Source organism: Triticum urartu, chromosome 7A (assembly GCF_056163025.1).
Source record: "Triticum urartu cultivar PI428250 chromosome 7A, HENAU_Tu73, whole genome shotgun sequence".
NCBI classification, from domain to species: domain Eukaryota; kingdom Viridiplantae; phylum Streptophyta; class Magnoliopsida; order Poales; family Poaceae; genus Triticum; species Triticum urartu.
Window position 1 is genome coordinate 708,502,867 of NC_141879.1, and position 53,213 is coordinate 708,556,079.

Below are 53,213 nucleotides of genomic sequence, written 5' to 3' on the forward strand. Positions count from 1 at the left end.
AACTTCAGAAACTACTAATTAGACAGAAACTTCAGAACTTCAGAACTAGTATTGCATCTACTTCAGAACTTCAGAACTATTGCATCTACTTCAGAAACTTCAGAAACTACAGAAACTACTAATTAGATAGAAACTTCAGAACTTCAGAACTAGTATTGCATCTACTTCAGAACTACAGAACTATTGCGTCTACTTCAGAAACTTCAGAAACTACTAATTAGACAGAAACGTCAGAACTTCAGAAACTTCAGAACTAGATGTTTTTACCATTTGGTTGCCGCAGTGATGTGGTATACCAGGACGAGATCCTCCACGCATAACTGTAGAAGTGCAGCCTTTTGCGGAGGTTCGTCTTCCCTCGTATACTCGACATCAACGCCGATCGACCAAGAAAGCATGCCGCCGAGCCTCCTCCTGATCTCGCGGATCCTCTTGTCGGCTTCGTCTGGATTGCTGGTGCATACGATATCCAGCTTCTCCTTCTTCAGGTGGATATCAACCATGAGCGGCATGGTGTAGTCCTGCTTCTGCCCGGGGACCGGAACATCGTCGTCGACCACCAGCGGCTCCTTGTTGGACGCCTCACCTTGGTGATGCTTGGCAGACGGAGGGGAGTTGCTCCACGATGCCTCCACCATTCTCTTGGCAGACAGAGGGGAGTTGCTCCATGGTTCCTCCGCCATTGCCCTCCTGGCCAGCGATGGTGGAGGCAAAGGGGAGTTGCTTGATGGTGGAGGCAGAGGGAGGAAGATGGAGCGGCAATGGAATGAGGAGGGAGGCAGAGGGAGGCAGATTGAGCGGCAATGGAATAGGAGGGGAGTTCCCTGCGTCGTGGGGAGTTGCCAGTGGAGGGGAGTCGTGGGGAGTTGCCTTGAAAACTCAAACGTCCTGCCCTTTGGCCATCGAAAAATCTGGAGGGGAGACGTGGGCCCTTTGGTTTGTCCTATTTCTGAAACGAAACAAAAAAAATAACAGCCATATTTTGCTCTCACTGCAACCATATTAAAAGATAAAAAATGGCACCAAAAAGTCACTGCAGCCATCCTAAATGGCACGAAAACAGCACCAAAACAACATCAGCCAAAACAGCAAAAAATGCATCCATCGATCGTTCTTTATTTTTTCTAACATTCCGTGTTCTGTGCAGTGAGATAGACACAATGCTACAAATGCAGGCTGACAACGCCCGCGATTTCATGACCATCAGGACAGACGGCGGCTTCATCCACGCTCCGGTCCCATGAGTCGAGTTGGAAGTAGTGATGCTATGTGTAGTTCTGATACATTGATTGGCTCATGTTGTAATTAAACTTTAATGAATTGTATGTCTCTTTGGTTTGGACAGTCGTTCAACTTAGATGTAATCGATGCTATTTATTACTAGGACCATGAATTGTGCTATTAGTGTCTTGCTTTTCTCTTCCGATCCTTTTGTTGCATACTTATTTATTGCTTATGTATTGTCTGTTGTTTGGCTTGTGCATAGAGATGTCGTCGTATGTCGTGTACAAGGGTAAGGTTCCCGGAGTCTACGACGACTGGGAGGAGTGTCGGAGACAGGTTCACCGTTTCAGCGGTAACAGTTACAAAGGGTACACAACTAGGGCGGAGGCGGAATCTAGATACGCCCGCTATCTAGCAGGAGAGAGGAGGGAGCGTTGGAGGAACCGGATGAAGACCAGTTTCATCGCGATAATGCTCATCGTGATGACCGCAACTCTCTTCTATGTGATGGTAGTTTAGATGATCGATATCGACTTGTAATGTGAAGACAAACTCGCTACTCGCGGTCTCGAGACTTGTAATGTTCTATCTTTGTTCGGTCTTTTGAATTCGGAGACTAATATGATGAATTCTATTCGAAGAGCTATCTTCTATTGTATTCGAGGAATGTGCTGTTGCTGTGTGGTGCTGTCTATATTCTGTCCAATAATATATTTTATAACCTATGAAAATATCAGAAATGTGCATTTTTTCGACCACCTCCAAATCACCTCAGTTTTGGCACACATGATCTCTTCCACAAACAAAACTAGGTTTCCAAGTTTTTGTATTTTTTTGAATTTATAATGCCCTCTAGACTGACTGCTGAAAACATCCGTCTATGCCTCAAGGGGGCATTGTAAAATAATTTTTTTCACAATTTTCTTGCATACACATGTTTTGCACATGTGGGTGACCTTCTATAAGAAAATTTGGGTGATTTGGAGGTGGTGGAAAAATTCACGTTTTTTCAAAAACTGGCTTAAGTGACCAAATGGTCCCTCCGGGAATGCGGGCATTTTTTCGACCACCTCCAAATCACCTCAGTTTTGGCACACATGATCTCTTCCACAAACAAAACTAGGTTTCCAAGTTTCTGTATTTTTTTAGAATTTTTTTTGAATTTATAATGCCCTCTAGACTGACTGCTGAAAACATCGGTCTATGCCTCAAGGGGGCATTGTAAAATAATTTTTTTCAAAATTTTCTTGCATACACATGTTTTGCACATGTGGGTGACCATGTACAAGAAAATTTGGGTGATTTGGAGGTGGTGGAAAAAATCACGTTTTTTCAAAAACTGGCTTAAGTTGACCAAATGGTCCCTCCGGGAATGCGGGCATTTTTTCGACCACCTCCAAATCACCTCAGTTTTGGCACACATGATCTCTTCCACAAAAAAAGCTAGGTTTCCAAGTTTTTGTATTTTTTTTGAATTTTTTTTGAATTTATAATGCCCTCTAGACTGACTGCTGAAAACATCGGTCTATGTCTCAAGGGGGCATTGTAAAATAATTTTTTTCAAAATTTTCTTGCATACACATGTTTTGCACATGTGGCTGACCATGTACAAGAAAATTTGGGTGATTTGGAGGTGGTGGAAAAATTCACATTTTTTCAAAAACTGGCTTAAGTTGACCAAATGGTCCCTCCGGGAATGCGGGCATTTTTTCGACCACCTCCAAATCACCTCAGTTTTGGCACACATGATCTCTTCCACAAACAAAACTAGGTTTCCAAGTTTTTGTATTTTTTTGAATTTTTTTTGAATTTATAATGCCCTCTAGACTGACTGCTGAAAACATCGGTCTATGCCTCAAGGGGGCATTGTAAAATAATTTTTTTCAAAATTTTCTTGCATACACATGTTTTGCACATGTGGGTGACCATGTACAAGAAAATTTGGGTGATTTGGAGGTGGTGGAAAAATTCACGTTTTTTCAAAAACTGGCTTAAGTTAAAAGACCAAATGGTCCCTCCGGGAATGCGGGCATTTTTTCGACCACCTCCAAATCACCTCAGTTTTGGCACACATGATCTCTTCCACAAACAAAACTAGGTTTCCAAGTTTTTGTATTTTTTTTGAATTTATAATGCCCTCTAGACTGACTGCTGAAAACATCGGTCTATGCCTCAAGGGGGCATTGTAAAATAATTTTTTTCAAAATTTTCTTGCATACACATGTTTTGCACATGTGGGTGACCATGTACAAGAAAATTTGGGTGATTTGGAGGTGGTGGAAAAATTCACATTTTTTCAAAAACTGGCTTAAGTTGACCAAATGGTCCCTCTGGGAATGCAGGCATTTTTTCGACCACCTCCAAATCACCTCAGTTTTGGCACACATGATCTCTTCCACAAACAAAACTAGGTTTCCATGTTTTTGTATTTTTTTGAATTTATAATGCCCTCTAGCTAGACTGACTGCTCAAAACATCGGTCTATGCCTCAAGGGGGCATTGTAAAATAATTTTTTTCAAAATTTTCTTGCATACACATGTTTTGCACATGTGAGTGACCATGTACAAGAAAATTTGGGTGATTTGGAGGTGGTGGAAAAATTCACGTTTTTTTCAAAAACTGGCTTAAGTTAGACCAAATGGTCCCTCCGGGAATGCGGGCATTTTTTCGACCACCTCCAAATCACCTCATCTTTGGCACACATGATCTCTTCCACAAACAAAACTAGGTTTCCAAGTTTTTGTATTTTTTTGAATTTTTTTGAATTTATAATGCCCTCTAGACTGACTGCTGAAAACATCGGTCTATGCCTCAAGGGGACCTGCATGCAAGAGTCGGGGACCTGCATGCAAGAGTCGGGGACCTGCATGTGAATAGTGATTCATCAAGGCCTTGACAGCTACTGGCACAGCGGCTGCCGCCCGATTTGCATGCAGCGAAGATGAACGTGCATGGAGGTTTTTCAAAGATTTCCAAGCACACCCTAGTGGGCCCTGCTTATTTAAAAAATACGTCAGTCATTATTGCTCTGTAAATGAAGAATATGCATGATGATTATGAATATGCATGACAACCATAGTAAGGGTGAAGAATCATAGTGCCCAATTTGTCGAAATACATCATCATTCTTAAAGTTGGACATCAAATGATATGCACAGAAAATGGAAACGAAAGATGTCGAACTAATACAGTAACATGGCAGTACAACCGCACTTCACTAAATTACTGTCACGATGAAATAGAATGTAAAGACCACGTCACACAAAGCTGAATGGCACATGACTTTCTCTAGCTCATCGTCGGTTCATGTTGTATGTAGATATCACAGTTCAGCCTCGAGATCCTACACAGAAGAATACAATAAATCACATGGACATCAATTATGAGTAAAACACATGCAAAAAAAATATGAACATATTTCGTACCTCTAGCAATTTAGCGCATTTACGTCGATTGTGACCTGGTTTCTTGCAATAGCAACAGATATTCTGTGATCTTGACTTCTTTGTCTTTGCCTGCAGCCTTTTCTTCGGTGCACCTCGTCCTGGCACATGCACGGGATCCAGAACCTTATCAACTTTCTGCGAGTGCGGCATCAACGGGCCAAACCTAATGCTGTTATGCTGAGCATTAGTTGACTCCTTGCTGTCAGCTTGTTCAAAACTTGATTGCTTGCCATGATGTTGTGCTTGCAAAAGCATCTTTAGACGGTGATAGTCCTCATCAGAGTGGCATGCCTGGAAACTTGCGGCGTGACTACAATTCCACAACTCGCGGTACCTCCGCAGGCTTACCGAATAGTCATACATCTGGTTTTTTTTGGTAGGTGCGTATGCACATTTTGCATTCATAGTCCACCTAGTGGGAACGCAACAACCGGGCAGAATTGTTTGTTTTAAAATCCCCAATATGTAAAAAATGTGGGAACATGGTGTGCCTGCGCATTCCAGCTTACGGCAAGAACAACTCACCCTGTGCAAAAGACCTCCTTGCTCTTCAATGCGCACTCCAAACTTTTTATCCATTCTTTCCTGCTTGGACACAACATAAGTGGAATCTTCTGATCCATCTAGTATCTCTCTAATCTGACATTTGCTGACAGCATCTATGCTCCATAAGACCATCTTAAAGACACTAGGTGTAAAAACTGTTGCGGCGTGTTTCTCAAGCGGCGAAGCATTTTCCTCTGTAAATGGAACGGACTGCAAGGCTTCAACGTCATGGAGAGCTTCATTAATCCGTCGCGACGCAAGGCAACACTCATAGTGCTCTAGCATTTCAAACAATGACATCTTACCCTCAAGATGCGTATGTAGCACAGAGTTCAAGCTCTCACTCCTCTGATTGCTGCTCAATCCTAGGAAACAACGCCCCTCAAGATATGGAGCACACCACAGCTTTCTCATCTGATACATCTGATGCAGCCAAGACTCCTCACTGGTTACTTTATTCCGTTGTAAGAATTGTATCCATTTTATCTCATGCTCTTCAATGGAAGAAGTATCATAAATGAAAGATCTGAATTCCTCCTTTACGTTGTCATCATGCAGATGGCGTACAATGTTCTGCTGAATGTGCCATATACATAGTCTATGGTTTGAGTCTGGCCAGACCACCCTTATTGCTCTCTGCATTGCAAGGTCCCCATCTGTGATCACAGATATCGGATGCTTCTGTGCCATGCAATCAGAAAAGGTCCGCAACATCCACTCGTATGCCTGGCTTGTTTCATGAGAAATTATACCACAGCCAAATATAACAGTGCTGCGGTGGTGATTCAACCCGACAAAAGGCACGAATGGCAGATTGTATTTGTTGGTTCTGTATGTGCTATAGAAAACAATGACGTCTCCGAAAGCCTCGTAGTCAAGTCGCGATTGACTATCAGCCCAGAACAATCCCTTTAGATGGCCATGCTCGTCTACCAAGTACTTGAAGAAAAAATCCACATCTCGCTCTCGCCTCGCCATCATGTGCATGATCACCATTTTAGCATCACCGGCACTGATTGTCTCCTGCTTATTAGCATGGCAGAAATTATAAACGTCCCTCTTTATGCATCCAACCTTATCAAATCCACCGTATTGAAAGCACAAAATATCCATAATACGGTATTTGCGGATCCCACATTTTTCCATGTCCGCAATGTCCGCTTTCTGCTCATCGCTAATTCGTCCGTGCGAACACAGCAGACAAGAAAGATCCCGTGGGGCTAGAGGATGGCTGTGCTCATCGACGAAATCCTTGACAAACCACCGACCGGTTTCCTCCTGTCTCGTAATGACCAATTTAGCATTACACCCAACACGAGTTAAACTTCGTGGCCTCCTTTTTCTATCTTCCATCTTTCTTTTCATGTGCTTATCTTCGCGAAACCCTTGACGACTACACACAATTTTCCTTAAAATTATGTATTTGTTGGATCCATCCCACTCAACGTAGCTTTTCCTCACACTAAAACCTTTTTCAAGAGCATATTTGTTGTAGAATTCATAACCTTCAGCCTCACTATCAAACATCTTGCTGACAACATTTACATACTCGAACATACTCTCATCACTTGCATACGCCATGTCTTCCTGCATATGACATGTGAGGGAAACCAATCATCAACATCTTTCTGTTTATCAATGTTGCAGGTGTAAAATAGCTCATAGGTAAAGACAAGTGCATGGAAAAGACTTTGCTGGTTTGACATGTGAGGGAAACCAATCATCAACGTCCAACAAGTAGTATCTCATCTTCCTTTAAACTATATTTCATGCGCTATGCAAACCTAAAGTGATGATGACTTTAATAAACTAAATTAAGTGAACTATGGAACCAATATCTCATCTTCCTTTAGTATATCTCATCTCAAACGTCAACATCTTACTTAAACAAACATGATGCGATTAGCTCAAGAGAAACTATGCCACGATGAAGCTTTCCATTCGTTGTTCTATTCCGTACCCGGATCTTGTGGGGTTGAGGTTGTACTGCATGCACGGTGGAGGGGCGCAACGGCCAAGAGAACGAGAAGAGCGCCAAGCCGAATTCATACCTTAAGGATGGTACGCGCGAAGAGATGGGATCGGCCGCCGCGGTCGCCGCCGATTCAGCCGGCGCAGATCCGGCCTTCTTCTTCTTCGGTGACGGCGTGGGGGGCTGGGGTTGGTTGGGTAGAGGACGAGGACGATGAATTTATTCCTCTCGCCGGGCAGGTCGAGGACGGAGAAGGTCAGGAGCGGCGAGCAGCGACGAATAGATCGGAGGAGGATTCTGAACTTGATCGAGTAGACATGGATCTGGTCCTCAAGTGATCGGTTCAAGAAAAGATATTTCCACCTGGACCATTATGCCCTTATCGCAATTAACATATTAAATTTAATCAATTAAAATTCCCCGCAAGATCTGACGGCTAATAAAAATCAGACGTGATCAGACATGTAAGTACTCCGAGTACTAACCCAATCACCGTAAAACAGCTCATATGATTTATATGCTACAAAAAGTATTATGGGACGATTTTGCCCACTCTGGACAAGCGGGTTATAGCGCTGTGGTTCGTGATCACCAAGGATCTGTGCAGACAGAAAATCGGGGTGTTTTGGATCATGTGCAAGTCCCAGAAGTGGCTGAAGCCCTTGCCTTGTGCCAGGCCCTTGTCTTCGCCAAGAACTCAAGTTTCCAGAAGACTGAAGTAGCTTCAGACTGCTTATCTTTGATACATAAGGTGCAAAGTTCAGGCTTTGACAGACTCCCAATAGGCGCCATCATCATAGATATCAAGATTAGAGCATCAATCTTTTTATCTTGTAAGTTCAAGCATGTAAATCACTGTAGTAATTAATGAGATAGCCCACGTTTCGGCAAAATCTGCTGAACATGATGCTGGGTCCTGTAGTATAATAGTGTACCTGATGTTATCAGGACCATTGTTTATAAAAAGAAGATTGTGAATGAGTGGAAGGCAGAAAGTGTGCCGCCAATGTCTAAAAAAAGAATACTATAAGATTTGTATTCCAAAGAGGATTCCAACGGTATATTAATTGTGACATATTGTTTATGTTTTATCAGTAAAATTTATTGTCAAAGTTTGACCCCAAATACGAGGGGTCCTAATAAACCCAGATGGAGGGAGTACTACCTAGGCACCTAGCAGTATAACAATCTTCTTACTACAAAACAAGGAAAAAAACTGGGTGTATTAGTAGAGAAAACAAACACACTAGGTGCTAGTCAGCCATCCAAATACAAAAATGAGTCACAATATGGAAAGAAAATTAGAACTGGGTGTCCCCTCTGATTCAACTTACAGAATGGCTAATACACAATCACCTAAAAACTCCTTAAGTTTCAGTCGATCATCTCAACAAATATAATTTGCTTTGAGAGTAGGAGAGCCATGATATGAGGATCTAAGAATGGTGGAGATTTAACACAATAAAGAAAGCCTCCAGTTGCCTACTCCCTTTATTCAAATGAATAAGGTGCGCACGCATTTCGAAATTGAACTTTGACCATAAATTAGACCAATCAAATGTGAATTGTATGTGACAAAAATTACACTGTTGTATTCGTATTCGGTAGAAGCTTTCAATGGTATAATTTTTAAGTCACAAAAATATATATTAATTTTCTAATTTCTGGTCAAAGATGAATTTTGGAATGCATGCACGCCTTATTCATTAGAATGGAGGGAGTATGTGATAAGCACTCCCTTGATCTTACGAGGCTCATTTCAGATAAAGACAACATCGCGGAATCTAGTTTCAGTGGCCTGTGAGCACAAGGTATTCTTATTTAGAGCAGTGTCTCGGGATCTTAGTTGTGACCATGGTTTTCACTTTCAGTGAGATTTCGGTGAAATTCACTGAATTTCAATAATTTCAGCAGGCACTGAAATATTACGTCTCGGCCAAAATATTTCAGCAATTTCAGTATAGCACAACAATTCCAATAATTTTCAAAATATTTTTTAAAATCTTCAAATTTTTAATTGAATCCAAGTGAATATTTCGGTCATTTGGCTGAAATGGAAACTGAAATCACTGAAATTCACTGAATTTCAGTGATTTCGGTTGGTGCTGAAATTTTTCTGAAACTGAAATTGAAAACCATGGTTGTGACCATACCAGTTATGGAGGTTTATCTGAAAACAGCACACAAGATAAAATTATACATGTGAAAATGACTAAATGAAAACTTTTCTGCCTCCTTATACCTATCAAAGAGAAGCGTAAAAATGAGTTCTGCTTGACTAAAATGAATTTTCTTGAGGTGAAAAGAATCCACGTTAAACTGGATCTACTCTTGCATTCCTTCGTTTCCCTGGCCATCAAAACTACTACTCGAAGATGATTATCAATGATCTAGTGTTTTTTGTGATTCCATCAGGACTCATGCATAAGCTACTCATAGCGTGCAAGATTCTTTCTCTTACTAATCTCATTCTCTTAAAATAGCAATCAGAACAAACAAGAAAACAAATCAGGATTATGTTCCTTATTTTTTCCACAAGCCCAAGAAAATAAATACACTAAATCAACCAAAAAACAATTGCTAATTGCAACAAAAACACTCACAATTAGACAAGCAGTCTGATAATTATGAAGGGAAGGAGATAAACATGGCGCATAGTAAGTTTACCGCTTCATAATGTCCGTGGAGGCAACAACGATGGTGGGAAATTTGTATATATGTGTGTCTCAAACAACAAAAATGGCTTCTGTTGTTTCAGACAAACCTTCGGAAGCTGCAACTTCTTGACATCTAATGATAAATATTCATAGAGTGTATTCTCCATATATGAGTTTGCCAGTGTTTCTGTCCTCATCAATAGCAAATACCTTCCTGTTGCACCTCTGATACAATATTTATAGCTAGAATCTAGTGAGATTGTCTTCTCCATCTGCCACTGGCTGAGACTCTTGCCTTTGTTCGATGCAAAAGTATAGCTGAGTTCAGATGCAGTTTTACCATGGAAACCAAACATCCCAAGTCTGCCTTCCCCTGCCTCCACAATGGCTACACCTTCCTTGCTCCATTTTCCGGGTGGGAGGTCAACAATGGAGAACTCCATCATCCTGGTATCAAGCATGAGCAACTTTTTGCAGTTGATCGTCACCCAGTCCAAGAAGAAGCAGCCATAAGCATAATGGCTTCTGGCAAACGGAGGGGGGGAACTCTGACATCATGAAAGACTTGTCCGTGCTAATGGCCAAATCACTCCATCCCTTGGATGCAGCAATTCTCCATTGCCCGGTGCTCGAAGAGAAGACCAAGGCGGCCACCCTAGTTTCGTAACACGCCAACCAAATCACTCTGAATGAGGTATCTTCCTCCTCCTCGCTAAGGGGAACAAGTAAAGGCATGCGGCAAGGCCTGTGAACCATGGAGACCCGATGCTCTAGAGAAGCGGCTAGGTCATCAGGTACTGGGGGAAGCACGAGATACCACTGGTGCAAGGGATCGCATACCACAAGCTCCGTGAAGTTCAGGGGCTCCTCGCCCTTTTGGGGGCCAAGGCGGAGGAGGACGCGGCCATCGCGAATGTCCTGGACATCCCACGGCAGTGGGCGGGGAGGAAGGAGAAGGTGAAATCGGTGGTGACGGCGAGCGCACGTGTCACAGCCCTAGAAATCTTCTTGTAATTAGTGGCATTACATCCATGCATCATTTTCAATTCCTATTAATTTTGAAATGGGGATGACAGAAAACCCCAGCACCACTTAAACCAATTAGGGTTATTAAAAGAAGACTTTTTCAATGAATCTGAAATGCCCTTCTAAAATGTTCATCATCTTTGCCTTGGTCTAGAACCTCTGACAAAAATGATGCACACTTTTCTAGGACAACAGAGGGTCACTGAACTAAATCATATAATATTTGCATTTGGGCATTTAAATGCTATATAATATTTTAAATGCTCACATAATCATAAACTAAAATGTTTACTGTTGGATATATTGTAAGCAGTAGCCATGATTAGTTTTATGATTTTTGGAAATGCTCTGGCATTTTCAATAAAGCCCTAAAGTTACAGAAATAATAGAAAATAGAAAATAGAGGAGAGAGAGAACTTACCTGATTTACCTGTCGAGGCCCAGCTGGCCAGCCAACCTGGCCCAGCCCCTCCAGCTGGCCCAGCCCACTGGCTGAAGCGGTCGTCTTCAACCTCTACCAGTAGGCAGAGGCGTGTCGACGCGCGCGCGCCCGAGGCCTCCACCTCCTACCTGCCGGCCGCCTCCCCGACGCGTCTGGACGACGCCACACGCCACCCCGGTCCCTCTCTCCCACTCCCTCGCCCTTTCCCCGCCTCTGCTCCCCTCTGCAGCGCGCCTGAACACCCCGCTGCACGCCGACGAGCACCGCCGCAGCCACGGCCATCCCCTAGCCCAATCACCGTGACCAATAGCTCCGCAAGGACGCGAAGCATCTTCTCGACGAGCCACGCAGGCCGGGTTTCACCACAACACCGCCATCGATGCCTTCTTCAACCTCGGGACTGCCGGCCATCTCCGTCAAATTCGTCGGCTCCGGACCGTCCCCGACCTCGCCGAGCGTCCCCTCGTCATCGCCATGAGCCACTAATCTTCTCCCCTAACTCAGCATGCTTGCCCCCATGTCGTATCGCTGTTCCCCACGAGCACCGAAGCCACCATCCGCCATTGCTGCTACACGCATAGCCCCCGTGCTGCATTGGCCTCACCGTGCTGCTCTTAGTGCTCCCCGTGTCTAGCAGGTGCTGCCCAGCCTCTCCATTTGCTCACTGATGCACCGTAGCGACGTGCCCGTGCACCACCGAACACCACCGCCGCCAAAGCTCGTCGCCGGCGCCACTCCGGCCACTCCCCGGCCGCGCCACCACCACGGTTGGATGCGGACGAGCGTCCGCATCCCGTAGCTGTGCTCCGCGCGCCAAACGGCGCCTTATAGGCGAATCCCGCGCCGCTCCGCCGCGTCTGCTGCCGCCGGCGACTAAACGCTGGCAAGTTGACCGTTGACTGGGTGGGCCCAGTTTGACCCCTGTGGGTCGCTAACGAGTGGGCCCTGGCCCCAGCTAATCCTAGCTTAGTTTTTAATTAAGTTTAATTAATTCCACTGACATTTTTAGTTAGTTAGTTACTGACGTGTGGACCCCACATGTTAGGTTTGACCCGGGTAAACCTAGTTGACCTTCTGATGTCACACCTATGTCATGCTGACGTAGTAAAGCATTTTCTGGATTTAAGTTTATCCAGGAAATTCCAGGAAATAGTCCTAACTTCTAAAAATCATAGAAATTCGATCGTAGCTCAGAATGAAATAAGTTATATATGAAAATTTGTCAAAAAATCCAATCTATCCATCTGTATTTGTTTCATGCATGTTTAAACAAGTTAACTTGCTGTTTAGTGCAAAACATGATAAAGCACTATTTAAGATCACAAATGAGTTTGAACTTTGAATCTTTGGTTCAAAATAGCTCAAACCCATCTGGTTTTAGTTGCATTAGCCCAACACACTCATTTTACCATGTCATGATCATGCATCATATTGTGCATTGCATTGATTGTGTTTCTTTGTTTGTTGCCGGTATTTGTCCCCTCTCGATAGACGTGGTTCCAACGATCAGTTTGATGACACCGATGAAGAACTATACTATCTTCAGAAGTGCTAGGCAAGCAAAACCCCCTTGTTCATTTTGATACAATCCCACTCTCTCGCTCCTGGTCTCTTTTACTGCATTAGGACAACAACGATTCAACTGTTACATGCAGCGGTAGTTGAACCCCTTTCCTCTGCATGACCTGTCATTGCCACAGTAAATAGATGAAACCCACTAGCATGAGTAGGAGTTGTTTGAGCCCTGATGTGCCTACTCATTCATGGTTGTTTGTCATGCCTGCTATTGCCTAGAGTTGTGTCAGGTCTGATTCATCAAGGATGAATTGGAGAGTGGTGAACATGTCCTACTGTGTGTGAGCTAAGTGTGTGAACACGATTTGGTAAAGGTAGCGGTGAGAGGCCATGTACGAGTACATGGTGGGTTGTCTCATTGAAGCCGTCCTCAGGAACTGTGTTCTGTGTTTGTGACCCATGAAACAGTTACTACCACGCATTGGGCCCGAAACCAATGGACCCTCTCGGCTTCTTGATCACCCTTGTCCTCTGTCCAGGAGTTGCAAGTAGTTTCTGGTGTTTGTAGTATGCTGGAGGCCGTGGGCAGCGCTGACCGGAGGGGTGGGCTGTGATGCGGTAGGCACGTGGCCGGGCATGCCAGGCGCCCGTTTGGTGTCTCGGAACCCTGTACACATCATTCGGGGCCGTATGTGGAAACCTCGGCCGGACTCCCTGCGGATGGAACCTGAATAGGCGATAAACCTGGACTTGAGACTTGAGTGTTTAGGTAGGCCGTGGACGACACCCTTGCTGGGCTTCCGCTTGAAGGTTGCCAAGTACATGTCGTGTAAACGGCGATAAGTGGTGAGAGCGTGTGTGAAGAAGTACACCCCTGCAGGGTTAACATCATCTATTCGAATAGCCGTGTCCGCGGTAATGGACTTCTGGGTTGCCTATAATAGTTCATAGACAAGTGAAAGTGGATACTCTAAAACTCGCAAGATAAGCGTGAGTGCTATGGATGGCCTTCTCGTAGGGACACGGGAGCGGATCCATAGTGGTGTATTGATATGGTGAATATGTGGACTCGTGTGCGTCACCTCAAAAGAGTTACTTGCATTCATAGTTTAGGTTAGCCAGTGAGTCAAAGCTGGCTTGCTGCAGTTAAACTCCACTACCCCCTTGTTGATACCGATGCATATGTAGTTAGTTCTGATGTAAGTCTTGCTGGGTACATTTGTACTCACGTTTGCCTATTTTATGTTTTTGCAAAGAGATGTCAGTCTCGCTAGTAGTTCCGTGTGGACTCCGACGTTTAGCTTGATACCTCAGCTACGATCTTGTGCCCTCGGCAGGATCTGGTAGATAGTCAGGCTTCTCAGCCTTTTTCATTTGTAGATGTCTGTACTCAGACATGTTAATCTTCCGCATGTGCTTTGACTTGTATGCTCTGAATGTTGGATCATGAGACCCATGTTTGTAATATCTCGCTCCTCGGAGCCTAATAAATAAATACTTTGAGTCATAGAGTCTTGTTGTGATGCCATGTTGTATTTACACATGTCGAGCATATTGTGTATGATTGAAATGCTTGGTATGTGTGGGATCCGACAACCTAGTTGTTTATCCTTGGTAGCCTCTCTTATGGGGAAATGTAGTCTTGTGCTTCCATGAGCCATAGTAGTCCGCTACAGCCCGGTTCACCGGAGTCCTGCTAGCCCAGCACTACTGCTTCGGAACACTTGACTGGCCGGCATGTGATTCACATCGTTCCTGTGTCTGTCCCTTTGGGGAAATGTCACGCGGTGAATCCAGAGTCCTGCCTAGCCTGCTACAGCCCGGTTCACCGGAGTCCTGTTAGCCCAGTGCTACAGCCCGGATTCGCACGCTGCTGACCGACATGCTCGATGTTGATTCATGTATGCCCGTCCCCGTAAGTTAGTGCCACTTTGGGTTCACGACTAGTCATGTCGGCCCGGGTTCTCTGTTATATGGATGCTAGCAACACTGTCATATACGTGAGCCGAAAGGCACAAACGGTCTCGGGCCATGGTAAGGCGACACCCGTGGGAATACCGTGCGTGAGGTTGCAAAGTGATATGAGGTGTTACCGGCTGGATTGATGTGACTTGGAATCGGGGTCCTGACAGCTTTGGTATCAGAGCCTGACTGCATGTAGGATTACTAAGCCAAACTGGTCGAAGTTGAGTCTAGAAATGCTTTAGTTATATCAGGGAATTGATTGTGGAAGGGAACATAAGGCTCTTTTTACTCCTTTACCTTATGTCCTTCTGATCTGAGTCAACCTCTTCTTTTCTACGGGGATTAAGAACTAGGCCTTCTCATCTATCTATCAGGATGACGTGTTACTAATCAGTAGACTCTTAGGATTGTTGGATTCAAGCCCCAGTTCAGTTTCTACTACTTCCGTGTGTTCGTAGTTGGTCTCGGAACCTTGATATTGTGATTCTGAGTGGTCATGCCACTATTTTGCAGGATGTCTCAAATCTTTTTGAGCATTTACAGCCGTTATGCTGTCCGAGTCATCCCAGGTTTCTAAGTAGTCTGATGCATTTGCAAATTCCTTTTTCCCGTTACCGACGTCCCTTTGGGCTAGTTTAACCACACTAATCGGTGAGTTGAGGTACTCTGTTGCCTCGACATATATGTTGCACTACTGGAATCAGCTAATTTGCCATTTGCCAGCTCTTTGCCGTCTGCTAGCTGACGGCAAAGAAGCTCTTTGCCATCAGCTACCAAAAAGCAGACGGCAAAGATCTGGCGGACGACAAACAAGCTCTTTGCCGTCCGCCAGATCTTTGCCGTCTGCCAGCTGACGGCAAAGAATCTTTGCCGTCAGCTGGCGGACGGCAAAGAGAGAGGTGGCCCCCACCCCTCGCCCGTTTGGGAAACACTTAACGGCCCACCTCTTTGCCGTCTACCAGTAGACGGCAAAGAGGCAAAAGGTGGACGGCAAAGAGGCAGTACCTAATGGCCCGTATGCCCCCGCCCCTCTCTGTTCTCTCCTCGCCCCACTTCCCACCCGGCCCACCGCCGCCGCCTCTCGCCCCCCCCCGCCGCCGCCCCGTCGCCCCCGCCTCCCCGGGCCCCCGCCGCCCCGTCGCCCCCCCGCCCCGGCCCCACGCCGCCCCGGCCCCCCGCCGCCCCGCGCCCCACCGCCCCGGGCCCGGCCCCCCGCCGCCCCAGGCCGCCCCGGCGCCCCGGCCAGCTCCTCCACCGCCCCGCCCCCCTCCTCCACCGGCCCTGCCCCAGGTGAGCCCCCTCCTTTTTTCTATTTTTTTTTCTGTTTTTTTCTTTTCTAGTTTTAGTTTAGATTTAGTTTTAGGTTTAGTTTTAGTTTAGTTCACCCCGGCCAGCTCCTCCGCCGCCCCGAGCCCGGCCCCCCGCCGCCCCAGGCCGCCCCGGCCAGCTCCTCCACCGCCCCGCCCCCCTCCTCCACCGGCCCTGCCCCAGGTGAGCCCCCTCCTTTTTTCTGTTTTTTTCTTTTCTAGTTTTAGTTTAGATTTAGTTTTAGGTTTAGTTTTAGTTTAGTTTTAGGTTTAGATTTAGTTTTTTCCTTTTTTCTGTTTTATTAGTTTTAGGTTTATGTTTAATTTAGATTTAGTTTTAGTTTTAGTTTTAGGTTTAGTTTAGTTTGAGGAAAGAAGAAGAAGAAGAGAAAAAGAGGAGAGGAGGAGAAGAAGAAGAGGAAAAAGGAAAGGAAGAAGAAAGAAGAGGAGGAGGAGAAGAAAAAAGAAGAAGAGGAAGAAGAAGAAGAAAAAAGAGGAGAGGAGGAGAAGAAGAAAAGGAAAAAGGAAAGAAGAAGAAGAAGAAGAAGAAGAAGAAGAAGAAGAAGAAGAAGAAGAAGAAGAAGAAGAAGAAGAAGAAGAAGAAGAAGAAGAAGAAGAAGAAGAAGAAGAAGAAGAAGAAGAAGAAGGAAGAAAAGGAAGAAAAGGAAGAATAGGAAGAAGAAGAAGAAAAGGAAAAAAACCCGACCCGACACGGCACCCCAACCCCGACCCGGCACCCCGACACGACACCCCGACCCCTAGACCCCGACCCCGACACCCCGACCCCGACCCCGACCCCGACACCCCGACCCCGAGCCTGACCCGACACCCCGACCCCGACACCGACACGGCACCCCGACCCCGACCCGGCGCCCCGACCTGACACCCCGACCCCGAGACCCCGACCCCGACACCGACACGACACCCCGACACCGACACCCTGACACCACACCCACCCTTACCCCGACACCGACACGGCACCCCGACCCCGACCCGGCACCCCGACACCGACAGGACACCCCGACCACCGACACCTCCCGAAAAGGTGTTCTTTGGCCTTCCAGAGGCCGACGGGGTCATATATTTGTGAATTATTAGTTTGGTCATATATTTTTCGATTTTGTTATGAAAAACATCATATATAATTGTGTTGATCGTGTAGTTTTAAATGTGCAGTTGTTTCATCGCTGCGAGGTTTGGTGTTCGACGACCTCGCCGTGCGTTTGACGAGCTCTGCCCCTTCGTTCGTGGGTGAGCACAAATGACAAGTCCTCCTCCCCCATTAATTATTTGATCTATTCCGGTGAAACTTGATAGCTAGCTATATATGTGTCTTGAATCATCAGTATGCGTAACCAATATGTGTCTCCTGTTCGAAAGCATCATAGTTATAAATATGCATGCATTTGCATATTTATAACCTTGATTCTTTCGAATTGTCCAACGCTATCCATGGACAGACCGAGTATGTGTAGATTGGGTTCGTTTTTCCATATGCTTTGCTCCGGATCCGACGCATATATTTCGTCAGTGCCTCCCCTGTTGTTCTCCGGGTACACATCCTCTCTGTTTATTGCAGAGACGTGTATCAGGAGAACAGCGGGGAGGTGCTGCCGAAATTTTGCGTCAGATCCGGAACATAGCATGGGAAAATATACCCAATCTACACATACACGGGTGGGATTAGGACCTATCATTACCTATTAGAGTGTAGGTTGCATGGACGTAATAAAATTGACAAAGTAGATCAACTGATGAATACATACATGGTGAATTACATATATAATTGTTGTGTGTCCAGTAGCTCTGAAAGTCAAGATGAGTGGCCGTGCTTGGATGTATACCGGTCAGACTGGTCAGAACAAATGGAGCGCTGAATGGTTCACAAAAACTAAGGGGTTTGTGCAAGCCGCATTTGCAAATGGCCAAAAGAAAACCTGGTGCCCCTGTTTCCGGTGCGGCAATTGGGAAAAGAAGACAGAGGCTGAAATGGGCAAACACCTGCAGAAGAGTGGTTTTACGCCCGATTATACGGTGTGGACATTTCATGGTGAGTCTGCCCAACGTGACCGAGCTGAGGTGGATCGTCGTCGCACCGACAAGCATGGTACCGGGATGGAAAACATGGTGCAAGGCTATGATGATGCTCGGGATTCGGACGAGGAGATGGAGGAATCTGCAAAGGCCTTCAATGAAATGTTGGAGTCTTCGAAACGTCCGCTCCACAAGCACACTGAGCTTTGTCAGTTGGATGCCATCTCACAAGTAATGGCTCTGAAGGCTCAGTTCAACTTAGGCAGACAATGCTATGACGCAATTATGACAGTATTTGGACGCTTTCTACCCAAAGGCCATGTAATGCCTGCAAACCTGTACCAGTCGGACAAAATCCTCCATGCACTGAAGATGCCCTATGAGAAGATACATGCCTGTGAGAAAGGATGTGCCTTATTTAGGCTTGACTATGCGGACTTGAACTATTGTCCCATTTGCAAGTCTTCCAGGTATATTGTGGTAGACAACGGTATGGGTGAGAAGACACAGACCAAAATCCCCGTTAGTGTTCTTCGGTATATGCCAATCGTACCAAGACTTCAACGTCTTTTCATGGTCGAAGAGACGGCCAGACAGATGACATGGCACAAAACAGGTAAAAGAACCGAACTAGATGCAGATGGGAATCTGATGATGGTACACACATCGGATGGTGTTGCGTGGAAAAGGTTTGATGAATTACATGCTGACAAAGCGGCAGATCCGAGGCATCCTCGAGTCGGCATCAGCACGGATGGGTTCAGTGTGTTTGGTATGACGGCAGCCCAATACAGTTGTTGGCCCGTATTTGTCTTTCCACTCAATCTCCCTCCCGGACAGATTATGCAAAGAAAGAACATTTTCCGGACGTTGATAATTCCAGGACCCAACTATCCGGGCAAAAATATGAATGTGTACATGCAGCCGCTTAAGGACGAATTGCAAGAAGCCTGGGATAATGGGTTCAAGACATACGACGCCTTTAGCAAACGGAACTTCATAATGCATGTCTGGTACATGTACTCGACGCATGACTTGCCGGCGTATGCGCTATTCGTTGGCTGGTGTGTGCATGGAAGGTTCCCGTGCCCCACATGCAAGGGAGCTCTTGAGTTTCGTTGGCTTCAGGCCGGTCGCAAGTTTTCTTGCTTCGACATGCATAGACAGTTCCTGGATCCTCGCCATAAGTTCAGGAAAGACAAGAAGAACTTCATCAGGGGTAGAGTTGTCAAAAACTCTGCACCACCTGCATTGACAGGCCAACAGACCCTGGATCAGTTAAACGCTCTCGAGCCAGATCCACAACGTCCAGGGTACTTCAAGGGGTATAATACTAAGCATGCGTGGACTCACAAAACATGCTTATGGGATCTGCCTTACTTCAAAGACCTCCTTTGCCCACACAACATCGACGTGATGCACACTGAGAAGAATATCGCCGAGGCACTTTTTGGTACATTGTTCGGCATACATGGGAAGTCAAAGGATAATACTAAGGCTAGAGTCGATCTGGAGGCGCTATGTGATAGGCCGTTACAAAACATGAAAGAACCGAAAGGAAAGCAGAACTGGACGAAGCCAAAGGCATGGTTCAATCTTGGAAGGCCAGCTATGAGGGAAATTCTCTTGTGGGTGCAACAGCAGTTGATGTTCCCCGATGGGTATGCAGCGAATCTAAAGAGGGGAGCGAATCTTGATAAACTAAAGATATTTGGTCTCAAGAGTCATGATTGGCACATATGGATTGAGCGGGTAATGCCGGTGATGTTGCGTGGCTTCATCCCTGAGGATGAATGGCTAGTACTGGCAGAACTCAGCTATTTCTTCCGTGTTCTTTGTGCGAAAGAACTATCACCTGGCGTGCTAGAAGAAATGGAAGAGTTGGCGCCGGAGTTGATCTGCAAGTTAGAGAAGATCTTTCCATCGGGCTTCTTCAATCCAATGCAGCATTTGATTTTGCATCTCCCGACCGAGGCAAGATTGGGGGGGCCCGTGCAAAATCGTTGGTGCTACCCAACTGAGAGGATGCAGAAGACGCTTCGAGAAAAATGTAAAAATAAACGTAGAATTGAAGCATCGATGGCTGAGGCATTCATCACAGAGGAGGCGGCAAACTTCGTAACAGCGCACTACGAAGCCAAAAATCGTCATTTGCATAATCCGAAGCCTCGGTACGATGCTGACGAGCCTAAAAAGGGTGGATCCAACCTCAGCCTATTCAAAGGGAATCTCGCACCAGCTAGTGTTTCACATCCAGTATCTTTGGAAAATGAAGAATGGCGGACCATTTCGTTGTATATCTTCAACAACCTGATAGAAGTGCGGCCGTACATCGAGTAAGTTCTCGGTACATTGTTTCGCAACTTCTATTTCCTTTGAACTACTCTTATTCCTGGATATGTCATACAGTCGATACGTCACCATATTCTCGTATGGAGCGGAGATCCAAAAGGATTCCATCGAAGAGTATGAGCTTCTCGCAAAGCAAGGAGGTGGCTATCCCGGTTTCATCTCTTGGTTCAAACAAACGGTAATTTCTATTAGACAATTTCATATCATTCGCTAATTTGTGCATAATGCAACAATCCTTTCATATTAAACTTGTAGGCTAATTCAGAGTCTATGGACGCCGAATTGAGACAAGTCGCTAATGGTTTTGACTATAAGGTCCGTTCATTTGACAAGTACGACATCAACGGGTATCGCTTTCGTACCTATGGCAAAGAGCTATCTATGGCCGACCGAAAGTCAACAAATTGTTGTGTATCTGCTATCGGCGAAGGAGGTACCGAGTATTATGGGAGAGTTGAAGCAATTTATGAACTTCTGTTCTATGGTGAAAATCCACCGAATGTCGTAGTCTTCAAATGTTATTGGTTTCAGCCGAAGGAGACTAGAAGGACTCATGAGCATGTAGGGCTAGTTGAAATCAACCAAAGCACTCATTTAGATGTTCCTGATGTCTATATTATGGCTCAACAGGCGACCCAAGTATTCTATCTACCATGGGCCTGCCAAACTAATCCAAATCTGAAAGGTTGGGATGTCGTTTATGAACTGCCGCCACGTGCTAGACTTTCTCCCCCAAAGGAAGAGGATTATGAACCTCACATTAACCCAGACACATATGAAGGAGAATTCTTCCAAGAGACACGTCTTTCCAAAAAGCGTTTCAAGAACCGCTATACTTCACCCCAAAACATTGAAGTAGACAGCGACAATGAATCCGACATCACCCCAGAGGAGGAACAAGAAGAGTCGGAACAAGAAGAGGTTACTGCTGCGGATGACCTGTCAATGCTTGACCGATTACGTCAAGGTGGCCTTGCACATGTTGATGCCAATGAACCCTATGAGCCCGTCATTGATTATAGTGATGATGATGATTATGCATTTATTGATGATACTGATCGAGATTATTAGTAGTGTCAGGTATTACATTTTTTTATGTTGTACTTGATGATGATACACTTAAGTGATACACATATTATTATTCATGTCGGTCTTTTTTTATGTTGTACTAATTTCGTTTACTGTTTGTCATGCCAGGTGTTGAAAGATGGTGGGCGCTGGTCGGGAGCGTGGTCTGAGGTCTTCCATTCCAGACGCACCTCTCCGCCGAGCGTTTCTTGACAGTATGGCCACACCGCCGGGCCCTTCTTCGTTGACCGCGGTGCCCAGCAGGGGACGAGCTCGAGGTAGGAAGAGAGGAGGTGGGGCACGTGGTCGTGGGAGAGGAGGTAGGGCTACGGCGCCTTCCTCGCCGCCACCCCCGGCTGTTTCACCCGAGCACGTGACTGCTAGGGTGGACTCGTCCGAGGAGGAGGCTACACGGACTCCGGTCCACGAGCCTCCGGTCCACGGGTCTTGGGCCCACGAGCCTCGGGTCAACTGGCCTTCGTCCCATGAGAGTTCGGCCCACGTGACCCCGGAGGAGCACACGTCTGGATGGGGTACCTGGCCGGATCAGCCCGAGGAGCCGAGTGGCCATGCTGATGATGGTGGGGAGCCGACTGATCTTGAGGAGGAGGGGGGCACCGTCTACCAGCGTGGTGCTACACGGCTCCCGTCCGTGCCGGTGACCCGCGAGCAGAGGTGGTTGATTTTCCCTGGTGGGGAGAGGTACGTAAGTGCATTTAATATTTTTGTACCTTGTGCATTCACGTTTTTTCAAATAACTAATGCGTTGGCCTTGTCATGCTGCAGGGGTTGGGACCACCATCATAGTGTCCGCCGGCCCAACTCCGTCCTTGGAGTTCTTTGCCGGCAAAACTTCCCGGGGTTTGTCACGTTGCCTGGTGAGGGTCGGCTTCCAGAGCTTGGATTGAGCTGGGAGCACTACGTGGCTGCCCCGGCCCCGCCGGATGAGATTATCGACGGTATCGTGTGTGACACGAGGGCAGACATGGTGATCAGAAAGTTTTGGGTAATTTCTCCTTTACACATTTAAAAATCTTCAACTAGCTAGTTATTAATTGTACTAATCAATATTGTCTCATTTGATTGCAGACATTCTACAAGTGTGAGGAGGGATACGAGGAGGACGCGGCACATGTTATCGAGAACGTCTGCAAGCGCCTACTCCAAAACTTACGGCACGAGGCTCGGGTGCAGGCTGTTCGAGACTACTACACCTTGCGTGGTATCAAGAAGACCAAGCCGGCGTGCCGCGATAAGTTCCTGAGTAAGGAGCAGTACATGAAGGTAATTCTTAAGGCCTTCTCTACTTAAGTTCCTTCATTTAGTAATTCTTAGCCGTAGCGCTCAAGTTTCTATTTGCCAACTTAGGCGCCTCCGAGATGGTGTGCGGATCGGATGGATTGTTGGGAGGTGTTGGTCGATGAGTGGTGCTCTCCACAATGGCTAGCCCTCCACAACGAGGCCAAGGACAAACGTGCCCAAATGGAAGGTGTGCCACACCATCAAGGCAGCTCCAACTTATATCAGTTCGGGCGCAACTGGGTATGTGGTTTGCTTCATGATTCATGCAATTCATTCATCATGCTAGCTTGAGCCCTTTAATTACTAATTTTCATTGTTTCTCTCTTTCAGGCACGCTACAATAAGGCGGATAAGGTGCCAGAGGTGTACGACCTGTATGCCATGGCCCACACTGCCTCTTTCAAGAAAGTCAAGGCTTTCTCTCAGTCTGACCTCGATGATGCAAACAACTTCACCAACATCTCCTCCCACAACAAGCTCGTGAGATATAGAGATGAGGGGAAGGCGAGGAAAGGGGAGGAATTTAACCCGAGCCAGGGTCCCATTGATCCAGAGCTGTTGATGATATCTGGTGGCGGGAGGTCCCATGGCTCCATAGCCATTGGAGATGGACTTATCCGTTGTCCTAGCACTCTCCCGGAGATCAAGGCGCGCCAGTCGAGCTCCGCTCCTGAGATAAGGCCTCGTGAACGGCCAGTGCAACTCGCCATCAAGGTTAGTGATACGTACTCAGTTATCTTTCTCCATTACATTCTGTGCGCTTCCATCAATGATTACAAATGGTCATGTGAGTGGTGTTGCAGACTGCTATACAGAGTGAGAGAGATAGAACGGAGAAACTTCTGGCGGAGGCGGTGGAGAGGCAGCGGGAGTTGGAGGAGAGGACGACAAAGATGATGGAGGAGGAGAGGGCACGGAATGACATGCAGGCAAGGGCCATGTACGAGCTCCTTGTGGTAAGTTTCTTCTGCAGATTAGCCAAAACATTCATGTAGTGTTTGTCTCATTACTAACTAGTATGACTGAGTCATCAAAACCAAATGTGCAGTCTGTGTGCGAGAAGACAGGTCAGACCGCTCCGCCAATGCCAGTGATTGCTCCTGGGACCACGGTGAGTTTTATTGAATGGACATTACTTGCTAGTCTTAACATTTGAGTGTCATCATGCTAACAAGACATTGGAAATGATCTTTGGTGCAGCGTAACTCCAGACAAGCATCGCACGATCCTTCTCCAGCTACCGACACGAGCCACCCCGCTCCTACACCTCCTACATCTTGGTAAGTTTATCTAGTGTTTTGCTTAACACATGCATAAAGACCTAGACTTAGCTTTATTTCCTCCAATGCTTACCATAATGACCTAGACTTAGCTTCTTCACCTCCAAAATGACTTAATAAGCGTACTGACCTCCAAAACCATCCATTTTACCTAAGTTAGCTCTAAAACGATCTGTACTTAGCTTTGTTTCCTCCAAAATGACCAAAGTTAGCTCTAATATGCTTAGTTAACTAGGTTTGCTCAATAATGACATGTACTTAGCTTACTTATGTCAAAAATGGCATAATTAGCTTAGTTAGCTCATAAACGATCCATTTTACCTAAGTTAGTTCTAAAATGATCCATTTTACCTTACTTAGCTCATAAACGATCCATTTTACCTACGTTAGCTCTAAATTGACCCATTTAACCTTACTTAGCTCATAAATGATCCATTCTACCCAAGTTAGCTCTAAAATGACCCATTTTACCTAGGTTAGCTCCAAAATGATCCATCTTACCTAGGTTACCTCTAAAATGATGCATTTTACCTAAGTTTGCTCATAAGCGATCCATTGCACCTAGGTTAGCTCATAAACGATCCATTTCACCTAAGTTAGCTCACAAATGATCAATTTCACCTAAATTAGCTCATAAATGTCATATATTCTTCTTCTTCTTCATTTTCTTCTTCTTCTTCTTCTTCTTCTAATCTTCTTCTTCTAACTTTCTTATTTCCCATTTTGCAGAATTCATTCACTTCACGGAAGCTTGCATAGATGGAGTGCTTGTTTGGATGAACTATGTTTCCTTTGTATCTATGAACTATGCATCTATGGTAGGATGACACTATTGTAATATGTATGGTTGGATGCATGTATATGTCGAACTTGCTATGTATGGTTGATGGAACTATGCATGTATGATGAAATTATATGTGTTGGATATCTCATATGTTTGCTGTGAACTTGCCATGTGAAAAATATATATGTATCATCTATTTGCTGTGAAAATGGTTGGGTATATGAAAAAACAGAGGCAATGCAGGCTCTTTGCCGTCTGCCACTGACGGCAACGGGCTCTTTGCCGTCCGCGGCGGACGGCAAAGAAGCCACGTGGCATCCAGCTGTGCTTCCTGGGAGCTGACCCATTTGGTCAGTTTGCCTACAGTGGCAGACGGCAAAGACTTTGCCGTCAGTGGCAGACGGCAAAGAACCTGCCATGTAGTGACGTGTCGATGACATCATACGGCGGACGGCAAAGACCCTAGAAATTTTGCCGTCAGCGGCGGACGGCAAAGGCCTTCCGTTAGCCACTTAACGGACTGACAGCGCAATTATTGCCGTCCGCTCTCTTTGCCGTCCGCCGCGCTCTCTTTGCCGTCCGCCGCAGACGGCAAAGACTTTGCCGTCAGTAGCAGACGGCAAAGTAGCTGTTTACCGAAGCCTACTTTGCCGGAGCCTTTTGCCGTCCGCGGCTGACGGCAAAGGCCTTTGCCGTCCGCCGTTCAGGCCTTTGCCGTCCGTCGTGGCAGACGGCAAAGTAGCTGATTCCTGTAGTGTTGGAGCTATTATTATGACCCTAGGTGTTCTAGGGAGTCACCTAGTAATCTAGCCATGTTTTGTGTTCCCGGTGTGATGATTCTGGCCACCATTCTCGAAAGCATCCCGTGATGCTATTTAGTAGTAGGTATCCTACTCCTGGGTTCTTGACCCAAGATTCACTCTACCTACTTCATGTTGTTAGTGGTTGCTAGTTCCCTTAGGATGTTAGTATCCTTTGCGATAGTCCTCGAGGTCCGTGGTATCTCATTCTTCCAATACCATGAACCAGCCAAGGCAGACGTTCTCTGAATGAAAGAATCACCATCAGAGTACTCTTGCGGAGTTCTCCATTCATAATTGTGACTCTGCCAATCCTACCTCTCTGCATGGGTTGTCCGGAAGAAATGTTGAGCTTCGCTTGACATACTAATCTATGCATTCACAACTCAGAAAGATATATGTTCCTTTGAGTTGTCCCCCTCTCTAGTTGTATTCTGACCTCTGTCTATCAATTGATAGTCAGGACTAGTTGTGCATTCCTGTTATCGATGCCTATTATTCTTGTGGTCCGTCAAGCCATTCTATCTCAGAATGACTAGGAGAAACAAACTCCAGCACCTCATCCATTTCTTGGAGTGGTCAAAGTAGTTGTATTCCGCAGATCAAAATGCCAATCCAGCTTTTGTTCTGTTCTACATCAGAGTATTACCCCTTTATGTCAGGATTGTCATGAGAATTGCACCACCTCTTATGAATTCTTGACGCAGTGATACTCCTCACCATCATTGTTTTTTCTTTCGTTGTTTCCATGTTGTTGAAATTGGAATGCCGACAAGTGAGTCGTGATGTGTGAAATCAATACTCCTAGCAAATCCGTTGCTTGGTAGTTAATGGACAATATTCTCTTTCTTAGCGTGTTGGTTATTAAATCATCATCCTAAGATTGATCGTGCTACCTAGTCCTTATTTCTGCTGCACTCTTCGATCAATGAGTTAGGATTGTGTCAATCCCTCACTCTTTTGATCATATCATCTTGCCCTAAAAAGCAAGGTTGTTCTCGAGCTTAGTAACATATCGGTGGTTCGTGATTCTCCGAAGATCTTCTCGAAAGTATTACCTGGTTGTTACCTGACTGTTATGTTGAGCTCGTGATCAAGTTGGTTTCTTGTGAACCACCCTTTCTCCAAGAATCCGTGTTGGATACCCCTGAGCTAGTTGGTTGAGCAAAACAACAACTTGGAGAGTTGGAAGATAAAAGTTCAATCCAATTAGTTCATCACTAAGGGATATCCTTGTGTGTGTGTGTGTGTTGAAGAAAGATGATATCTCCATCGATTGGTCCTCGTGATCAGTTGTTGGATCTATTGCCTTGTCAAAACTTTGACTTGAGTTGTTGGGGAACGTAGTAATTTCAAACAATTTCCTACGCACACGCAAGATCATGTGATGCATAGCAACGAGGGGGAGAGTGTTGTCTACGTACCCAACGCAGACCGACTGCGGAAGCGATGACACGACGTAGAGGAAGTAGTCGTACGTCTTCACGATCCAACCGATCAAGCACCGAAACTATGGCACCTCCGAGTTCGAGCATACGTTCAGCTCGATGACGATCCCCGGACTCCGATCCAGCAAAGTGTCGGGGAAGAGTTCCGTCAGCACGACGGCGTGGTGACGATCTTGATGTACTACAGTAGCAGGGCTTCGCCTAAACTCCGCTACAGTATTATCGAGGTATATGGTGGCAGGGGGCACCGCACATGGCTAAGGAATAGATCACGTGGATCAACTCGTGTCTAGAGGTGCCCCCTGCCTCCGTATATAAAGGAGTAGAGGGGGGAGGCTGGCCGGCCAAGCTTGGTGCGCCAGGAGGGGCCGGCCACCTCTCCTAGTCCTAGTAAGACTAGGGGAAGGGGGGAGGCGCGCAGCCCATCTAGGGCAGCCCCTTCTCTTTTCCACTAAGGCCCACTATCGCCCATATAGCTCCCGGGGGGTTCCGGTAACCCTCCCGGTACTCCGGTAAAATCCCGATTTCACCCGGAACACTTCCGATATCCAAATATAGGCTTCCAATATATCAATCTTTACGTCTCGACCATTTCGAGACTCCTCGTCATGTCCGTGATCACATCCGGGACTCCGAACAACCTTCGGTACATCAAAATGCATAAACTCATAATATAACTGTCATCGTAACCTTAAGCGTGCGGACCCTACGGGTTCGAGAACAATGTAGACATGACCGAGACATGTCTCCGGTCAATAACCAATAGTGGGACCTGGATGCCCATATTGGCTCCTACATATTCTACGAAGATCTTTATCGGTCAGACCGCATAACAACATACGTTGTTCCCTTTGTCATCGGTATGTTACTTGCCCGAGATTCGATCGTCGGTATCCAATACCTAGTTCAATCTCGTTACCGGCAAGTCTCTTTACTCGTTCCGTAATACATCGTCTCACAACTAACATATTAGTTGTAATGCTTGCAAGGCTTATGTGATGTGTATTACCGAGAGGGCCCAGAGATACCTCTCCGACAATCGGAGTGACAAATCCTAATCTCGAAATACGCCAACCCAACATCTACCTTCGGAGACACCTGTAATGCTCCTTTATAATCACCCAGTTACGTTGTGACGTTTGGTAGCACCCAAAGTGTTCCTCCGGCAAACGGGAGTTGCATAATCTCATAGTCATAGGAACATGTATATGTCATGAAGAAAGCAATAGCAACATACTAAACGATCAGGTGCTAAGCTAATGGAATGGGTCATGTCAATCAGATCATTCAACTAATGATGTGACCTCGTTAATCAAACAACACTTTGTTCATGGTTAGGAAACATAACCATCTTTGATTAACGAGCTAGTCAAGTAGAGGCATACTAGTGACACTCTGTTTGTCTATGTATTCACACATGTATTATGTTTCCGGTTAATACAATTCTAGCATGAATAATAAACATTTATCATGAAATAAGGAAATAAATAATAACTTTATTATTGCCTCTAGGGCATATTTCCTTCAGTCTCCCACTTGCACTAGAGTCAATAATCTAGTTCACATCGCCATGTGATTTAACAGCAATAGTTCACATCACCATGTGATTAACACCCATAGTTCACATCGATATGTGATCAACACCCAAAGGGTTTTACTAGAGTCAGTAATGTAGTTCACATCGCTATGTGATTAACACCCAAAGAGTACTAAGGTGTGATCATGTTTTGCTTGTGAGATAATTTTAGTCAACGGGTCTGTCACATTCAGATCCGTAAGTATTTTGCAAATATTTATGTCAACAATGCTCTGCACGGAGCTACTCTAGCTAATTGCTCCCACTTTCAATATGTATCTAGATCGAGACTTAGAGTCATCCAGATCTGTGTCAAAACTTGCATCGACGTAACCTTTTACGACGAACCTTTTTGTTCACCTCCATAATCGAGAAATATTTCCTTATTCCACTAAGGATAATTTTGACCGCTGTCCAGTGATCTACTCTTAGATCACTATTGTACTCCCTTGCTTAAAACAGTGTAGGGTATATAATGGATCTGGTACACAGCATGGCATACTTTATAGAACCTATGGCTGAGGCATAGGGAATGACTTTCATTCTCTTTCTATCTTCTGCCGTGGTCGGGCTTTGAGTCTTACTCAACTTCACACCTTGTAATACAAGCAAGAACTCTTTCTCTGACTGCTCCATTTTTGAACTACTTCAAAATTTTTGTCAAGGTATGTACTTATTGAAAAAACTTATCAAGCGTCTTGATCTATATCTATAGATCTTGATACTCAATATGTAAGCAGCTTCACCGAAGTCTTTCTTTGAAAAACTCCTTTCAAACACTCCTTTATGCTTTACAGAATAATTCTACATTATTTCCGATCAACAATATGTCATACACATATACTTATCAGAAATGCTGTAGTGCTCCCACTCACTTTCTTGTAAATACAGGCTTCACCGCAAGTCTGTATAAAACTATATGCTTTGATCAAATTATCAAAACGTATATTCCAACTCTGAGATGCTTGCACCAGTCCATAGATGGATCGCTGGAGCTTGCATATTTTGTTAGCACCTTTGGAATTGACAAAACCTTCTGGTTGTATCATATACAACTCTTCTTTAATAAATCCATTAAGGAATGCAGTTTTGTTTATCCATTTGCCAGATTTCATAAAATGCGGCAATTGCTAATATGATTCGGACAGACTTAAGCATAGATACGAGTGAGCAACTCTCATCGTAGTCAACACCTTGAACTTGTCGAAAACCTTTTGCGACAATTCTAGCTTTGTAGATAGTAACACTACTATCAGCGTCCGTCTTCCTCTTGAAGATCCATTTATTCTCAATTGCTTGCCGATCATCGGGCAAGTCAACCAAAGTCCATACTTTGTTCTCATACATGGATCCCATCTCAGATTTCATGGCTTCAAGCCACTTTGCGGAATCTGGGCTCACCATCGCTTCTTCATAGTTCATAGGTTCATCATGATCTAGTAGCATGACTTCCAGAACTGGATTACCGTACCACTCTGGTGCGGATCTTACTCTGGTTGATCTACGAGGTTCAGTAGTATCTTGTTTCGAAGTTTCATGATCATTATCATTAACTTCCTCACTTATTGGTGTAGGTGTCGCAGAAACAATTTTCTGTGATGTACTACTTTCCAACAAGGGAGTAGGTACAGTTACTTCGTCAAGTTATACTTTCCTCCCACTCACTTCTTTCGAGAGAAACTCCTTCTCCAGAAAGTTTCCGAATTTAGCAACAAAAGTCTTGCCTTCGGATCTGTGATAGAAGGTGTATCCAATAGTTTCCTTTGGATATCCTATGAAGACGCACTTCTCCGATTTGAGTTTGAGCTTATCAGGATGAAACTTTTTCATATAAGCATCGCAACCCCAAACTTTAAGAAACGACAGCTTAGGTTTCTTGCCAAACCATAGTTCACATGGTGTCGTCTCAACGGATTTAGATGATGCCCTATTTAACGTGAATGCAGCTGTCTCTAATGTATAACCCCAAAACGATAGTGGTAGATCGGTAAGAGACATCATAGATTGCACTATATCCAATAAAGTACGGTTATGACGTTCGGACACACCATTATGCTGTGGTGTTCCATGTGGCATGAGTTTGTGAAACTATTCCACATTGTTTTAATTGAAGACCAAACTCGTAACTCAAATATTTGTCTCTGCGATCAGATCGTAGAAACTTTATTTTTCTTGTCACGATGATTTTCCACTTCACTCTGAAATTCTTTGAACTTTTCAAATGTTTCAGACTTATGTTTCATCAAGTAGATATACCCATATCTGCTCAAATCATCTGTGAAGTTAAGAAAATAATGATACTTGCCGTGAGCCTTAACACTCATCGGACCGCATACATCAGTATGTATTATTTCCAATAAGTCAGTTGCTTGCTCCGGAGAACGGAGTCTTAGTCATCTTGCCCATCAGGCATGGTTCGCAAGCATCAAGTGATTCATAATCAAGTGATTCCAAAATCCCATCAGCATGGAGTTTCTTCATGCGCTTTACACCAATATGACCTAAACGGCAGTGCTACAAATAAGTTGCACTATCATTATTAACTTCGCATCTTTTGGTTTCAATATTATGAATATGTGTATCACTACGATTGAGATCCAATGAACTTGTTTCATTGGGTGTATGACCATCGAAGGTTTTATTCATGTAAACAGAACAACAATTATTCTCTGACTTTAATGAATAACCGTATTGCAATAAACATGATCAAATCATATTCATGCTCAATGCAAAAACCAAATAACACTTATTTAGGTTCAACACTAATCCCGAAAGTATAGGGGAGTGTGCGATGATGATCATATCAATCTTGGAACCAGTTCCAACACACATCGTCACTTCACCCTTAACTAGTCTCTGTTTATTCTGCAACTCCCGTTTCGAGTTACTAATCTTAGCAACTGAACTAGTATCAAATACTGAGGGGTTGCTATAAACACTAGTGAAGTACACATCAATAACATGTATATCAAATATACTTATGTTCACTTTGCCATCCTTCTTATCTGCCAATCACTTGGGGTAGTTCCGCTTCCAGTGACCAGTCCCTTTGCAGTAGAAACACTTAGTCTCAGGCTTAGGACCAGAATTGGGCTTCTTCACTTGAGCAGCAACTTGCTTGCTGTTCTTCTTGAAGTTCCCCTTCTTCCCTCTGCCCTTTTCTTGAAACTAGTGGTCTTGTCTACCATCAACACTTGATGTTTTTCTCGATTTCTACCTTCGTCAATTTCCGCATTGCGAAGAGCTTGGGAATCGTTTCCGTTATCCCTTGCATATCATAGTTCATCACGAAGTTCTACTAACTTGGTGATGGTGACTAGAGAATTCTGTCAATCACTATCTTATCTGGAAGATTAACTCCCACTTGATTCAAGCGATTGTTGTACTCAGACAATCTGGGCACATGCTCACTAGTTGAGCGATTCTCCTCCATCTTTTAGCTATAGAACTTGTTGGAGATTTCATATCTCTCAACTCGGGTATTTGCTTGAAATATTAACTTCAATTCCTGGAACATCTCATATGGTCCATGACGTTCAAAACGTCTTTGAAGTCCCGATTCTAAGCCGTTAAGCATGGTGCACTAAACTATCAAGTAGTCATCATATTGAGCTAGCCAAACATTCATAAGGTCTGCATCTGCTCCTGCAATAGGTCTGTCACCTAGCGGTGCATCAAGGACATAATTCTTCTGTGAAGCAATGAGGATAAACCTCAGATCACGGATCCAATCCGCATCATTGCTACTAACATCTTTCAACACAATTTTCTCTAGGAACATATCAAAATAAACATATGAAAACAACGCAAGCTACCGATCTACAACATAATTTGCAAAATACTACCAGGACTAAGTTCATGATAAATTAAAGTTCAATTAATCATATTACTTAAGAACTCCCACTTAGATAGACATCCCTCTAATCCTCTAAGTGATCACGTGATCCAAATCAACTAAATCATGTCCGATCATCACGTGAGATGGAGTAGTTTCATCGGTGAACATCATTATGTTGATCATATCTACTATATGATTCACGCTCGACCTTTCGGTCTCCGTGTTCCGAGGCCATATCTGTATATGCTTGGCTCGTCAAGTATAACCTGAGTATTCTGCGTGCGCAACTGTTTTGCACCCGTTGTATTTGAACGTAGAGCCTATCACACCCGATCATCACGTGGTGTCTTAGCACGAAGAACTTTCGCAACGGTGCATACTCAGGGAGAACACTTCTTGATAATTTAGTGAGAGATCATCTTATAATGCTACCGTCAATCAAAGCAGGATAAGATGCATAAAAGATAAACATCACATGCAATCAATATAAGTGATATGATATGGCCATCATCATCTTGTGCCTGTGATCTCCATCTCCGAAGCACCGTCATGATCACCATCGTCACCGGTGCGACACCTTCATCCCCATCGTAGCATCGTTGTCGTCTCGCCAATCTTATGCTTCCACGACTATCACTACCGTTTAGTAATAAGGTAAAGCATTACATCGCGATTGCATTGCATACAATAAAGCGACAACCATATGGCTCCTGCCAGTTGCCGATAACTCGGTTACAAAACATGATCATCTCATACAATAAAATTCAGCATCATGCCTTGACCATATCACATCACAACATGCCCTGCAAAAACAAGTTAGACGTCCTCTACTTTGTTGTTGCATGTTTTACGTGGCTGCTACGGGCTTAAGTAAGAACCAATCTCACCTACGCATCAAAACCACAATGATAGTTTGTCAAATAGACTCCGTTTTAACCTTCGCAAGGACCGGGCGTAGCCATACTTGGTTCAACTAAAGTTGGAGAGACAGTCGCCCGCAAGCCATCTCTGTGCAAAGCACGTCGAGGGAACCGGTCTCGGGTAAGCGTACGCGTAAGGTTGGTCCGGGTCGTCTCGTCCAACAATACCGCCGAACCAAAGTATGACATGCTGGTAGGCAGTATGACTTGTATCGTCCACAACTCACTTGTGTTCTACTCGTGCATATAACATCAACATAAATAACCTAGGCTCGGATGCCACTGTTGGGGAACGTAGTAATTTCAAAAAATTTCCTACGCACACGCAAGATCATGTGATGCATAGCAACGAGGGGGAGAGTGTTGTCTATGTACCCAACGCAGACCGACTGCGGAAGCGATGACACGACGTAGAGGAAGTAGTCGTACGTCTTCACGATCCAACCGATCAAGCACCGAAACTACGGCACCTCCGAGTTCGAGCACACGTTCAGCTCGATGACGATCCCCGGACTCCGATCCAGCAAAGTGTCGGGGAAGAGTTCCGTCAGCACGACGGCGTGGTGACGATCTTGATGTACTACAGCAGCAGGGCTTCGCCTAAACTCCGCTACAGTATTATCGACGTATATGGTGGCAGGGGGCACCGCACACGGCTAAGGAATAGATCACGTGGATCAACTTGTGTCTAGAGGTGCCCCCTGCCTCCGTATATAAAGGAGTAGAGGGGGGGAGGCTGGCCGGCCAAGCTTGGTGCGCCAGGAGAGTCCTACTCCCTCTGGGAGTAGGATTCCCCCCCCCCCCAATCCTAGTTGGAATAGGATTCGCGGAGGGGGAAAAGAGGAGGAGGGGGCCGGCCACCTCTCCTAGTCCTAATAGGACTAGGGGAAGGGGGGAGGCGCGCAGCCCATCTAGGGCAGCCCCTTCTCTTTTCCACTAAGGCCCACTATGGCCCATATAGCTCCCGGGGGGTTCCGGTAACCCTCCCGGTACTCCGGTAAAATCCCGATTTCACCCGGAACACTTCCGATATCCAAATATAGGCTTCCAATATATCAATCTTTACGTCTCGACCATTTCGAGACTCCTCGTCATGTCCGTGATCACATCCGGGACTCCGAACAACCTTCGGTACATCAAAATGCATAAACTCATAATATAACTGTCATCGTAACCTTAAGCGTGCGGACCCTACGGGTTCGAGAACAATGTAGACATGACCGAGTCATGTCTCCGGTCAATAACCAATAGCGGGACCTGGATGCCCATATTGGCTCCTACATATTCTACGAAGATCTTTATCGGTCAGACCGCATAACAACATACGTTGTTCCCTTTGTCATCGGTATGTTACTTGCCCGAGATTCGATCGTCGGTATCCAATACCTAGTTCAATCTCGTTACCGGCAAGTCTCTTTACTCGTTCCGTAATACATCATCTCACAACTAACATATTAGTTGTAATGCTTGCAAGGCTTATGTGATGTGTATTACCGAGAGGGCCCAGAGATACCTCTTCGACAATCCGAGTGACAAATCCTAATCTCGAAATACGCCAACCCAACATCTACCTTCGGAGACACCTGTAATGCTCCTTTATAATCACCCAGTTACGTTGTGACGTTTGGTAGCACCCAAAGTGTTCCTCCGGCAAACGGGAGTTGCATAATCTCATAGTCATAGAAACATGTATATGTCATGAAGAAAGCAATAGCAACATACTAAACGATCAGGTGCTAAGCTAATGGAATGGGTCATGTCAATCAGATCATTCAACTAATGATGTGACCTCGTTAATCAAACAACACTTTGTTCATGGTTAGGAAACATAACCATCTTTGATTAACGAGCTAGTCAAGTAGAGGCATACTAGTGACACTCTGTTTGTCTATGTATTCACACATGTATTATGTTTCCGGTTAATACAATTCTAGCATGAATAATAAACATTTATCATGAAATAAGGAAATAAATAATAACTTTATTATTGCCTCTAGGGCATATTTCCTTCATGAGTATGGGCTATTGTCAAGTCAAATCAGAACCAACGATGTTCATAATGTTGTCTTACTCGTGGTTGATTCCTCGAGCATATACCATTACATCTTTTGGTCTGACCAATGCTATCACCGCGTTAACATGATGGTGGAAGTCCAGTGATATGGAAATTCCGATGAGGTGTTGTTGAGCCCATTAGCAGCATTTTGTCTCCTCCATGATTCATGTTGAACATCAAGCTAGTGTTGGAAACTTTTGTAAGCATTATCTTCGTGTTCCGTTCATGAAGCCTATGTTTGGATGAAAGAAGTGACTTCCTTTGATTCACGTGCATTTGATGTAAGTTGCCGCCGTGAATTCGAGAAAGTTTGTTTTTGCTTCCTCTGGAATCATCCCAAGTCAGTCATGCATGTGCGAAGTATTCTATGGTCTGATAGACTGATCATCTTCATTCCATATGTATTCCCTAGCACACCAAGCCACTGATTGATTTGTTCAAGGAAAGGAAGTTCCTTCTTAAGAGCATGCCTTATGCAAGGACTTCAATATCCTCGATTATGGTTCCCCACCTGAACTCGGTAGTGTATCATTATAAGACTGCCACGTGGTCACGCGTGTCTAGAATAGTGTGTTCACAGGTGTGTAGCAAAACCTGCTCATGTTTTGGAGCTTGCTATAGTAGTTCATCTCCTGAGAGTCTTGCAACGTCATCTCGTCGACTTGTGTTGCAAATCTTCTTTTCGGACACGTGAGTCTGAAGTATCCTATTTCTAACCAGATCTGAATCTCAGGCAGATACGATGGTTGGAACATTCCCAGCATTTGCATTTTGTCCCCAGCTTGCACCGCCATTGTACCAAATTTCCATGGGCTACACTTATCAGTAATTGTTGTTGAGGATCATCTTCAAAAGTGGTCCTACCATGGGTCCCATCCATTTCCGATGATAGGCAAAAATCATTGCGTTGTCTTCAACAAGGTAGTCCACATCATCCATTCTAGTCCGGGTATGCCATCCCTTCGTACTTCGCCAAACGATTGTTGTGGTTTGCCTTAGGCTGGTATAAAGAGTGTCAATGATCTCTGAATCAAAAGTAATTCTTTTTGCCACTTAAGGGAATATTTCTGCGAGTCACCTTCCTTAAGGTGTCTCGTTGTGGTATCATGGCAACCCAACTCCTCGCTACGTTGACACCGTTCACCACCCTCCTAGGTGTGGGAATTCCGCTACTTATTTAAACCTTGTCATATGCTCATTTCCATCATTCTTGATGTGTGTATCGTGTCTCATCTCAACAGATGTCGCTATGTCTTGTTTTATGAGTTGGTCGTCGGTTGCTCGATCTTCGTGAGTTTCCTTTCTTCCCGTTATCGTGTTGGATGGAGTTCTCAGAGCAAGACATCAAGACAAAGATGGTGATCGTGTCAACGTTCTTATGAAGTGCAACCTGGATCGTGAAGACCGTGTTAGTTTGTGCCCCCTCTGTCTTCTTACCTCACGTCTTGAATCTCGGGACGAGGTTCTTGTTTAGTGGGGGTGAGTTGTCACAGCCCTAGAAATCTTCTTGTAATTAGTGGCATTGCATCCATGCATCATTTTCAATTCCTATTAATTTTCAAATGGGGATGACAGAAAACCCCAGCACCACTTAAACCAATTAGGGTTATTAAAAAAATACTTTTTCAATGAACCTGAAATGCCCTTCTAAAATGTTCATCATCTTTGCCTTGGTCTAGAACCTCTGACAAAAATGATGCACACTTTTCTAGGACAACAGAGGGTCACTGAACTAAATCATATAATATTTGCATTTGGGCATTTAAATGCTATAAAATATTTTAAATGCTCAAATAATCATAAACTAAAATGTTTATTGTTGGATATATTCTAAGCAGTAGCCATGATTAGTTTTATGATTTTTGGAAATGCCCTGGCATTTTTAATAAAGCCCTGAAGTTACAGAAATAATAGAAAACAGAAAATAGAGGAGAGAGAGAACTTACCTGATTTACCTGTCGCAACCCAGCTGGCCAACCCACCTAGCCCAGCCCCTCCGGCTAGCCCAGCCGACTGGCCGAAGCGGTCGTCTTCAACCTCTGCCAGTAGGTAGAGGCGTGTCGACGCGCGCGCCCAAGGCCTCCACCTCCTGCCTACCTGCCGCCTCCCTGACGCGTCTGGACGATGCCACACGCCACCCCGGTCCCTCTCTCCCACTCCCTCACCTTTTCCCCACCTCTGCTCCCCCTCCGCAGCGCGCCCGAACACCCCGCTGCACGCCGACGAGCACCGTCGCAGCCACGGCCATCCCCTAGCCCAATCACCGTGACCAATAGCTCCGCAAGGACGCGAAGCATCTCCTCGACGAGCCACGCAAGCCGGGTTTCACCGAAACACCGCCATCGATGCCTTCTTCAACCTCGGGACCGCCGGCCATCTCCGTTAAATTCGTCGGCTCTGGACCGTCCCCGACCTCGCCGAGCGTCCCCTCGTCATCGCCGTGGGCCACTGACCTTCTCCCCTAACTCAGCATGCTCGCCCCCATGCCGTAGCGCCGTTCCCCACGAGCATCGAAGCCGCCGTCCGCCATTGCTGCTGCACGCATAGCCCCCGTGCTCCCCTAGCCTCACCATGCTGCTCTTTGTGCTCCCCGTGTCTAGCAGGTGCTGCCCAACCTCTCCATTTGCTCACTGATGCACCGTAGCGACGCGCCCGTGCACCACCGAACACCACCGCCGCCAAAGCTCGTCGCCGGCGCCACTCCGGCCACTCCCCGGCCGCGCCACCACAACGGTTGGATGCGGACGAGCGTCCGCATCCCGCAGCTGTGCTCCGCGCGCCAAACGGCGCCTTGTAGGCGAATCCCGCGCCGCTCCGCCGCGTCTGCTGCCACCGGCGGCTAAACGCCGGCAAGTTGACCATTGACCGTTGACTGGGTGGGCCCATTTTGACCCCCGTCGGTCGCTGACAAGTGGGCCCTAGCCCCAGCTATTCCTAGTTTAGTTTTTAATTAAGTTTAATTAACTCCATTGACATTTTTAGTTAGTAGTAGTTTAACACTAATTAACTTAGATTAGTTAGTTAGTTACTGACGTGTGGACCCCACACGTCAGGTTTGACCCGGGTGAACCTAGTTGACCTGCTGACGTCACACCTATGTCATGCTAACGCAGTAAAGCATTTTCTGGATTTAAGTTTATCCAGGAAATTCCAGGAAATAGTGCTAACTTCTAAAAATCATGGAAGTTCAACCATAGCTCAGAATGAGATAAGTTATATATGAAAATTTATCAAAAAAATCCAATCTATCCATATATACTAGTTTCATGCATGTTGAAACAAGTTAACTTGCTGTTTAGTGCAAAACATGATAAAGCACTATTTAAGATCACAAATGAGTTTGAACTTTGAATCTTTGGTTCAAAATAGCTCAAACCCATCTGGTTGTAGTTTCATTAGCCCACCACACTCATTTTACCATGTCATGTTTCTTTCTCTGTTGCCGGTATTTGTCCCCTCTCAATAGACATGGTTCCGACGATGAGTTAGATGACACCGATGAAGAACTATACTATCTTCAGAAGTGCCAGGCAAGCAAAACCCCCTTGTTCATTCCGATACAATCCCACTCTCTCGCTCCTGCTCTCTTTTACTGCATTAGGACAACAATGATTCAACTGTTACATGCTGCGGTAGTTGAACCCCTTTCCTCTGCATGACATGTCATTGCCACAGTAAATAGATGAAACCCACTAGCATGAGTAGGAGTTGTTTGAGCCCTGATGTGCCTACTCATTCATGCTTGTTTGTCATGCCTACTATTGCCTAGAGTTGTGTCAGGTCTGATTCATCGGGGATGAATTGGAGAGTGGTGAACATGTCCTACTGTGTGTGAGCTAAGTGTGTGAACACGATTTGGTAAAGGTAGCGGTGAGAGGCCATGTAGGAGTACATGGTGGGTTGTCTCATTGAAGCCGTCCTCAGGAACCGAGTTCTGTGTTTGTGATCCATGAAACAGTTACTACCACGCATTGGGCCCGAAACCAATGGACCCTCTCGGCTTCTTGATCACCCTTGTCCTATGTCCAGGAGTTGCAAGTAGTTTCTGGTGTTTGTAGTATGCTGGAGGCCGTGGGCAGCGCTGACCGGAGGGGTGGGCTATGATGCGGTAGGCACGTGGCCGGGCATGCCTGGCGCCCGTTTGGTGTCTCGGAACCCTGTACACATCGTTCGGGGCCGTATGTGGAAACCTCGGCCGGACTCCCTGCGGATGGAACGTGAATAGGCGATAAACCTGGAATAGAGGCTTGAGTGTTTAGGTAGGCCGTGGCCGACACCCTCGCTGGGCTTCCGCTTGAAGGTTGCCGAGTACATGTCGTGTAAACGACGATAAGTGGTGAGAGCGTGTGTGAAGAAGTACACCCCTGCAGGGTTAACATCATCTATTCGAATAGCCCTGTCCGCGGTAATGGAGTTCTGGGTTGCCTATAACAGTTCATAGACAAGTAAAAGTGGATACTCTAAAACTTGCAAGATAAGCGTGAGTGCTATGGATGACCTTCTCGTAGGGACATGGGAGCGGATCCATAGTGGTGTATTGATATGGTGAATATGTGGACTCGTGTGCGTCACCTCAAAAGAGTTACTTGCAGTCATAGTTTAGGTTAGCCAGTGAGTCAAAGCTGGCTTGCTGCAGTTAAACTCCACTACCCCCTTGTTGATACCGATGCATATGTAGTTAGTTCTGATGTAAGTCTTGCTGGGTACATTTGTACTCACGTTTGCCTATTTTATGTTTTTGCAGAGAGATGTCAGTCTCGCTAGTAGTTCCGTGTGGACTCCGACGTTTAGCTTGATACCTCAGCTACGATCTTGTGCCCTCGGCAGGATCTGGTAGATAGTCAAACTTCTCAGCCTTTTTCATTTGTAGATGTCTGTACTCAGACATGTTAAGCTTCCGCATGTGCTTTGACTTGTATGCTCTGAATGTTGGGTCATGAGACCCATGTTTGTAATATCTCGCTCCTCGGAGCCTAATAAATAAATACTTTTCGTAGAGTCTTGTTGTGATGCCATGTTGTATTTACACATATCGAGCATATTGTGTGTATGATTGAAATGCTTGGTATGTGTGGGATCCGACAACCTAGTTGTTTATCCTTGGTAGCCTCTCTTATGGGGAAATGTAGTCTTGTGCTTCCATGAGCCATAGTAGTCCGCTACATCCCGGTTCACCGGAGTCCTGCTAGCCCAGCACTACTGCTTCGGAACACTTGACTGGCCGGCATGTGATTCACATCATTCCTGTGTCTGTCCCTTCGGGGAAATGTCACGCGGTGAATCCGGAGTCCTGCCTAGCCTGCTACAGCCCGGTTCACCGGAGTCCTGTTAGCCCAGTGCTACAGCCCGGATTCGCACAATGCTGACCGACATGCTCGATGTTGATTCATGTATGCCTGTCCCCGTAAGTTAGTGCCACTTTGGGTTCACGACTAGTCATGTCGGCCCGGATTCTCTGTCATATGGATGCTAGCAACACTGTCATATACGTGAGCCAAAAGGCGCAAACGGTCCCGGGCCATGGTAAGGCGACACCCATGGGAATACTGTGCGTGAGGTCGCAAAGTGATATGAGGTGTTACCGGCTGGATCGATGTGACTTGGAATCGGGGTCCTGACAGCACGGGCGGCGGGAGCGGAGGGGTGAGGCGGCATGGCTGGCTGGAGGCAGTCGCGATCGAAGAAGCCGATGAATGGTGGCGCATGGAGGGAGCGGAAGCGGCGGAGGAAGGAGCGGTCGGTGGCGATTCTGCGGAAGGTGGCGCAGGCAGAAGATGCGCGGGCGAGGTCTTGTGGGGTGGGCAGCTGGAGGAAGATCTCATCAAGGAGGTGGTCGGCGATGTCCGTCAGAGGCGACGCCAATTTCTTGCTGGTCGCCATTGGCGTGGAGGCCGTCGCCATGGGCGTGGAGGGCGGAGGAGGCAGCCGCCGGGAAACCCTCCCTGGAGACGAGATGGGAAAGGGAGGTGCGTGAGATAGTGTGGATCGAGTGATTGATTGATTTTCCTTCCTTGGGCTTGGCCGACAAATAGCAAGCCCAGTTTGTCAGGCCCGGCTTAGCATACCCTAATTTCATACTGCATCTTCTCAATTTATAAGGCTCATGCATATTCTGTATCGATAATTTGACAAACGTAATACAAAGTATATATTATACAATGAGAAAAACTCAAATGTCATATGTTCTGATGGTATAGTTTTCTATATACAATTCATATTACATTGTTAAAACCGACAATTTAGAGATACACACAGTACCTATAAACTGAAAATTTGAGCATATCAAACAACTCGTGTCATTTTCTTCCTCATTCATCACTGTCTACAATATATACTTATAGGTAGCAGGTCCAACAAAATGATATAAAAAAATAGTCGTGTCCCAAGGAAACTGCCATATGGATCACTTTTGGGCGAAAAAGAATATCATGTCCAACACATGCCCCATAGATGTATGGTGCCCATTTATTTTTAATACCATGCACAAAAAATTTGCTGCAAGTGATGCAAACATCCTCAGTGAGAACCCAACCGATGCTTACTGACACTCCCCCGCCGCTAACCATCGCCATCCACACCGATTTTCGGCGCCCGCCCTTGAGATGTCGCTTTAGGAGTACATAAATTGATGACTGCTAGTAGAACACCCTAAGCTTTGCAAAGTGGTGTATACAAGCGATGGAAAACCGGCCCAACCGTACAAAAAGTCGGTATCATTTTCAGTAAGCGATGCAAGAAAATGAGCTCCCGCGACACCTCGGGCGACGGCGCGGCTCCCTCCGCGCCGGCGCCTTCCACCTCCACAAACTGTGCCGCGGTCACTCCAGACTGCGGCGGCCACGATGCCGCTAAGGACTCCGGTGAGCCGCCTACCTCTCCGCGCTGAGTCGGCGGAACTCTGGTCCCCTGCTGCGATGTTCGAAGCCCGGCCACCGTCTCCGCCCCATGCCCAGGTGAGGCCTTCCAGTCCCGCGTTCTCCGTCAATTCCATTCCGGCCCGTCGTTCTCCCCGTACGATTTCCCATCGTGCCGCGTAGTCGGCGAGTCTGGTTCACCCCCCACCCCCCCCCCCCGTTCCTCTCGCCCTGTTTCTCCCCCGCCATTATCGCTCGCCTACTCAACTACTTCCTCTGTGCCCCTCCCGAAGTGATTGCGGTGGCGGAGGTCTCCCCGGCCGTCTTCCATGCCCGCTTGGCCAGTCCAGTCGTTGCTAGGTTCGTTGCCGCCGTGGGTGCCTCACAGCTTGCACCATTCTGCCTACGCCCTCACCTCTCCCTCCTGGTTGCCGCCCTGCTCCCGACCGTTGACCCGGTCCGGTTGGTGGTGCAGCGCCCGCATGCATTCACTGCGCTGCGTAAGGGGTGTGGCATCCGCCACTCTCGCAGGCCCATCCCGCCCCGCTCTAACTACGATGGACTGCTGCCCATCCCTCCTCCTGCTCCCCCGCTCAGCCTCATCCCCTCACCGCCCCCCGTCGCCATTGATGAGGCCGCTCATCCCGTCCCTTTAGGTCTTGTCACCCCCTGCGCTCGGCCTCTCCTTGAGCCCGCGGCCCCCAAACATGCGGACTCTACACCTAGCCTCACCAGTCCCATCGCCGAGCTATCTCCGGTTCCGCCGGCCTTCAATGGCTGCATTGACGCCCCCAACGCCCCCAGCAGCTCGTCGCCCCCTCCCCCCTCGCCCCTCTCTTATCTTCAAGCCCTCCTTCGCCCTGCCCCTCCACCCCCTCCACCACCCAGCACTCCACCCCGTCCCCTGCGATCTCTCTGCGGGTGCTTCCGCTGCCTCTCCTCCGAGTACAAGGTGGTGGATTGCCGCGACCCTGTTTCCTGCCGTGGGTGGAGTGGCTCTGGCCACCGCCTTCACCAGTGCATGGCGCGCCCCTCTGTCACCGTCCTTTCCCCACCCTCCCCCACCGCCCAGCCCCTCCTGCTGAGTCCCGCCCCACCGCCCCTTTCCCTTCTGCTCTGCCTACCCCACCATTCCTAGCTGACTCCTCGCCTCCCCTTGCCCCTTCTAGAGGCATTGGCGAGTGTTCTTCTCGGGCCTCGCCGCTCGCTCTCTGCGCTAGCCGGAGAGCCCCACCGCCTCCCCCGCCCACCTTTCCTACCCGCTTTCGCACCATCAATACCTCGCCGCATAGCTTGGCCGCCTCCCTGCCCGCCTCGCCTGAGGACGGCCGCCATTGCCCCCCCCTCGCCTGTGCATCTCGACTTGGCCAGGCTTAGGCGCCGCGCTGCCTCTGCCCTCTCGGAGGGCTCGTCGTCTACGGCATCGGAGTCTGAGGCCTCGAACCGCTCTGGCGTGCCCCTGCCTTCGACAGCGACGGCATCCTCGTTCGCTCGCTCTCCTCGGGCTCGGAGCGCAGCTCCAGTGCAGGCGCTCCCTCCCTGGTGGCGGAGTCTCAAAGGCCACACTACCTTGAGGTTTTCATGCCCACCGGGGACCTTGCGGCTGCCCACAGGCTGGTGGTCATCTTCATTGACCCCCCCGGCACATTCCCCTCCCCCACCGCTGCCGTGCGCGATGCCCTGCTCGACGCCGCGCCACAGCTCTTCTTCGACACCGTCGGCTCATCCATTGGCGCCATGTACCTCCGGTTCAACACCTTCAAGGACAGGGAGGCCTGCGCTGCGCTCCGCGACCTCCCCTTCGAGGGCGCCCGTATCTCCTTCGTCCGCGAAGAGGAGGCCGATCGGGTGGTGCCCATGGCTGCCACTCACGCCTTCATCTCCGCCACTCGGTCCCCCCCTGAGAATTTCAACCCAATCGGCATAGCGCGTGCCTTCTCCGGCTTTGGCGACCTCGTCGAGATCGACCATAGGGTGCTCACGGGCGAAGATCTTTCGGCGGTCCACGTCGTCCTCCTCATCGAGCACGCTAGCGTCGTCCCCTGTGACCTTTGGCCGCGGGGTGACTTTTGGGGCTCCTGCGTCGTCACCGTGCGCAAGCTCTCGGTCTGGCCTTAGGCGGACTCCTTCTCAGAAGACGGGACTTACATCCCCTTCTTTGGGCCACCTCATCCGCCGCCTTTTGCCCATAATGGCCCCTCGCCACCCCTTCATGGCTTTCCCCTGGGGTGGCCAGCGCCCACCCCTCCTCGTCAGCAGCCTTCCCCTAAACGGCAGGGCGGTGGGGGAGGGGAGTACCTGCTCGCCTCTCTGCTTCAGCTCCACGGGGCCCCTCCTCTCCCCGCGTCGGGCTCCTTAGCTAGCTTTGCCGACGAACTTGCCTCCCTCGAGTATGGCCGGGCGCCTCCCTCCTCTCCCCGTAGCTCGCCTCGCAGCTCGGTCATCATCACCGAGTTGGACGACGAGCTGGTCAACGGGCTTGATGGCACGGTCGGGTTGGGGGTTCAGGAGTCCCCCGCGGGTTCCGGGTACGAGGCCCAGCCCGCTATGCATGCGCCATGCAACATGCAGTCGGCTCCCTCCGCCCCACCTCCTCCTCTGCCTGTCCGCTACAGCCGGCGGCTCGCCCTCAAAGAGCCCGCTGAGTATATCTCCATGACCACCAAGGCTATCAAGCAGAGAGAGCTCAAGGACTCTCTTAAGGGGTGCTCATCCAAGCTTCAGGCCACCGTCGCACACCGCAAGATCATCGATGTCGTGCTAAAGCCGCTGGGAATGAACCCTGTGTTCGATCTCTGGGCTGCAGCGGGCATCCCCACACCTTCGGTGCCCTCGAGTGGTGATGATTAGTGCCCCTCCTCGCTCTTTGTCATGCTATTCGCCTGGCCCCCCCATGATTAGGCAATGTATCCCTGCTTTCTTCTTCTTCTCTCTTTTTGTCTTGTATCACCGTTCGTACTCTGTTTCCCTATGTAATCGTGTGCTCCACCTTGTCAATGCTGCCATCTCGCCTTCATGTAAGCCTGGTGCCTCGATCGGTGATGGATAGTACAACCTTTTGCTCGCTCTCGCTTCTATCCTGGAATGTCCAGGGGCTTGGGGACCCCGATAAATGTGTGCTCGTCCGTGGCACCGTCGACGATGCCAACGCGTCTGTTGCTTACATCCAAGAGACAAAACTCGCGTCCTTCCGTCTCGGCAAAGTCCGTTCCTTCCTCCCTGCTCGCCTCTCCATGCTAGAGCACAAGGACGCCGACGGCTCCCGCGGTGGTTTGGTCACGGCTTGGGATCCCTCTGTTCTGTCCCTCGTCTCCCGTTCGGAGGCCTGTTACTCCCTTACCACCAAGTTCTCCTCTACGTCCTCCGGCCGTGCCTTCTCGATCACGAATATATACGCCCCTTCCGACCACTCTTTCACCCAAGCTTTGATTGATGAGATGATGGCCGTCTCGGCATCCATTTCCGGAGCCTGGCTTGCTCTTGGAGATTTTAATCTTATCCGGTACCCACACGAGAAAAACAATGCCAACTTTTGCGCCTCCCTTGCGTCTCGCTTCAACGCTTTGATCAACACCCTTTCATTCGTAGAGCTCCCCCTCTCCAACCGCTTGTTCACATGGACGAACCGGCGCACGCCGCCAACCCTTGCCCGACTCGACCGGGCGTTCTTCAACGCTGGCTGGGACGCAGCCCTCCCAAACTCCACTCTTGCCTCCCGCCCTCGTGTCACGTCAGACCACTTCCCGTTGCTCGTCACTGCCTCCACGCGCATTCCTGCCTCAAGACAGTTTCGCTTTGAGAACAAATGGCTCTTGGACCCACGGTTCCTTCCATCTACCTCTCCGGCCTGGGCTCACCCTCCCTTGGTTGCCGACAAGTCTAAGAACATCACGGCTTGGGTCAAGTCCTTCAGCCGCGCTGCAAAGGTTTGGAAAGCAAATCACCGGTATGTCCCTCTCCATGATAATAACTGCAGGTTTGTTATTGACCTATTTGACTTTTTTGAGGAGTACCGTGTTCTTTCGGATGCAGAGGCGTGCCTTCGCCCGGATGCCCAGGCGGCGCTGGCCTTCTCTGTTCGCCAACAAGTGGCTTTCTGGCGGCAACGGGCCAAGTTCAGAAGGGTGGGAGAGGGCGATGAGAACACTCGCTTCTTCCACGCCCTGGCATCCCAATGCTTCCGGTCCAACAGGATCAAGGCGCTGGATGTCAGCGGCATGGTCCTCGTCAGCCACGCTGCCAAGGCGGAGGCCCTCCACGCTTTCTTCTCCAACCTCCTTGGGAGCACCTCCGACCCCGTTTGGCGCTTTGACCTCCAAGCGTTGTACGCCGGAGTCGCCGGTGTTGACGGGCCCAAGCTGATCGCCCCCTTCGAACCGGCCGAGCTCGAAGCCGCTGTTCAGGGGCTCGATAGGACCAGTGCCCCTGGACCCGACGGCCTGGGGCCGGCCTTCTACCAGGCGGCCTGGCCGCTCGTCTCCAGCGACGTTCTTCGGCTGATGCGCGGGTTCCATGGCTGTTTGGTTAACCTCTCCTGTGTCAACCGAGCTCATATTGTGCTTCTCCCGAAGGTCGAGGGGGTGCTTGCGCCCGGCAAGTTCCATCCCATCTCTCTCCAAAATTGTGATGTCAAGATCCCGTGCAAGGTCCTCACCACCCGGCTTCAACAGCAAATCACGGACGTGGTTGGTATTAACCAGTCTGGGTTTATCCGTGGGCGGAGTATCTCTGAGAACTTTGTGTTCGCTACGGAGATTGTGCAATGCTGCCAAGCCCGTCGAGCTGCCGCCCTCGTTCTGAAGCTGGATTTCGCCAAGGCCTTCGACTCCATCAACTGGAGAAGCCTCCGCCGGATTATGCAGGTGCGCGGCTTCCCCCCTCTCTGGTGTGATTGGATGGACTCGATCCTCCAGTCGTCCATGTCTGCGGTGATGCTCAATGGTGTGCCCGGGAGGTGGATCAGATGCAAAAAAGGGCTGCGGCAGGGGGACCCCCTGTCTCCGTACCTTTTCCTGCTGGTTGCTGATGTGCTCCAACGAATGATCAAGACCGACGGCGGGATGCATCATCCTCTGGTTGACGATGCGCCGCCTCTAGTCCTTCAGTACGCTGATGACACGATCATCATCATGTGGGCTGAGCTAGGGGCGGTGCGACGTTTAAAATGCGTCCTCGATGACTTTGCGGCCGCGACGGGGCTGGTCATCAACTTCTCCAAGAGCACCGTCGCGCCTATCCACGTCCCCGACGGCGAGCTTCTGGAGCTCGTTCAGGTCCTGGGGTGTGCTGTGGGATCCTTCCCACAAATCTACCTTGGGCTACCCCTTTCAAACCGAAAGCTCACCATGGACGACTTCCTCCCGCTCATCGCCAAGGCTGAGTGCTACTTCTCCGGGTGGCGTGCTCAGCTCCTGTCCTTCGGGGGGCGCCTTGTCTTGCTTAATGCCGTGCTGGACGCACTAGTAGAAAATGGGCCATTAGCACCGGTTCGTAAGGCCCTTTAGTGCCGGTTTCGGAACCGACACTAACATTTCGGCACTAAAGGCCCTCCCCCTTTAGTACCGGTTCAGCACGAACCGGTGCTAAAGGGCAACCACGTGGCACGAGCCAGCTCCGGGGGCCGGGAGCCCTTTAGTACCGGTTGGTAACACCAACCGGTACTAAAATGTTTGGGGGGGTTTTGGTTTTATGATTTCTTTTTCATTTAATTTTGTGTTTTCCATTTTAATTCTTTTTCGTTTGCTGGTATTTTACGGTACTACACATTGTACACGTTATGCATATATATATATATATATATATGAATAGAATTTCTAGTAGAACCAATCATATATATATATATCATCAATGTCTCACAAACCACCATATTAATTTACACATACACACATGTATAGCTATATACAATTTCTCCTACATATGCATGTTGTCTTCGGAGCCAGTGGCATTAGCCTAATTGGTGCCTTCGGAGCACGATGACAATTGGAAGTGGTTCATGACATGTTCGATGGGGGTGGTAGCGGGTAATAGTATTCTCCCTTCGGATTTATGACCTGGTCAAGCAAAAATCCCGCTATTTCCTCTTGAAGTGCTTCTACGCGCTCCGTTTCTAGGAGCTTGTCCCGCACCTCTTTGAACTGTTAAGAAGGAGATCAATATGCATGTGTATTAGTTGTGTGACTAGATATCGATAATGGTCTAAAAATTGTGAATAGTGTTCTGACAAGCGTACCCATTCCTGTCTTTGAGATCTGCTCCTTTCGGACGCCATCATGCGAATGTTCTCGCAAACGCAGTATGCACACAGATTAGTCCCCTGCGCCTGCTTCAGGGCCTTTATTACGAGAATGGAATTTAATTTGATCAGATAATAATTAATCAAGCATGATAATTAAAGAGATGGCAGCTAGCTAGCTAGCTAGTACTACTTAATTACTTACCTTGGATCGAAACCATTTCAGCTGTGGTTTCCATTCGCCTTCCGTGACGCTGATGAACCTTGCCCAAGCCCTGCCCGCCGACAAAGAAAATGAATAAAGGGGTTATTAAATAGTTCATATCATGAAATGACGAACTAAATAGGCCGAGATATATAGTTAATAATGATTGAAATTACCTGTTGACTATCCCATACAAGATGTCGTAGTCACTATTTGCTTTGAGTAGCGAGTCCAGTATTTCAACTGTTCCGGCGTCAACTTTAATGATACACAAGATCCAGTGAAATCTGCATGCACACACGTTTGCATGTCTTAATTAAGCGGGCATATGTAAGCAAAAACATGTAGCTAGCTAGTAGGCAAAAACAGATAATTTGTAGTACAAGAAAGTGTGACTCACTCGAAGTTGTAAGGAAGTAGTATATCTTCATTGTATTTGAGGCCCTTCAAGAACTCTAGCATGCTGTCCTCTACCTGCTTTTCATAATACTTGCTCATTTTCCATGTGTATTGATTAACGGTGTTTGGGTCAATGAACCCAATGCCATAGCGTCCACCTTTTCTCATTTCATACATCTTCATCCTGCATAATACCAGAGAAAAGAATATAGTGAGGATAATTACAGGTAATGATTGATCAAAAGGATCACTACAGCTAGCTTGAGACTTAAATTAATTACAGAAAGAAATCACTTACAGACAATAGCAACTGACGATAGATTTGTCGAGTGCGTCTTGATTGTATAACTGAAACAGTTCAGAATACTCAACGGCCACAGCTTTCTCATGGTAGTAATGATCCTTCTTGACATACACCATGAGGGACTCTCGATCGGATCTCTTGGTAATGTCCATGTACCATTGATGCAATTCATACATTCTCGTTGGGAGCTTCTTGACATATTCTGGCTTGACCAAAGGTTGGCCCCGGACATATTTCCGTTTATTTCCTCCTCTATAATCACAGGCATGTCCTCGATCTCGAGGAGTTGTCCAACAGTGATCTTGAGTTCTTCAGCCTGCATTATATGCTCCTGGGTTATTACCACATCGCCCACCTCGGGAACGTAAACTGTTTGGCCACAATAATATTGGGCGCGCGTACTATCATGTGTTGTCGGCACAACAAGCGGGGGGGTCGATTGCGCCGCCTGTTCTCCCAGCTGGGCAACGGTTTTCCCGCATTTTTTGAAAGCTGCTTGTTGTTTGCTCGAGCTCGAGCTCGCCTCCTTCTGTAGACGTTGTCGATGTAACTTCCTGATGTGGCGCTCATAGTCTGTGTCAACAGGCTTAGGAGCTGGTGGTTGAGCCATACGAATGAAGTGGTCAACTACTTCCACAGGCACTTTCTCCCTTGGCGGCGGTGGCGGTTTCGGTCCAAAATGGGCGTCGACTTCTGCCCGCACTATGGCATTGGTTTGCTCCTCGGTCCTGTCGTAAGCCCTCACAGGAAGAGGAGTAGTGAGGTTTGGACCATATTTATATTGCTTGCCTCCGCCTGTACTTCCTGTACTATGACCTCGACTGGTACCGCTACGCACCATAGCTGCGGGGTGTCTCTTTTACGATTGCTGAGGCGGCGGAGACGGCTGACGGGGCTGAGTTGGACGAGGAGGAGTGGCCTGAAGCTGTGCCGGACTTGGAGGAGGAGTGGCTTGACACTTTGCTGGACTTGGAGGAGGAGGAGTGGCCTCACGCGTTGGTGGACTTGGAGGAGCGGGAGTCTGCTGACTCGGTGGCGGACTTCGACGAGGAGTCGGGTGACGCGGTGTCGGTGGCCTTCGAAAAATGATGCAATCCTTTCTCCATAGGATGATACGATGTTTGGCATCTCCGAGTGTGTGCTCCTCATCACCTCCAGGAATGTCAAGCTCTAGCCCCGAATATTGGTCCACCACCTCATCAACCAAGACACGAGCATAGCCCGCTGGAATCGGGTTGCAATGGAAGGTTGCCTCGGGGGAATTTGAAAAAGCAACGGCGTCCGCCACCTTCATGGATATGTTCTTCATTTTGAAGTGTAGCTCGCAGTTAGTGTTCTCCGTGATGTCATCAACGGGGTATCTATCCAGCACTACTGCGTCGCCCGGGGCGGAACCCACGCTGCTTCTCGGCATGGATGGGGCGGTGGTATCCAATACTGGATCATCCGCTAGCTGCTGCAGCTGCTGAGACCCCCTTTGCTGGCTAAGTGAGTCGATCTGCTCCTGCTGCCGCTGGAATTTAGCTGCCAATTCCGCTTGACTTGCTTCTAGGCCTTGAAGGCGTTCATAGTCGAGCTTCCTTTGCTCCTCCTCCATCTTCCTCTTCTTCTCCTCCGCAATCTTCTTTCTCGCACGGGTTCTGTAGTCGGCGTTCCAGTCCGAAAACCCCTCATACCACGGAATAGCGCCCTTGCCTCGTGTTCTTCCCGGGTGTTCAGGATTTCCCAGGGCACGCGTAAGCTCGTCGTTCTCTCTGTTGGGCTGGAACACCCCCGATCGAGCCTCTTCTATTGCAACAAGTAGCGCATCGTCGGCTCCGTTCAGACATGCCTTCGTCGAAACATTGCCTGTCTTCGGGTCCAACTCCCCCCCATGCGCATAGAACCAAGTCCTGCACTTGGGGGGCCAGCTCTTACTAACCGGAGTGACACCTGCATCCTCCATCTCTTTCTCAGACTTATCCCACTTAGGCATTGCCACCGCGTAGCCACCTGGCCCCAGCTTATGGAACTTATCCTTTTTTTCGGCATTCTTCTTGTTTATTCTTGACCGTTCCTTAGCTAATTCTGAATCCTTGAATTTCACGAAATCGTCCCAATGAGCACTTTGATTCTCTAGTATCCCCTCGAATACTGGAGTCTTCCTTCCTCCCTTGACGTACTTCTCCCACGTCATTCTCTTGTGGTTCTTGAATGCAACCGCCATCTTCCTAAAAGAAGCGTCCTTGACTTTCCGCACGTCTGCTTCTGTGAAATTATCTGGTAAGGTGAAATGTTCCATGAGAGTATCCCAAAGCAGATTTTTTTGCTTCTCGTCGACAAAAGTAACATCTGGACGTGGATTTGCTGGCTTTCTCCATTCTTGAAGGGAGATCGGGAGTTGGTCCTTCACAATAACTCCGCACTGACGAACGAACTTGTCCGCAATCTTCTTAGGCGCTAATGGTTCGCCATTATGTCTGATTGCCTCGATATTGTACTTTACGCCCTCCTTCAACTTTTTGTTCGGGCCTCGTTTCGTCCTTTTGCCTGAAGATTTGCTCGATCTGGATGGCTGAAAGAAGAAAGATCGATTCGTTAATATATCTTCAACTCATTTAAAACATGCGATGATCACCAGATTCCTGCTTATATAAATATATATACCTCGCCGGTGTTTGTTGTTTCAGGATCAACATGTTCTTCGTCGTAGTTCATGACTTCATCTTCTCGGTCGTCGTGATCGAATATCATATCACCCTCTCCGGTGTTGTTTAGAAATTCGGAGCCGTCAAAATCTTCTTCATTCTGATCATCATCTGGCCCGCGTATGATATCGAGCATGGTCTGTTCTCTATCTCTGTCGGTATTGTCCGCCATAGCTTTTGTTTAACTATGCCAAAAGAAATATAAAACAATTTAGTATAATCTCGAATAATAGATATAATCTCGAATACATCATCTCGAATAATAGATATAATCTCGAATACATCATCTCGAATAATAGATATAATATTGAATACATCACTAGCTAGCTAGCTAGCAAGCTAATAAAGATCGAATAGTACAGAGTAATCTAGGCCACTCGCGGTTCCTGAGGTGCGGGTGGTGGACACCCAAAGAGAAGGAACCATCACTGGATCATAGCTCGGGTGATCTCCCCAAAGAACCTGCCAGGTATTGGAGAACCTGACGTCAATAGCAGCCATGTAGCGATGGACGTGCTCGTCCTCCTCCCTGACACGGCGACGTACCACCTCCGTCGGGGCCGGCTCCCTCCGCACCGAAAGTGGCCCACGTGAATGCCACCAAAGGAGATGAGGGTCGACGACGGGACCCGGGGCCGGGTTCCTCACCAAGCGTCGCGCCCCTGAAGGTAGCACCTCCCAATGCCAGCCCGGCGGAGCCCAGTCCCGGACATGGGTCCTCTGAAGCAGGACGTCGTCGCGGACGTGTCGACGGCGAGGATCCGGGCCGGGCATCGTCAACAACAAAATACTATATGCCGCAAAAGTAAAGTAACATTTTTTAAATGATGGATTGTGATGATTTCATATATGAAAATTCTAAATTTTATAACTAAAAATATAAGAAACTAAAAAAACATCGATCATCGTCTAACAATTTGAAATTAATCTAATTCATCTAGCTAGCTAAAACTAACATTTCCAAAATTTCTAA

The 53,213-nt window shown here is 47.4% G+C and overlaps 1 protein-coding gene, 1 long non-coding RNA gene and 1 pseudogene across 2 annotated transcripts; 1 reads left to right on the forward strand and 2 right to left on the reverse strand.

The window, feature by feature from the left end:
* Positions 1-4,547: 4,547 nt before the first annotated feature.
* On the reverse strand, positions 4,548-6,798 carry LOC147961878 (protein FAR1-RELATED SEQUENCE 5-like). The gene is made up of 2 exons (XM_087533974.1): positions 4,651-6,798; positions 4,548-4,568 (listed from the first exon to the last, which is right to left on the reverse strand). Exons 1-2 carry the CDS (start codon positions 6,796-6,798, stop codon positions 4,548-4,550), a joined length of 2,169 nt encoding a protein of 722 aa, XP_087390100.1.
* A 3,062-nt stretch (positions 6,799-9,860) lies between these two features.
* On the reverse strand, positions 9,861-41,460 carry LOC147961879 (uncharacterized; annotated as a pseudogene).
* LOC147961880 (uncharacterized) lies at positions 20,382-21,012 on the forward strand. The gene is made up of 3 exons (XR_015612128.1): positions 20,382-20,471; positions 20,545-20,665; positions 20,743-21,012. It is a non-coding gene; the product is annotated as an uncharacterized LOC147961880 (long non-coding RNA).
* Positions 41,461-53,213: the final 11,753 nt, after the last annotated feature.

Excerpts from the sequence above, each read along its gene's own strand:
- LOC147961878 (XM_087533974.1), bottom strand. The coding sequence starts at position 6,798 with ATGGCGTATGCAAGTGATGAGAGTATGTTCGAGTATGTAAATGTTGTC. Across the intron at positions 4,569-4,650 it reads AATGCGCTAAATTGCTAGAG|GATCTCGAGGCTGAACTGTG; the intron begins GTACGAAATATG and ends TCTTCTGTGTAG.